Raw genomic sequence first — 72,089 nt, forward strand, 5'->3', positions numbered from 1 at the left:
GGAAAAGATACAATATTACACAATTGATAGAATGCTTTTCTGAGGAACTATTAATAAAAAAAGCTTATTAAGAATCACTAAAGAGCATTATTACTATTTAAAAGATATATTAAAACATCATTTTTTATGTTGAGTTCAAAAGCAAATACAGTCTTTAGTTTCTCTCATTAATACATTAATGGTATGATAAAACATTTGATTTTTTCCTGTAAACTTCTGAATTGTAGCTAATATCTTATATAGAAAATTATAATTATATTATATAATTATATTATATTATTCTAATTATATTTTGGAATACTAACATTTTATTCACAGGGAACATTTTTTTTTAATTGGATTTTCAGCTCAAATTCAATGAAGGGAAACAGAAAACTCACAATATTAATTTCTATAGTTTTCTGTTGTATTATTTAATCTATTTTAGTTCTTTTCTGAGACAGTGTCTTGCAATGCATTTCAAACTTACATAAAATTCATTTGGTAGTCTAGAGTGGCCTCAAACTAATGTCAATCCTCTTTGTAGAGGCTCTGAAAATATTGAACTTACATATATGGGCCACCATTGCTGATTCTTATAGTTTTCTAATTTTTTTGTCTAGAGTCTGTGTGTGTGTATGTATGCATGTGTGTGTGTGTGTGTGTGTGTGTGTGTGTGTGTTGTATTCCTTAGCTGCCTGCAGCTATTACAAACTGGGTTGCTGGAACAGAAGCTGAGGGATGGATAGGGGAGGGGCGAAAAGAAGAAGGGCCAAGACAATATTCACTGATCAAAGCCGGAAACTTTAATGGTGCCAGACCTTTTAACAGTTTGGGCAAACCCTTCCTCCCAGACTCCAGGCTGAGTTCCAGTGGAAGTTGTCTAGCTTTTCTTGGAGGACCTTGTCTTGATTGCTCTGGCAGCTGGGTAGGTCACCTGCTTAATTCAGGAATTCCTAGACCTGGAGGAACAATGAACTTAACCTTCACTGAGTTTCTCCACCCTAGGATAAAAATTCCTGCTTTAACCCACTTCCCTATTATGTCCTAAAAGCAGATTCCTGCCCAAAGCCAGGGATTGTCCTTGACCAATGTCAAACTCAAACCATGTTTATGACTGCCCCAATATGGCTCTTTACGTGTGTGTATGTGTGTGTATGTGTGTGTGTGTGTGTGTGATGCACACACATGAGCCTGCCCAATTCATGTATGTGTGTAGATAATAATGTCAGAACTATCAGGATCAAATTCTTTCTCCCATATAATAGAATTCAGGTGTTCAAGTTAAAAAGCAAATATGTTTTCTGTCTGAACATCTCTTTGTATGCCAGCTTTTGAAGCTTGCTTGCTTCCCTTCTTCCTTCTTCCTTTTCTTTCTTCCTTCCTTCCTTCCTTCCTTCCTTCCTTCCTTCCTTCCTTCCTTCCTTCCTTCCTTCCTTCCTGCCTTCCTTCCTTCTTTCCTTCCTTCCTTCCTCTCTCTCTCTTCTCTTTCTTTCTCTCTTTCTTCTTGTAACTTTTGTCTTTTATTTACACTTTTGATTTTATCCCCCCTCCCATGGTCCACTCCTCAAATGTTCCACATCCCATACCTTCTCCCAACCCCATTTCCATGAGTATATCTCCACCTCCCATGCCCCACCCAACCAGACCTCTAAACTCAAACACTATGGGTCCTCCAGTATCTTGAGGGTTAACTGCATCTTCTCTGACTGAACTCAGACCTAGCAATCCTCTGCTGTATATAATAATGTGCCAAGACAAAGATTTTCTGATCAAGGCCGAAAGTTTACTTTTCAGTTCTGAGTTTATATAGACAAAGGCCCATCCTTTGTTTCAGCCATTTCTGTTGCTTTGTTCCTGCTGTGTGCCCTCCCCACAGCCTTTTTGAGTGGGAGTTTCAAAACTGCTAGCCACTGCTTCCCACCTAGGGTGGTGCATTCAGATCCTATTGCTCTCTAAGGATAGCCACTTCATGAGAGATACTAGGCCACCTGACACCAGCCTCCTGTAGAACAAACACAACCAGTTTCCAGCTTTTGGGAGAGGGGTCTTGCCCTGCCTATATATATTTGAAGAACTTCATTAAACTTTGAGCCTTGATCAGGAAATTTTGTCTTGGTTTCATGTTTATCTTCCTATCACATTCCTCAACCCCAGCTTTCCTTCCAAGGAGCCCAGTAAACCATTTGAATGGAGCCTCTCAGGCTACTACACTGCTGGATTCTTTTGCAAAATAGCCTCAGTAGGCCATCAACTCCTAAAGGCTCTGGCAGGGAAATGCAAATGTGGTGAGGCCCAAACTGGCTCCAACAAGGTGTAAAAACTGCCTGGGTTTTGCTAACTCAAGGTCAGGGGTGGGGTTGGGGGAAGGCACACAAGATCCTGTTCCCAGAGCTCCTCAAACCACCAACCAAACAGTACACATGGAGTGACCCATGGCTCCAGCTGCCTATGTAGCAGAGGATGGCCTTATCAATGGACAGGGAAGCTCTTAGTCCTGTGATGGCTTGATGCCCCAGTGTAGGGGAATGCTAGGGCAGTGAGGTGACAGTGGGTGAGTGGGTGGAAAGCACCCTCATAGAAGCAGAGGGTAGCAGGTATAGCATTGCGGTTTGTGGAGAGGAGACTGAGAAGATGAAAAATAAATCAAGCAATATTTATTTAATTGACTTGGACACTGCATTTGTTATCTACTGCTGCATAACAAATTATACAAAAAATGTACCTTAATAATAAAATTACGGCATTCTGAGGGCTACAAGAATTGGAGGCAGCAGCAGCAGCAGCATGTCCAACAGAGAGGGCTGCCACCCGCTGAACCGAGGCAACAGGGACCTGACAGGTCCTGTGCCTGCTACCACTGGCCACCTATGGCTGCATGCAGAGGAGTTGCAGAGCTTTTTACCGCACTGAAGCACCATTAGACCTCTGCCTCCTGCCTGTCAGTTTCGAAAGGTGCTCTACCATCTTGACTCCTGGACGCCAGAGATAACTGACAGAGCCTGGTGCACAGACATAGTCCAAGGCTAACAATGCTTGGGTCTAAGCCTGGCAAGCTTTTACCAGCACCTAGGCCCTGGGCAGCTTGGTGGTCCTTCTGTGTGCCAACCAGGCCAGGAGGTCATTTGCCCTGCAGTCTGCCAGCACTTGCAGAGACGCATGCCAACATCTTGGCTACCAGATGCCAGAGAGATCTAACAGACAAAGTGAGCTAGCAGACGTAGCCCACAGCTAACATCACTTGGGTCAAAGCCTGGCAGACAGGTCTTGGGCAGCTCGGTGGGCTGTCTCTGTGCCAACCCAATGAGGGGGTCATTTGCCTTGCAGTCTGTCCAGAACTTGGCAGAAGTGTGCCACCATCTTGGCTACTGGACACCAGAGTGATCTAAGGGGCAGTGTCAACTAGGCAGACATAGCCCAAGGCTAACACCGCTTGGGTCTCACCCAGTCAGGCTTTTGCCTGCACACAGGCCCTGGGCAGCTTGGTGGGCCTTCTGTGCTCCAACTTGGTCCGGGGGTCCTTTGCTATGCAGACTGCACAGTACTTGCAGGGACTCCCCTTGCCATCTTGGCTACCTGACAGAGCCAATTAGCAGACATAGCCCTAGGCCTGTCAGGTTTTAACCAGGACTCAGGGCCTAGGCAGCTATTCGGGCTATTTGTGCAGCAACCTGGTTGGGGGATCTTTAGCCCTGCAGAGGGATCAGCACTTGGAAAAGGTCCCACAACATCTGCCATCATCAATCCCTGAAGGAGGAAATGGGCAACACAAGGTTCACAGAGAACTTGGGGCAGGGCACACTAGGGCTCCAAGGGCACCCAAGAGGAGGACAGCACATCAGCAATCTGTGGCAGTGGAAACCCAGTCATCCAGAGGTGCTGAAAGAGCCTTACAGGCTCATAGGAGGATCAAACACCAGCCAGGGACAACAACACTAACTAATGCCAGAGATAATAAGATGGCAAAAGGCAAATGTAGGAATATTACTAAAAGAAACCTAGGCAATATGGCAGTGTCTGAACCCAATTTTCCAACAACAGCAAGCCCTGGATACCCCAACACACCAGAAAAACAAGACGTGGATTTAAAATCACTGGTCATGGTGCTGCTAGAGGAACACAAAAAGGACATAAATAAATCTCTTAAAAAATACAGGGGAACATGAATAAGTTAGAAGCCCTTACAATGAAAACACAAAAATCACTTAAAGTAATGCAGGAGAAACCGAGTCAACAGGCAGAAATCATGAAAGAGGAAGCACAAAAATCTCTTAAAGAATTGAATGAAAACACAAACAAACAAATGAAGGAACTGAACAAAACCATCCTGGATTTAAAATCAGAAGTAGAAACAACTAAGAAATCACAAAGAGAGAAAAATTTGGAGATAGAAAACCTTGGGAAGAAGTCAGGGGCCATAGATGCAAATATCAACTACGGAATACAATAAATGGAAGAAAGAATCTCAGATACCAAAGATACCATAAAAACCATTGACTCAACAGTAAAAAAATGCAAAATGCAAAAATCTTGTAACCCAAAACATTCAGGAAACCCAGGACATAATGAGAAGATCAAACCTAAGAATTATAGGTATAGAGGAGAGTGAAGATCTAAAACTGAAAGGGCCTGCAAATATCTTCAACAAAATTGTAAAAGAATTTCCCTAACCTAAAGAGAGAGATGCCTATGAATATACAAGAAGCCTACAGAACTCCAAACAGACTGGACCAGAACAGAAATACCTCCCATCACATAATAATCAAAACCACAAATGTACTAAACAAAGAAAGAATATTAAAGGCACTAAGAGAAAAAGGCCAAGTAACATATAAAGGAAGACCTATCAGAATTACACCAGACTTCTCACCAGAGACTATGAAGGCTAGAAGATCCTAGGCAGGGCTCATGCAGACTCTAAGAGAACACAAATGTCTGCCAAGACTACTATATCCAGCAAAACTCTCAATCACCATAGATGGAGAAACCAAGATATTCCATGACAAAACCAAATTTACACAATATCTTTCCACAAACCCAGCCCTACAATGGATAATAGGGGGAAAACACCAATACAAGGAGGGAAACAATACCCTGGAAAAAGCAGGATAATAACCTTCTCTCATCAAACCAAAAAGAAGATAACCACTCAAATTTAAAAATAACATCAAAAATGACAGGAAGTAAAAATCACTATTCCTTAATATCTCTTGTCATCAATGGATGGACTCAATTCCCCAATAAAAGACATAGATTAACCAACTGGATGTGTAAACAGGACCCTACATTTTGCTGCATACTGGAAACACACCTCAGTGTCAAAGACAAACACTACCTTAGAATAAAAGGCTGGAAGACAATTGTACAAGTAAATGGTCTCAAGAAACAAGCCAGAGTAGCCATTCTAATATCGGAAAAAACTGACTTTCAACCTAAAGTTATCAAAAGACACAGGGAAGGACACTTCTTGCTGGTCAAAGGAAAAATCCACCAAGAAGAACTGTCAATTCTGAACATCTACCCTCCAAATGGAAGGGCACCCTCATTCATAAACGAAAGTTTACTAAACCTCAAAGCACACATTACACCTAACACAATAATTGTAGGTGACTTCAACGCTCCATTCTCCTCAATGAACTGATCAGGAAAATAGAAACTAAACAGGGACACAGTAAAACTAATTGAAGCTTTGGACCAATTGGATTTAACAGATATTTATAGAACATTTCCTCCTAAAGCAAAAGAATATACCTTTTTCTCAGCACCTCATGGTACCTTCTCCAAAATCCACCATATAATTGGTCACAAAACAGACCTCAAAGAATATAAGAAGTCCCATGCCTCCTATCAGATCACTGTGGAGTAAGAGTGGTCTTCAATAGCAACAAAAACAACAGATAGCCCACATACATATGGAGGCTGAACAATACTCTACTCAATGATACCTTGGGCAAAGAAGAAATAAAGAAAAAAATCAAAGACTATTTAGAATTTAATAAAAATGAAGGCATAACATATACACATCTATGGAACACTATGAAACCATGGCTAAGAGGAAATCTTATAGCCCTGGACTCCTCCAAAAAGAAACACGAGAGAGCATACTAGAGCAGGGTAATGGCACATGTGATAGCACTGGAACAAAAAGAAGCTAACTCACCCAAGAGAAGTAGAACACAGGAAATCATCTAACTCAGGGCTGAAATCAATCAATTGGAAACAAAGAGAACCATACAAAGAATCAACAAAATCAGAATCTGGTTCTTTGAGAAAATCAACAATATAGATAAACCCTTAGCCAGACTAACCAAAGGGCACAGAGACAGTATCCACATTAACAAAATTAGAAATGGAAAGGGAGATATAACAACAGAAACTGAAGAAAATCAAAAAATCATCAGATCCTACTACAAAAGAATATATTCAACACAACTGGAGAATCTGGAGGAAATGGACAATTCCTAGACAGATACCAAATACCAAAATTAAATGAGGATCAAATAGATTGTCTAAACAGTCCCATAACCACAAAAAAATTGAAGGGGTCATAGAAAGTCTACCAACCAAAAAAAAAGCACAGGACCATCTGGTTTCAGTGCAGAATTCTATGAGGCCTTCAAAGAAGACATAACACCAATACTCTTCAAATTATTCCACAAAATAGAAACAGAAGGAACACTACCCAATTCATTCTACAAAGTCGCAATTGCACTGGTAGCAAAACCACACAAAGATCCAACAAAGAAAGAGAACTTCAGACCAATTTCCCTTATGAACATCGATGCAAAAATACTCAATAAAATTCTTGCCAACCGAATCCAAGAACACATCAAACCAATCATTCACCATGAACAAGTAGGCTTTATCCCAGGGATGCAGGGATGATTCAATATAAGGAAATTCATTAATGCAATCCACTTTATAAACAAAATCAAAGGAAAAAAAAACCCACATGATCATTTCATTGGATGCTGAAAAAGCATTTGACAAAATTCAGCATCCTTTCATGCTTAATGTCTTGGAAAGAACAGGAATTCAAGGTCCATACCTAAACATAGTAAAGCAATATGCAGTAAACAGGTAGCCAACATCAAACTAAATGGAGAGAAACTTGAAGCAATCACACTAAAATCAGGGACTAGACAAGGCTGCACCTCTCTTCATATCTTTTAAAAATATAGTACTTGAGGTACTAGCTAGGGCAATTAGCCAACTTAAGGATGTCAAAGGCATACAAATTGAAAAGGAAGAAGTCAAACTATCACTATTTGCAGATGATATGATAGTCTACTTAAGTGACCCAAAAAATCCCAGCAGAGAACTCCTATAGCTGATAAACAACTTCAGCAAAGTGGCAGGTTATAAAATCAACTCAAGCAAATCAGTAGCCTGCCTATAATCAAAGGATAAGCAGGCTGAGAAAGAAATTAGGGAAATGACACCATTCACAATCACCACAAACAATATAAAGTACCTTAGTGTGACTCTGACCAAACAAGTGAAAGATCTGTATGGCAAGAACTTCAAGTATCTGAAGAAGGAAATGGAAGAAGACCTGAGAAAATTGAAAAATCTGCCATGTTCATGGATTGGAAGGATTAATATAGTTGAAATGGCCATCTAGCCTAAAGCAATATACAGATTCAATGCAATACCCATCAAAATCCCAACTCAGTTCTTCATAGAGTTAGAAAGAGCAATTCTCAAATGCATATGGAATAACAAAAAACCCGGGACACCTAAAACTATTCTCAACAACAAAAGAAATTCTGGGGGAATCAGTATGCCTGACCTCAGGCAATACTACCGAGTAATAGTGTTAAAAACTGCATGGTATTGGTCCAGTGACAGGCAGGCGGATCAATGGAATAGGATTGAAGATCCAGAAAAGAACCCACATACCTATGGCCACTTGATCTTTGACAAAGGATCTGAAAATATCCAGTGGAAAAAAGATAGTCTTTTCAACAAATGGTGCTGGTTCAACTGAAGGTCAGCATGCAGAAGAATGTGAATTGATCCATCTCTATCTTCTTATACTAAGCTCAACTCCAAGTGGATCAAAAACCTCCACATAATACCACACACACTGAAAGTAATAGAAAAGAAACTGGGAAAGACCCTGGAGGACATGGGCACCGGGGAAAATTTCCTGAACAGAACACCAATAGCTTATGCTCTAAGATCAAGAATTGACAAATGGGACCTCATAAAGTTACAAAGTTTCTATATGGCAATGGACACCATCAAAAGGACAAATCAGCAACCAAAAAATTGGGAAAAGATCCTCACCAATCCTACATCTGACAGAGGGCTAATATCCAATACATACAAAGAACTCAAGAAGTTAGACCCCAGAAAACCAATTAACCCTATTAAAAAATGGGGTACAGAGCTAAACAAAGAATTTTCACCTGAAGAACTTTGGATGGCTGAGAAGCATCTTAAAAAATGTTCAACAGCATTAGTCATTAGGGAATTGCAAATCAAAACAACCCTGAGATTTCATGTCACACCAGTTAGAATTGCCAACGTCAAAAACCCAGAAGAAAACACGTGCTGGCCGGGATGTGGAGAAAAAGGAACACTCCTCCACTGCTGGGGGTGTTGCAAATTGGTACAACCACTCTGGAAATCAGTCTGGTGGTTCCTCAGAAACCTGGGCTCATCACTTCCAGAGGACCCTGCTATGCCTCTCCTGGCCATATACCCAGAGTATTCTCCAGCATGTAATAAGGATACATGGTCCACTATGTTCATAGCAGCTCTATTTATAATAGCCAGAAGCTGGAAAAAAGCCAGGTGTCCCTCAATGGAGGAATGGATACAAAAAATGTGGTATATATTCACAATGAAGTACTATTTAGCCATTAGAAACAATGAATTCATGAAATTCTCAGACAAATGGATGGAGCTGGAGAACATCATACTAAGTCACATAACCCAGTCTCAAAAGATCAATCATGCTATGCACTCACTGATAAGTGGATATTAGCCTAGTACCTTGAATTACCCATGTCATAATCCACATATGAAAAGATGTCAAGAAGAACAGAGGAGTGGCCCCTGATTCTGGAAAGGCTCAGTGCAGCAGTATAGGGCAATACCAGAACAGGGAAGTGGGAAGGGGTGGATGGGGAAACAGGGGGAGGGAAGAGGTTTTATGGGACTTTCTGGGAGTGGGGAGCCAGGAAAAAGGAAATCATTTGAAATGTAAATTAAAAATATATTGAATAGTTTGCTCCAGCTGGAGCCCTCAGATTTCTGCTTCGGGATCCAGAACAGCCTGGGCTGCAAAGCCACATCTCCAGGTCCTGCAAGATGCAAGAGGGGCATCTGGAGGCTGGCTGGGAGGAGTCAGTGTGCTCTGGTGAGTCCAGCAGGTCCCAGCGGCAGGAGCCTGTCTGCTTTGGGATCTGAACAGCCTGAGCCACAGCACCCTGTCTCCAGGCAATGCAGGAGGTCAGCTGTGCACCAGAGGCCACCTGGGAAGAGGCAGCTTGCACTGGTGAGTCCAGCATTGACAAGACCAACTAACATCACTGAGAACTAGATGGCAAAAGGCAAACGCAGGAACGTCACTAACAGAAATCAAGGCAATATGGCACAATCTGAACCCAACACTCCTTTAACAGCATGTCCAGAATACCCCATCATACCAGGAAAACAAGATTTGGATTTAAAATCACTGGTGATGATGCTGGTACAGGAACACATGAAGGACATACTTAAAGAAATTCAGGAGAAAATGGATCAAAACTTAGAGGCCCTTACAAGGGAAACACAAAAATCATTGAAAGAAATTCAGGAAAATACAAAAGCCAATAAGGAGGAAAAGCAAAAATCACTTAAAGAAATACAGGAGAACTTTGGTCAACAGACTGAGGTAATGAAAGAGAAAACACAAAAAGCTCCTAAAAAACAGGAAAGCAAAAACAAGCAAGTGAAGGAGCTAAGCAAAACCATCCAGAATCTAAAATCAGAAGTAGAAACTACTAAGAAAACTCAAAGGGAGGTAACTTTGGAGATAGAAAACCTTGGGAAGAAATCAGGGGACATAGATGGAAATATCAACAACAGGATACAAGAGATAGAAGAAAGAATCTCAGATGCTGAAGATACCATAGAAACCATGGACTCAACAGTTAAAGAAATGCAAAATGCAAAAAGCTTATAACTCCAAATATCCAGGAAATCCAGGGCACAATGAGAAGACCAAACCTAAGGTTTATAGGCATAGATGAGAGTGAAGATTTACAATTTAAGGAGCCAGCAAATATCTTCAATAAAATTATGGAAGAAAACGTCCCTAACCTAAAGAGAGAGATGCTCATGAATATACAAAAGCCTACAGAACTCCAAACAGACTGGACCAGAACAGAAATACCTCATGTCACATAATAATCAAAACACCAAATGTACTAAACAAAGAAAGAATATTAAAGGCAGTAATAGAAAAAGGCCAAGTAGCATATAAAGGAAGACCTATCAGAATCACAGGAGACTTTTTACCTGAGACTATGAAGGCTAGAAGGTCCTGGGCAGATCTCATGCAGACTCTAAGAGAACACAAATGCCAGCCAAAACTACTATATCCAGCAAAACTCTCAGTCACCATAGATGGAGAAACTAAGATATTCCATGACAAAACCAAGTTTACCCAATATCTATCCACAAACCCAGCCCTACAAAGGATAATAGGAGGAAAACACCAATACAGGGAGGGAAACTTCACCCTGGAAAAAGCAAGATAGTAACCTTCTCTCATCAAACCCAAAAGAACTTAACCAATCAAATTTAAAAAATAACATCAAAAATGACAGGAAGTAACAATCACTATTCCTTAATATCTCTTAACATCAATGGACTCAATGCCCTAATAAAAAGATATAGACTAACTGACAGGATATGTAAACAGGATCCTACATTTTGCTGCATACAGGAAATACACCTCAGGTTCAAAGACAAACACTACCTTAGAGTAAAAGTCTGGAAAACAATTTTACAAGCAAATGGTCTCAGGAAAAAGCTGGAGTAGCCATTCTAATATTAGATAAAATTGACTTTCAACCCAAAGTCATCAAAGAGACTCTGAGGGACACTTGTTGCTGGTCAAAGGAAAAATACAACAAGAAGAACTCTCAATCCTGAACATATATGCTCCAAATGCAAGGGCACCCTCATTCATAAAAGAAACTTTATTAAAGCTCAAAGCACACATTGCACCTAACACAGTAATTGTGGGTGACTTCAACACTGCACTTTCCTCATTGGACCGATCAGGAAAACAGAAACTAAACAGGGACACAATGAAACAAATTGAAGCTTTGGACCAATTAGATTTAGCAGATATTTATAGAACCTTCTATCCTAAAGCAAAAGAATATACTTTTTTTCTCAGCACCTCATGGTACCTTCTCCAAAATTGGCCATATAATTGGGCACAAGACAGACCTCAACAAATATAAGAAGATGGAACTAATCCCATACCTCCTATCAGATCACTATGGAGTAAAAGTGGTCTTCAATAGCAACAAAAAGAACAGAAAACCCACATACACATGGAAACTTAACAATATTCTACTCAATGATACCTTGGTCGAGAGAGAAATAAAGAAAGAAATTAAAGAATTTTTAGAACTTAATGAAAATGAAGACAAAACATACTCAAATCTATGGGACACAATGAAAGCAGTGCTAAGAGGAAAACTCATAGTCCTGAGTGCCTCCAAAAAGAAAATGAAGAGAGCATACACTAACAGCTTAATGACACACCTGAAAGCCCTGGAACCAAAAGAAGCTATTTCACCCAGGAGGAGTAGAAGGCAGGAAATCATCAAACTCAGGGCCCAAATCAATCAAGTAGAAACAAAGAGAACCATACAAAGAATCAACAAAACCAGTAGCTGGTTCTTTGAGAAATCAAAAAGATAGATAAACCCTTAGCCAGACTAATCAACGGGCACAGAGACAGTATCCAGATTAACAAACTTAATGAAAAGGGAGATATAACAACAGAAACTGAGGAAATTCACAAAAAATCATTAATTCCTACTACAAAAGCCTATATTCAATACAATTGGAGAATCTGGAGGATATGGACAGTTTCCTAGACAGATATCCATCACCAAAACTAAATCAGGATCAAATGGATCATCTAAACAGTCCCATAACACCTGAAGAAATAAAAAGGGTCATAGAAAGTCTCCCAACCAAAAAAAGCACGGGACCAGATGGCTTCAGTGCAGAATTCTATCAGACCTTCATAGAAGACCTAGCACCAATACTCTTCAAACTATTCCACAAGATAGAAACAGAAGGAACACTACCCAACTCGTTCGATGAAGCCACAATTACACTGATACCAAAACCACACAAAGATCCAACAAAGAAAGAGAACATCAGGCCACTTCTCTTATGAATACTGATGCAAAAATACTTAGTAAAATTCTTGCCAACTGAATCCAAGAACACATCAAAATGATCATCCGCCATGATCAAGTAGGCTTCATCCCAGGGATGCAGGGATGGTTCAATATAAGAAAATCCGTCAATGCTATCCACTACATAAACAAACTCAAAGAAAAAAGCCATATGATCATCTCATTAGATACAGAAAAACATTTGACAATATTCAGCATCCTTTCCTGCTAAAAGTCTTGGAAAGAACAGGAATTCAAGGCCCATACCTTTGAAGAGTGTTGGCCACTTACCTCATCCCCTAGAGACCAATCAGTTTAGAGGTAACACTGTTCTACCAATCACATTATACCTAGTTGTGTCGACCCTGAGGACTTCATAAAAGGTCTGCTGTACGGACTAGAGGTTACTTGCTCTTTATATGCAGAGTGGCCCTAGCATGCTAGTTTGTCTTTTTTTTTTTTAAATAAAAATTCCTCATGCATTTTGAATCAATTTCCAACACTCTTCCCTTCAGAATGTGTCCCTACCCTTAGGTTAGTCTCTCCCGATCCCCATGTGGTCTGGGGGATGTAATCCAGCCTCTGATCCTTTTAAGGTTCTTGAGTTAACTTTCACTGGCTACAAAGTAAACATCATTTTTCATGATAATAAATGTTAAAGATTTTTTATCATTACACTTCATTTGATTTTCAAAATTCATTTTTATATAAGAAGTGATATTCTTTGTACCTATATTTTTTCCACATTATGGTTAATCCCTTTGTTACTTGATTCCTAATGGATATATCTCTAAAAACCAACCAAACAAACATCTGTTCCTCAGACTCAGGAAACATTGTGGAAGAGGAGGCAGAAAGATTGTAAGAATGATGGGATCAGTTTTAAATGAAATCATATCTCCTAGAAATGTCAGAAGCTATATTCATAAGGCCTTATAACTAAACAAGCTTAACCAGGAGAGAAGCAATAGACATGTTAACATAGGCATCAGAATGCCCAAGAGCCCTCTCACTTACACAAAGAAATACAGGCCTAAAGAATGGTGAGAGCAGAAACATAGTTTACCCCAGGAAGACTTTCCAATTTGTTGTCCAATATCAACATTATAAAAAGGGAGAAAGTTATACATAAATGCACATATTACTTTAATGTGCATGTAACAGCAATCAATAAAAAAGAGGTCATGTACTTTGAAGAGAACAAAGAGAGACATGTGGGAGAGTTTGGAGGGTAGAAAAAGAACAGGGAATAATGTAGTCATATAGTGATCTCAAATTTGTTTTTAACGACTTAAAATCTGCTTTATATTTGGTCCTGATTTAATTTTGGTATTTGGTATCTGTCTAGGAAATTGTCCATTTCCTCCAGATTCTCCAGTTGTGTTGAACATAGGCATTTGTAGTAGGATCTGATGATTCTTTGAATTTCCTCAGTTTCTGTTGTTATATCCCCCTTTTCATTTCTAATTTTGTTAATTTGAATACTTTCTCTGTGTCCTTTGGTCAGTAGTCTGGCTAAGGGTTTATCTATCTTGTTGATTTTCTCAAAGAAAGGGGAAATCATTTGAAATGTAAATAAAAAATATATCGAATAAAAAAAAAGAAAAGAAAAGCTAACAAAGAAATACAAGCTAAAGCATCTTTTACATATGTAATTGCTTCCATCAAAATTCATGAAACATCATAACCTCTTGTCTCAACAACATACGTGGGTCTTATTTAAGTTTTGCTTTTGTTGTCTTAATCTCATGAAAGAACTGATTGATTCTTACGTGAAAATTGTATGTAAGTCATCAGTTTGTATTTTTTGAGAAGGTAAAATTAGGTTTACATGGTTATAGAATTCCATATTTTAGATGTGTTTGGATTCTAGATTATAAATGAGCTCTTTCCTATGCTCAACTCTTCTTGGATCCAGAATTCTCCTAGAAAGACCAGACTGTGACAACTACCTCTCTCAAATGACCTTAAAACTATTTAGTTCTCCACAAAGAGAGAGATGCAATTCGATTTTGCAACTTTTTATTTAAATAACTCCAAAACAAAGCCTCATTATAGACTCATTTCAACCAATCTAAAGAGTGATGGTTCATTTTCAATATATGAATTTGCATTTTACTACTATTAAATACTAGATTTGTTCTCTTTAAATATGTGTAATGATTTGTTTCTTTGTTTGCTTGTTCAAAAAATAAAATCATCTTGACCGATATAATTTAGCCAATTTCTGCTAACATATTGAATGTCACATAAATGTTGTGATAATACCCTTTGTAACTGTTATTAATGTCACTGCTATAATGCTCTTCAGAGAACTTCTTCTGAAGATTTTTAACAGCAAAATAGAGGAAAATATCATTCTTCACATATCTCTAAATGAACATTATTTGAAAATTATATTGCCTCTAATGAATATCTCTTACTTAAACCTTTTTGTTGTATCTATCATATGGTTCGTTGGAAAAAGCAGTGAAGGAGATATTAAAGCAATAAAACAAAAAAACAAAAACAAAAACAAAGAAACCAAAAAAATCTGCTTTATAGTTTTAGCTTTTTATATGGGACTTTAATCCACTTGATTTAACTTTTATATTATGATATCAGGATCCTACCTCAGTATTTTGCATGTGGCTATAGTGTCACTACATCAGGTGTTAAAATCACTATTACCTTCTCATATGGAGATGGCAACATTAGAAAGTATCATTGACTGTGTTCTATGTATATATCCTGAGTTTTGATGATACCATAAGATGATTTTGATTCTTGATTTCCCCCAGCATATGATAAATTTTGTGTATTTTTGAAACAAGTATGTGGTATTAGTACACCAAGTTCACAGTTTGTATCATACTATTCATATATTTGCTTCCTTAATTTCGGATTTGTTGTCATAATATATACATTTTACAGAGAACACACTAAACTGCACTTAAGATTGGTGATGTTCCTTGTTTATACCTTTGGCAGTTAAGGTATAACTGCCAAAAGGTTATACCTTATAACCTTATAACCTGGCAGTCAATGTAGTTAGAGTCATTTACAGTCTTTCTTTCTTTCTCTCTTTCTCTTTTCTTTCTTTTGTTTGCTAATCTGAGTTTCTTGATAAAAAGAAAAAAATATCTGTCACTGCAACATTCAAAATAATAATAATAATAATAATAATAATAATAATAAATTAATAGAATTACAAAGACTGAATCTCAACTTATTGTTGAATTTAAGCAAGTAGATATTAAAGTAAAGTTAATTTTAAAATTTCTGCTGTGAAATTTTTACATGCTCATGTTGCCTGGCATCTCATACTGGTGTAAATATATGACAATTGAGATAATGTGTAAAATGGATAAAAACTAACTGGAGGGTTTAACCTGTAGATAATTTTTATGAACTAATAGAATATAAGTTTGGAGTGAAAGGATGGCTTAGCAGTTAAGAGCACTTGCCGTTTTTCCAGAAAAATAGAGTTTTGCAGTTTACAGCCTTTTGTAACTACTCTCTAAGGAATACAATTCCCTCTTCTGGCTTCTAAAAGCTCTGGCACACATGAGTCATATACTCACACATACACAAATCAAGAAACACATAAATTTAAAAAAAAAGTAAAATAAATCTGCAAAAAATTAAGAATAAATTTTGTTTGTATAAATGTTATTTTTATGTCTAAAGTAAATGATACAAACAATAGAACAGAAATGATCCAGAGTCTGATTTTAGTAATTCCTTTATAAATCAACAATGCTTAGTTTCAAGAATTTAATCACCTGCAATTAGTATATGATTGAGAGATATAACCTATTGTACTACTTTTAAGATTCATTTTGACATATCACATAGTCATGTTGGGCATGTCATACCAACGATATGTGGTGCTTATTTTAGGCATAGCACTCTAGAACCTCCCTAAAAAAATGTTGGTCTTCTGACAGTGTTGAAAAGCTGATGCATCTGGAATCTGAGATCCATGGAAGTCAGCATTTGTAGTAATAAATGTTCTCACTTAGAAAGCAGCAGAAGCATACAAATCCACATTTATTATTATTATTATTATTATTATTATTATTATTATTATTATTGATTCTTTCAGTATCTTGACAGCCTGTTACAAGGTGCCTTCTGTGTTAGTCTTTTTTTTTATTTTTCTTTTTTATTATATATCTTGTTTTATTATATATTTTCTTTATTTACATTTCAAATGTTATCTCCTTTCCCATGTGGTTGGAGCTATTGGTCCATCAATGTGTACCCTTTGGCTGGTGGTTAAGCTCTTGGGAGCTCTGGGGATACTGGTTGGTTCATATTGTTGTTCCTCCTATGGGACTGTACCATGTTAGTCTTTTATCCCCAGATAGTCTTTGTGGGAAACCTACCCCTAGACATGTCCCCTTTTTATGTTTTTACAATAACTGCCTAAGTTTAATTATAGCTAGTCATATGCTCAGGGTTTAAGAAAAACTACCAGTTATAGGTAATCTAACAGTAACTAAAAAGTTCACAGAAGAAATTTTTGAGTACAAACATACATATTTTTCTCAGAGTTATTATATCTCATTTTATTTATACTCTTATTTTAAGCCATTTAAAATATTTTTATTGAATATATTCTTCATTTACATTTTAAATGTTATTCCCTTTCTAAGTTTCCACCCTCCCAGAAAACCCCCAACCCATCTCCTCCCTCTCCCCCCCATCTCCATGAGGATGACCTCCACCCAACCCACTCCCACCTACCCCACCTTGATTTCCCCACACTGGGGCATCCATCCAGCCTTCATAAGACCAAGGATCTCGTCTCCCTCCAATGCCCAACAAGGCCTTCCTCCACCACAAATGCCGGTGAAACCATATATACACCTTGGTTGATGTATTAGTCTCTGGGAGAAATGGGGGACTCCAGTTGGCCAACATCCTCATTCTTCCCATGAGGTAGAAAACCTCTTCAGCTCCTCCAGTCCTTCCTCCATCTCTTCTATTTGGGACCCCAGGCTCAGTCCAATGGTTAACTGTTAGCATCTACCTTTACATCTTTAAGGCTCTGGCAGGTCTCCTCAGGAGACAGCCATATCAGGCTCCTTTGGGCAAGCACTTCTTAGCATCCACAATAGTGCCACGTTTGGTGATTATTTATAGGATGAATTTGCAGGTACGACAGTCTCTAGCGGGCCTTTCCATCAGTCTCTGGCCCACACTTGGTCTCCATAATAGCTCTTGTGAGTATTTCATTCACTTTCTCAGAAAAACTAAAGCATCCAAACTTTGGACTTTCTTTTTCTTGAGCTTCGTGTGGTCTGTGAATTGTATCTTGTTTATTCTGAATTTTTGAGCTAATATCCACTTGTCATTGAGTGCATGTCATGTGCGTTCCCTTGTGATTATGTTACCTCACTCACGATGACTCATTCTAGTTCCATCCATTTGCCTACAAATTTTATGAATTCATTGTTTTTAATAGCTAAAATGTACTCCATTGGGTAAATATAAAAAGAAATATTTCTGTATCCATTCCTCTGTTGAAGGACATTTGGGTTCTTTCCATCTTCTAGCTATTATAAGGCTGCTATGAGCATAGTGGAACATGTGTCCTTATTTCAAGTTGTAGCATCTTCTTACGATATGCCCAAGAGTGGTACAGCTGGGTCCTTAGATAGTACTATGTATAATTTATGGAGGAACAACCAAACTGATTTCCAGAGTGGTTGTACCAGCTTGCAATCCCACCAGCAGTGGAGGGGTGATTTTCTTTCTCCACATCCTTGCCAGCATCTGCTGTCTCCTGAGTTTTCTTCTTAGTCATTCTGAATGGTGTGAGGTGGAATCTTGGGGTTGGTTTGATTTACATTTCCCTGACAGCTAAGACACTTCACAGTCATTTGAGATTCTTAATTTGAGAATTGTCTATCTCTGTACCCCATTTTTAATAGGGTTATTTGACTCTCTGGCATCTAACTTCTTGAGTTCTTTATAGACATTGGATATTAGCCCTCTATCGGGTGTAGGATTGGTAAAGACCTTTTCCCAATCTGTTGGTTGCTGTTTTGTCCTATTCACAGTGTCCTCTGCCTTACAGAAGCTTTGCCATTTTATGAAGTCTCATTTGTCAATTCTTATTTTTAGAGCTTAAGCCATAGGTGTTCTGTTGAGGAAATTTTCCCTTTGCCCATATGTTGAAGACTGTTCCCCCACTTTCTCCTCTATAAGGTTCAGTGTATATGGTTTTATGTGTAGGTCCTTGATCCACTTGGACTTGAGCTTTGTACAGGGAGATAAGAATGGGTGGGTTTGCATTTTTCTAAATGGTGACCTCCAGTTGATCCAGCACCATTTGTTAAAAATGCTGTCTTATTTCCACTAGGTGATTTTAGCTCTTTTATCAAAGATCAAGTGACCATAGCTGTGTGGGTTCATTTCTGGGTCTTCAATTCCATTCTATTGACCTTCTTGCCTATCTCTGTACCAATACCATACAGTTTATCACTATTGCCCTGTAGTAGAGCTTGAAGTCAGGGATGGTGATTCCCCCAGAAGCCCTTTTGCTGTTGAGAAGTTTTCTCTATTCTCATTTTCTTGTTATTCCAAATTAATTTGCAGATTGCTCTTTCTACCTCTATGAAAATTTGATTTAGAATTTTGATGGGGATTGCTTTGAATCTGTAGATTGCTTTCAACAAGATGGTCATTTTCATTATATAAGTTCTGCCATACTATGAGCATGGGAGATTTTCCTAGATTTCTTTCTTCAGAGGCTTGAAGTTCTTCTCATAGAGATCTTTCACTTGCTTAGTTAGAGTAAAACCAAGGTATGTAATATTATTTGTGTGTATTGGGAAGGGAGTCATTTTCCTAATTTCTTTCACAACTTGTTGATCCTTTGAGTAGAGGAAGGCTACTGATTTATTTGAGTTAATTTTATCCAGTCATTTTACGGATTTTTTAAATCAACTTTAGGAGTTCTCTAGTGAAATTTTTGGTGTCACTTAACTAGAAGATCTTATCATCAGCAAAGAGTGTTATTTTATTTCTTCCTTTCCGATTTGTATATCATTGACTTCCTTTTATTGTCTAATTGCTCTAGCTAGAACTTCAAGTACTATATTGAACTGATAATGTGAGAATGGCCACCCTTGTGTTGTCCTGACTTTAGTGGGATTACTTCAGGTTTCTCTCCATTTAGTTTGATGTTGGCTACTGTTTTGCTGCATATTGTTTTTACTATGTTTATGTATGGGCCTTGAATTCCTAATCTTTCAAAGATGTTTAACAGGAAGGAGGCTGAATTTTGTCAAATGCTTTTGCAGCCTCTAATGAAATGACTGTGTGCGGTTTTTTTTTTTTTTGTTGTTGTTGTTTTTGTTTCTTTGAGTTTGCTATGTCATGGGTTACATTGGTGGATGTCCATATATTGAACCATCCCTGCATTCCTGAGATGAAGCCTTCTTGATCATGGTAAGTGATTATTTTCATATATTATTGGATGTAAGTGACAATAATTTTATTGTGGATTTTTTTTGCATCAATGTTCATAAGGGAAATTGGTCTGAAGTTGTCTTTTCTACTTTGATATTTCTTTGGTTTATGTATAAGTTTAACTGTGGCTTCATAGAATGAATTGGGTAGTGCTCCTTGTGTTTTTATTTTTTATTTTGTGGAATAGTTTGAAGAATATTAGTAGTAGGTCTTCTTTGAAGATCTGATAGAATTCTCCACCAAATCCATCTGGTTCTGGGTTTTTTGTTTGTCTGTTTGTTTATTTGTTTGTTTGGGAGATTGTTAATGACTGCTCCTATTAACTCAGGATTTATGAAATTATTTAGATGTTTTATCTGAACCTGTTTCAACTTTGGCACCAGATATGTGTCTAGGAAATTGTCCATTTCATCCAGATTTTCCAATTTTGTTGAATATAAGCTTTTGTAGTAAGATCTGATGATTTCTTTATTTTCCATGATTTATGATATTATGTCTTCCTTTTCATTTCCAATTTTATTTATTTGGGTGCTGACTGTGTCCCCTCTCATTACTCTAGCTAAGGGTTTATCTATCAAGTTGATTTCCTGAAAGAACCAGCTCCTGGTTTTGTTGATTCTTTGTACAGATATTTTTGTTTCAATTTGATTGATTTTGTCCCTGAGATAGATTATGTTCTGCTGTCTACTCCTCTTATGTGTATTTGCTGCTTTTTGTTGTAGAGCTTTCAGGTACACTATCAAGCTGCTAGTATAACCTCTTCATTTTCTATGTGTAGGTACTTAGGGCTATGAGTTTTCTTCTTAGCACTGCTTTTATTGTACCCCATTAGTATGTGTCTTCATTTTCACTAAATTCTAAAAATGTCTTTAATTTCTTTCTTTAATTCTTCCTTGATCAAGTTATCATTGATGTAGAGCATTGTTCAGCTTCCATGTGTATGTGTGTTCTCTGTTGGGACTTAAGACCAGCCTTAAATCGTGGTGATGTGGTAGGGTGCTTGAATTTTTTTTAATATTCCTGTGTCTGTTGAAACCTGTTTTGTGACCAATTATATGGCCAGTTTTGGAGAAGGTACCATGAGGTGCTGGGAAGAAGGTATAATCTTTTGCTTTAAAATGAAATGTTCTATAAATATCTGTTAGATCCATTTGGTTCATAACTTCTGTTAGTTTCACTGTGTCTCTGTTTAGTTTCTGTTTCCATGATTTGTCCATTGTGGGGTGTTGAAGTCACTCACTATTATTTTCTATGGTATAATGTGTGCTTTGAACTTTAGGAATGTTTTTTTAATGAATGTGGGTGCCCTTGCATTTGGAGCATAGATGTTCTCAGAATTGAGAGTTCATCTTGGTAGATTTCTCCTTGGACCATTATGAAGTGTCTTTCCTTATCATTTTTGACAACTTTTTGTTGTAAGTCAATTTTATGTGACATAAGAATGGCCACTCCAGCTTGGAGCATTTGCTTGGAAAATTGTTTTCCAACCTTTGACTCTGAGGTAGTGACTGCCTTTGTCACTGAGGTGGGTTGCTTGTATGCAGGGAAATGTTGGGTCCTATTTACATATCCAGTCTGCTAGTCTATTTTTGTTTTTTACTGGGTAATTGAGTTACCCAGTAACTCATCATTGATGTTAAAAGATATTAAGGTAAAGTGATTGTTAATTCCTATTACTTTTCTTGGTAAAAGTGATCAGTCGAAAAATAATTTTTTATCCAACAAACAAAACCTAAAAGAGAAAATATTAGAGTCTGAACAGAGAAATGAATATAGCCATGAGACAGTGGAAGAAAATGTTAACTCATAAATACTAAAATAAAAATTACTTTCGAGAACACAAACAAGCAACTCAAAAATTGACAACATAAGACCAGTGATTAACATTAGCACATACATTTTGAAAGTAATTTTAAATATTAATGGCCTGTCTCAGTAACACACACAAGTTGGCTGAATGTGTCAAGAAACAAAATCATGCTATCTTTTTCAGAAATCACGTTTAGGCTTAATGGTAGTTGCTATTTTACAATAAAAGGATACAAAATCATACTTTATCAAATGGTACCAGGACTCAGGCAAGTATCATTTTTGGAATATCTAACAAAATAGGTTTGAACTTAAACTAATTGGTAGAGATAAGAGAGATAGCTCATTCTGCTCAAGGAAACAGCTAACCTAAAAGACATTACTATTTTAAACATATATGTACCAAACTCTGATGCACCCAAATGTACTACTGGATTTAAAAGCATAGGTAATTTCAATACCCTACTTATTCCAATAGACATATCAATAGACAAAATACAAATACAAAATACAAATACATCATGATAAAAGTAAAGAAGGAGATACATATCTTTAAAAAAGAGCTATATGTGAGAAATGATAGTTTCCAACTAAAAGAGTCAGCTTCCCAGATTCCCTTGACTATAAAAACCTTTTCTGTCCCTATATGAGGCTGAAGTCCATCTTCCCCTGTTGGCATTTTGGTCATCTGCAGAAGAGTGACAAAGATGCTCATTGTCCTGTCTAAAGTCAAATGAAGCAAGCCTGTTTGTGACATTTGTCTCTCTACAACTGCTTTTTAAATTGAACAAATGTTTTAGAAAGACCTGTGATGTGGTAACCAAGCCAATCCATGGATAGTTTAACCTCCATGGCTCTTTTAAGTGCCCCCACCTGAAGAGCAACTTCTCTCAGGCAAACTTGTCTTTTCACTTTTTTTCCCACCTTACTGCCCTGACACAATCGGACCTTAACAGGAGACCATGTTGCATTTAATCAGAAGATGCATTCAACATTGCAAAAGCCTAGCACAAGGTAATCTGTTAGACCTAACATGGAGGTACCCTATTTTGGTTTCTGGAGTTCACTGGAGCTTTCTTAAAGTCCACTCAGTTGAAAGGATATAGATTTTCCACTGGCTATAAGACCTCACTCCTTCAGCAGAAAACTGTTATAACCTTTTAAAGACATCGTGGCTCCTTATCACTGTGTTCCAGGAGCATTTGGTCATTTCCAGACTTAGGCGATACTCAACACAGCTTGACATTGAACCTTGTCTGTAACTCAGTTTTAGGCCCCACCATGGGTTTTAATAGTTTTGTATGGAAACATACTCCTTCGGCTTGCTTGAGGGATAACATAAAGGAGCTCAAACTTGAAGAACTGAAAAGTGCTACCGTTCTTCCTCTTTCAAGATAGATGTGGCCTCAATATACACTGGACAAACTGCCACCACTGTTCTAAATTCGAAACATTCTATTTCTTATACCTAAAGTTATATAGGTAACTCAATAAAAATGAATGGTAGATTTCTGTCCCCTATAAAATTTCTAGATCACCTACATTTTTCTTAAGGCTCTGACTTAGATCCAGAACTAAAACCAGAATGTCCATTTATTACCTTTTTGTGATAGGCCATTTTGCCTCTCCAAACCAGGGAAATCCTGTTTGTATCTTTAACTGCTAAGAGATAAACACATTACAGGTTGTCTTCTCCCTTCTGCAAACACACACACACACACACACACAGACACACACACAAACTAATTACAGATACTGAGTAGATCACTGATATCAGTCTCACAGGAAATAAAATGTTTTTTGAGTCTGGAAAATCATTACTCACTGTTCTACTCTACTGACAAGACTGGATCTAGAATTAAATTTTGGTCAAATTACCTCAGACCCAAGCATGTTTGTTTCAAATATTCTTCCAAAGTCTCAGTCCTAAGTCAGGCCATCCAACTGCCTCTGTGACAGGGAAAGAGAGAGAAAAGTAGAAAAGTCTAATAAAAGATATCTTACCTGAGATACCTATGATACTTACTTCCCATAGATGATAGAAATGGCAAGGTGTTAAGCTTTCTAAATTAACCCCACAACTCTTTTTTTTTCTTGGTTTTGTTTTCTCTCTGTAAAGCTTTTTTTGAAAACTAACTTTCCGTGGCTTACATTTCTATGTTCATAGAATGTTATTTTTAAAGTTCTTGTCTAGATAATAATCTGGTATACCACACCATGTGTGTAAGTAGTGTTGAAAGACTATTAAGGAAACCAATATGCACCTGATGGCTTGCTGCTATCTTGGCTTATGATGTATGCTCACTTTGAAGTAAATGATCACCAAGTGGCAGCCATCTTGGCAGCCATGTGACTAGTCACCATCTTCACTAAGATTAAAGAAAGATCATGCCATGAGAGTTTACCACCATGTTCTCTAAGAAAATCTAAAAGACAGTATTTGTTAAAGCCTTTTAAAAGTTTGGGTGGTTAAAGGGTTGCTTTAACCTTCTCTGTTATTTCAGTTTCAATGATTTATTACAGATTTGACATGAGTGATTACTTTTCATGTTTCATCTATTTGCTGAGTGTATGGAATGAAACTGTAGACATTTTTAAAAGGTTTTGTTAGTAAGATTAATTAAAAGAACTCTATAAAGTCAATCTTTTTTTTTTTTTACTGAGCAGTAACTGTTTCTGGGAGAATACTTTTAAAATTGAAAATTGAAAATCACTTTCTTTGAGGGAATTCAACTTAGAATTATGTTGCCTTTTTTGGAATATATGTATTACAATTTGATATTAATCAAGGATGTATTAAATCATGCTTTTAAATACTCTATGTGGTCATTTATGTCTTTTTCTTCATGTTTAAAATTATTTTATCAAATAATATCTTACCAAAAGTGTTATGCTGCTTAAGATAATAGTTTTGTTCATTAAATAACAATTGATTTTAAAGCAAATATACAATATCCATTATTCTTGGATGAAATGAATATCATCATTTAGACACTTTTTGTTCAGATTCTTTCCTTGCATAATAACTTCAGCTGACTTTGTTCTTTACAAAGCATCCAGGTGCTTGTTCCCTATGCAAAATGCCATGTAACAAACTGATGATTACAACTTAACTTATCCTTCTACATATCTCTGGTACATGGTTCAATGGTATTATAATTGCATTTACCTCATATTAATCTCGATGTAAACATTTTTCTAATAACTTTTTCTCTTTGTATTCCTCACAGAGATGTACAGAATTTACCCCTGACTTATGTTCTAGGCCATTGCCAAATGTGAGGTTTATCATGGCCTCTTGGGTGAACCCTTTCAGAGGCACTCTAGATGCTGCCCCTTTTGTCATTCTCTGTCAGCCAGAAAGCAGTTACTGAGAGATCAATGATCCCAACTCCATAAAAAGAAGTTTGGGTGGTTCTAAAATAACACTAATGGACCTAGGGCCATTAAATTCATCCCTCATCTTCCCACTCTGGTCATTATTTGGGAACCTGTCCATCTCATCAACTCAGATCAATTTAACATGTGGACTACAACAGTAATCCACAATTCTAAAGGACTCTATCTAATAACCAGTAAGGATGGGGGATATGTTCTTCTTTGTGGCCGCTTCTATGCCACAAATCCTAACAGGCTTGAAATGGAGTCTAAAGACACAGGGACCAGACAAAATTCCTTCTAATTCTCTCATCTCTGGTTCCTCCCCTGGATCATATTTTATCATTATTATCCTTATACCTATGTTTTTAAACTTGTCTTTTAAGTATTTACTTACTGAACCTTATACTATATCCAAATTAAATGTTTTGTGCAAGTTCTCCCAATACCTTACCTCATATCTTCCTGATATATCTGCAAAAAGACTCTTTAGGTGCAGGGGAGAAACTCTGGATAAAAGGTATCTCTCAATTCCTTTTCCACATTCAGATATGATTATTTACATTAGCCATATTTTTTCTTCTGTCACAGATTCTGGCTATTAAAAATAAAGCTGCTATGAACCTGGATGAACTGCCATTTTGGGATAGTGGAGTATCTTTTGGGCATATGCCCAGGAGTCATTTACTTGGATCTTGAGCTATAACTATTCCCAATTTTCTGAGAAACTGCCAAATTGATTTCCAGAGTGGTTGTACATGTTTGCAGTACCGCTAGCAGTAGAGGAATGCTTGCCTTGCTACACCACCTCTCCAGCATGGGTTGTTCTTTGAATTTGTAATTGTTACCATTCTGATGGGTGTAATGTGAAATCTCCGAGTAATTTTGATTTGAATTTCCATGATAACTAAGGATATTGAACATATTTGTAGGTACTTCATGGTCATTTGAGAATCCTCTATTGACATTTTCTGTGGACCTCTAGACCCCAATTTTTAATTGGGTTATTTGGATTGTTGGTGTCTAATGTCTTGAGTTCTTTATATATTTTGGATATTAGGCATCTGTCAGATGTAGGGTTAGTGAAGATCATTTACCAATTGTTTTTTTCTAATGATGGAGTCTTTTGCCCTATAGAAAATTTTCAGTTTCTTGACGTCTCATTTGTTGATTGTTGACATTAGTGCCTAAGCCATTGGTGTTCTTTTCATGAGCTTTATTCCTGAAACGACAAGTTCAAGGCTATTCTCCAATTTCTGTTCTATTAGATTAAGTGTATCTATCTGGCTTTATTTTGAGATATTTGGTCAGTTTGGAATTGAGCTTTGTGCAGAAAGACAAATATGGATATATTTGCATTCTTCTGCAGGGAGAAATCTAGGATACGCCATTGCTACTTGTTGAAGATGCTCCTTTTCCCACTGTAAGGTTTTGGCTTCTTTGTCAAAAATCAAGTGTCCATAGGTTTTCCCTGTATCTCTCTGCTACTGTTATATTTTTAAGGTTTATTTGCTTATTATATGTAAGTACACCATAGCTGTCTTCAGACACCCCAGAAGAGGGCATTGGATCTCATTACAGATGATTGTGAGCCACCATGTTGTTGCTGGTATTTGAACTCATGACCTTTGGAAGAACAGTCAGTGATCTTAAACCCTGAACCTTCTCCCCAGCCCCTCCCTGCTACTTTTATCTTGTTCATCTTGGTGCATCTATCCTGGCAATGGGACAAGTCAATATCATCATGAATCAACTCTATGCCCACTTTTCCTACCTCTTCTCCTCCCCCTGCTCCAACCTTCCTGGAAAATCTCTTTTACTTTATACAAAATTATCTGCTTACAGCCGTCTAATAAATATTTTCCAAGATGCTTCAAGAATACAGCACAACAATCATATGATTCAGTGCAACTTATCAAGTCAATACTCTTCCTGGTACATGACTCATGGACACATCTTCCGTGTGCACAGTACTACCCCTTCTAACAAAAATTCTGATTGCCAGAAAATGCCAAATCCTTTATTTTTTATACATTATCTCAGAGCTAAAATTAGTAATGATTGTTTTCTATTACAACACTACATTTCCCAGCTTTAATTGAGGACTGTATAAGTCATTTCTGCCCAGTTATGAACCTATAATAGGCTGCATTCCATCTTCCCTATGGTCATTTTGATTATCTGCACATGTAAATTCCAAGATGATACCCCCTTGCTCTGAATAAAACATAGTCCTGGTTAATATCAGACTAAGCTTCCCATTCTTTCTGCCTCTTGGCTTTCTATAGCTGTAATTCTTAAAAGCAATCTAACACAAAATTCACAGCCCACAAGAAAATGAAGCAATACCACCAAAATCAGTAATATAAAATATTTGTCTAACATTCTCTCCTTGTCAATGATATGCTCAAAGCACTACCTGGGGCAGTAAGGCAAGAGAAGGAAATTAAAGGTATGCAAATGATAAAGACATCCAACTATCCCTATTTGCAGATAACTTGCATTCTACATCAAAGACCCTAAAACTGCTACTTGAAAACTTCTATAAATGATGTATAAATTCAGTAATATGGCAGGGTACAGAATGGACTGTCTCAAACAAATATGTTTTCTATACATCACCCACAGTTATAAAGAGAGTAAGATCATGAACTAAGTTCCATTCACAATAATGTCAATAAATAAATGGATAGATAAATAAATAAATATCCAGGAATAAACCCAATCAGGAAGGTGATGGACCTTTATAATGAAAACTGCAAACCCCCAAGGAAAGATGTTTAGAAAGACATTTAATTGTGAAACTGAACATGCTGCCAAAACCATTTATAGATTCAAAAATTCTCATTCAAAATCTTAATTTCTTTCTTCATAGAAATAAAAAGCATCTTCCTATCGTTTATGGTTTATGTGAAGTCATAGTCACAAATGTGTGTGTGTGTGTGTGTGTGTGTGTGTGTGTGTCTGTGTGTGTGTGTATGGTGAGTTTTGCTGGTACAAAACAGGGATATATATACTGATAAAGCAAAAATAATGATTAAACATGGGGGATATATACCGATAAAGCAAAAATAATAATAAAAAATGAGTATATATCATTCATTCAAAGCAAAAATAATGACTAAACATGAGTATATAATATTCATTCACAAAGATGCCAAAAAAACCCCACATGCTAGAAAAAGAAAAGGTCTTCCAAAACTGGTCTAAACAAAGAATAATGTAATTACACCTGCATCTATCAACTTGCACAAAAATAACTCTAAATGAATCAAAGACCTAAATTTGTAACCTGAATAACAGAGACTGCTAGAAGAATGCATAAGCATTATGATACGTTATGAAGATGTAGAAAATTTATTCTCTATTGGACACAACTTATCCAAGAACTAAGGCCAACAATAGGCAAGTGGGACTTTATAAAACTAAAAAGCTACTGCACAGGAAAAGACAAAAGCATCCAAATAAACAGGAAGCTCTCAGAATGGGAGTGAATCTTTTTCAGCCATGCATATGTCAGAATATTAACATCAAGGATACATAATAAAACTCAAAATCAAAAACAAATGATCTATTCAAAAAATAAAATAAAATATGGACCTGGAACCTTCACTAGAGTACTCAATAGAAAAAAAAGGGGGGGGGGCATTTGACATCAATTCTATACAAAGAAATAGAAATACCTAAACAATGCTGGTAATGAGAACATTAGTTATTACCAGGAAAAAATGAACAGTTGGATATCTATTACTGAATGTTTAGCCTTGAAAACATGTTATACATATAAGAAACATTATAGAGACTGGGCATGTTATATTTCAGAATATATATTAAGGCCAACCATTGGTAAGTAGCCATAGTTTATCTTCATGCACACATACAAGCACATGTATGTCTGTACACACACACACACACACACATATATATATATATATGTCTGTACACACACACACACACACACATGTATATACATGTGTGTGTGTGTGTGTGTGTGTGTGTGTGTGTGTGTGTGTGAACATGTGTGCCTATAACAACAATTAATGAAAAGAGGCCATGAATTTGAAAAAAAAGAGTATGGATGGCTATATGAAGGGCTTAGAAGAGGGAAAAGTTAGGGATATTTGATGCAATTATGTTGTAATATCAAAGAAAGAAAAGGAAAAAACAAGGAAAAAAGAAAAGAAAATATGCTAAAAATATTCATTATCCCTAGCAATTGCCTTTATCAGATCTCTTCCCTGAAGTTTCAGAGAACTATGCAGAAATGGATCATAAAGATTGTAAAAGCCTGAGTATATGGAAGACACCAAGGAAAAATGACTTTCTAAACAGAAGAACCAATATGAATACACAGAGACTATGGCAGCATTCACAGGGCCTGTACTTGCAAAAGTACAGAATAAAAGCATCTGTTATTCATCTGATATAATTGTCATCTCTGATTCTTACTGTCACAATCTTTTATTGCAGACATAGTCCTGGAAGCTTCTAGCCTCCGTAAAATCTTATCTAGGCCTAGAAAATTTCAGACTCTGAGACTTACTGTGGAATAAGCTCACCCTTTCTAGTTCTTTCTGAACTCTGGCTGGCTGGTTCAACTCAAATATTCTGGCTCAAAACTCCTCTTCAGACTGAATGATTCAATCTAGTTCCTCTCAATGTCTGATGGAATTGCTCTCCTTGGCTTCATACTAACTTTGGCAATATATTCTTATCCTCTGGCTCTTCATTGTCTGGATCATTCTGTTTTCATCTGTGTCTAATTTGTTCTCTCTCTGAAATTTGTCTCTAGACAACTGTCCTAGTAAAACTGCCTTCTCTTCTCTTTTTTCTCTCTCCATGCTCTCTTAAAGAGCTTCTTTTCTCTCTCTAATCACGAGAGTTGAGCATATCCTATTATGTCAAATATTCTCTTATTCATCCCTTTGTCTTCCACTCAATCATGCCTGTTTTCTTTTACAGACTAACCTTATTTTTGTTGTTTGGAATTGAAGGTATACACTAAGGGTGTGCCTGTATTATACCTAGAGGGATTAAAGGTGTTTACCAATGCTGAAGCACACCACAAAAAGAAACAATTATCTTCAGTAAATAACTCAATGTCAGGGTTCACAATGTGATCAAATATCCTACAACATGCACCAGTCTGTCCTTTGAAACTACAGAGAAACTCACCTGCAGGTGGAATCTTCCATTGCAAATGATTTCTCTTCTATAATATCTGAAGTGTACTGTGCCACTTGTATATTGCCTCTACTCAAACAGAGAGACTGAGTCCTGGTTAAAAGATCAAGTTTGCTCCTGGAGATGCTTATCTGATTTCCTTTATTTGCTTGTTGACCTCATTAATACCAGCCTACCAATATCTTTAGTTATTTATACTACACAAATGAAAATCAATGCAATTTTACAATTTTATACATTTGCACTTTAACTTATTTTTGTATTTTAGAATGAATACTGACTTTCTAGTTAATTATTGTTGCTATAATACATATTATTTTGTTATTTTTTGCAAGTAGCTTAGCCGAGTCTTGAAAGCTATCATGACAAAGCAGTTCCATAGAACTCTCAGAAAATTCCTCACAACAGCCTGAGTTATAACATGTAGATCATGAAGAGAGAGTAAATTTGCTTTTCCTTGTATTTGATATCATTTTCTAACTGACAAAAGGTGATAAATAAACTTGATTTGCAGTTTCTGTCCCTAATATATTTGGAAATATAATTCCAAACATAGTAAAATATTATTCTTTAAGAAAGTAGTAGAACACATCTAAAATGAAGGATGAAGGTGAATTGTGAAACTTCAGGATTTCAATGTCTCTTAGATTGATATTAAGAAAAAAGTAAACATCTGCAAAATGTTTTTTACAAATTTCCCAAAGTATGTCAAGCATCATGACAACTTATAGCATAGTCCTTTACTTGAGTACACAGTCATCTCTGTTTTACAATGAGGTAAACAAAAACATAGGTAAGTTGAGTATTTGGTAACTTTCCTAAGAAATCCAGGAGGTTATCACTAATGCATGGAATTATTCAGTTGTATTAAATAATAGTGGGCTATTTATTTCTTTTAAAGTAAAGACTGATATATATATATATATATATATATATATATATAAAAGTTCTAAATTTTAGCTCAACTACTTCATTATATAAAATTTCCTTTTTTTATAATCCTGTTAAAGAACTAAAAAAAACCCCATCTGGTCACAAACATTGTAGTGAACATTTTACAGAGCAGGATTTATTTAAAACCTACAAATTTGTTTTGATGGTGGGAAGTCTCATTGACAAGGGACAGACTTACAGAAGGTCTAAAATTTGAGTATTTGGTATCATTAATTTTTAATTGAATATTTTATTTATTTACATTTTAAATGTTATTCATTTTCCCGGTTTCTTCTCAGGAAATCACCCATCCCATACCTCCTCACCCTGGTTCTCTCAATGCGCTAGCATTTCTCTGTAGTGGAAGACTTCACAGGACCTCCCCTCCGACTGATGGCAGATAAAGCCCCTTCAGCTCCTTTAGTCCTTCCCCTAACTCTTTCATTCAGGTCTCTATGCTCAGTCCTGTAGTTGGCTGTGAGCCTCCACATCTGTATTGGTCAGAATCTGGCAATAACAGGAAAAAAATCACTATTCCTTAATATTTCTAAACATCAATGGACTCAATTCCCAAATAAAGACATAGAGTAACAAACTTGTATATATAAGTAGGATCCAGCTTTTTGCTGCATACAGGAAAAGTGTCTCAATTACAAGACATGCACTACCCTCAGCAGTGGACAGATCAAAGAACCAGAAAATCATCAGAGACACAGTGAAACTAACAGAAGTTATGAATCTAATGGATTTCACAGTTAGCTATTGGACATTTCATACTAAAACAAAGAATATATTTTCTTCTCAGGCCCTCATGGTAATTTCTCCAAAACTGACCATATAATCAATGATAAATTAGGCCTTAAGAGATACCAAATTATTGAAATAATCCCATGCATCCTATCAGATCATAACAAATTAAGGATGGTCTTCCAAAACAACAAAAACACCTGAAAGCTCACATAACCATGGATGCTGAATAAAACTCTACTCAATGATAATTTGATCAAGAAAGATATAAAGAAAGAAATTAAAAACTTTATAGAAATTAATAAAAATGAAGGTACAATATGGTCAAATTTATGGGACACAAGGAAAGCACTGTGTAAAAGAAAAGTCATAGCTGAGTGCCTCCAAGAGGAAACTGGAGAGACCATACACTAGCAGCTTAACAGCACACCTAAAAGCTCTAGAATGAAAAGAAACAAAAAACCCAAGAGGAGTAGATGGCAGTAAATAATCAAATTCAGAGCATAAATTAGCCCAATAGAAGCAAAATGAATTATAGAAAGAATCAACCAAACTAGCAGCTGGTTCTTTGGGAAAATCAACAAAAGATATAAACCCTTAGCCAGATTAAAAAGAGGGCACAGAAACAGTATCCAAATTAATAAAATCAGAAATGGAAAGGGAGATATAAAAAGGAAACTGAGGAAATTCAAAGGTAATCAGATCCATTTTAAGTCTATACTCAAGAAAACTGGAAAATCTGGATTAAATGGACAATTTTCTTGACTAATACCAGATACCAACATTAAATCAGGATTGGATAAACTATTTAAACAGTCCCATAGCTTGCTTCCCTGGCATCTGGGACTTTCTGGTTGCTGCTTGCAGTTCCACAGCCACCATTGCTACACACCTCTAATCTATTTCATCTCTTCCATCTCTTCCAATACTTATTTTCCCCTCTTTCCCCCAAATGTTCTCTTCCTCCCAAGTGCCTCCCACCCTCTACTTCTCTTGATTACCTTGTTCCTCCTTCTAAGTAGGATTGAAGCATCCACTCTTTGGTCTTTTGCTCTTGAGCTCCAAGTGGTCCATGAGTTGTATTGTGGGTATTCCACACTCATGCCTACTACCCATTTATCAGTGAGTACATACCATGTGCAATTTTCTGTGACTGAGTTACCTCACTCAAGATGATATTTTTTAGATCCATCCATTCCCTTAATAGCTGAGTAGTATTCCATTGTGGTCTAGCCAGGTACTCAGGTACTACTATGTCCAATTTTCTGAAGAACCACAAGACTGATTTCCACAATGGTTGTACTAATTTGCAATCCCACCAGCAACAACAGAGTATTCCTCTTTCTCCCTATCCTTACCTACATCTGCTGTCACCTGAGTTTTTGATCTTAGCCATTCTGACTGGTGTGAGGTCAGGGTCTCAGGGTCTTTTAATTTGCAGTTCTATGACTGAGGATATCAAACATTTCTTAGGTGCTTCTCAGCCATTCAGTTTCTTTAGTAGAGATATTTTTTAGCTCTGTTTCCCTTTTTTTGATAGTGTTATTTTGTTCTCTAGAGTCTAACTTCTTGATTTATTTGTATATGTTGGATATTAGCCCTCTATCAGATGTAAAATTGGTAAAGATCTTTTTGCAATCTGTGGGTTGTCATTTTAACCTATTGACAGTGTCCTTTGCCATACAGAAGCTTGACAATTGTGTGAGGTTCTATTTGTCGATTCTTGATCTTAGAGAACAAGCCACTGGTGATATGTTCAACAAATTTTTCCCTGTGCCCATATATTTAAACTCTTCCTCACTTTCTCCTCTCATAGTTTCAATGTATCTGGTTTTATGTGGAGGTCCTTGATACACTTGGATTTAAGTTTTGGCCAAGGATAGAAGAATGGTTCAATTTGCATTTTTCTACATGCTGACTGCCCATTGAACCAGTACTATTTGCTGAAAATGTTGCCTTTTCCCCACTAGATGGTTTTAGCTACTTTGTCAAAGACAAAGCTACTATAGGTATATGGGTTCATGTCTGTGCCTTCAATTCTATTCCATTGATCTATCTGCTTATCATTGTACCAATACCATGAAGTTTTTATCACTGTTTCTCTGTAGTACAGTTTAAGATCATTAATTGTGATTACCTCAGATCTTTCATTGCTTAGATTTTTTTTGATATCCTGTTTTTTTGGTATTCCTAATGAAATTCATAATTGCTATTTCTAACTCTATGAAGAATTGGGTTACAATTTTGATGGGGATTTCATTGAATTTGTAGATTGCTTTAAGCAAGATGGCCATTTTTACTACATTAATCTTGCCAGTCCATGAGCATAGGATATCTTTTAATCTTCTGATGTCTGCTTTGATTTCTTTCTTCAGAGACTTAAAGTTCTTGTTATAAAGAATCTTCACTTATTTGGTTAATAACACCAAGATAGTTTATATTTTTGTGACAATTGTGAAGTGCGTCCTTTCCCTAATCTCTTTCTCAACCTGTTTATCCTTTGAATATAGGAAATTTACTGATTTGTTTGAATAGATTTTACATCCAGTCACTTTGCTGAAGTTGTTTAACATCTGACAGAGTTCTCTGGTAGAACGTTTAGGGTCACTTAAGCATATTGTCACTTCATCAGCAAATTGTGATATTCTGATTTTTTCCTTTCGAATTTGTATTCTTTCTATCTCCTTTTGTTTTTTAATTGCTCTAGTTAGATCTTCAGGTACTATATTGAATAGATAGGAAGAGAGTGGCAGCCTTTTCTAGTCCCTAAATTTAGTGGATTACTTCAAGTTTCTCTCCATTTAATTGGGTGTTGACTACTGGTTTGCTATGTATTGCCTTTACTATGTTCAAGTATGGGCCTTGAATTCCTGATCTTTCCAAGACTTTTAACAAGATGGGCTATTGAATTTTGTCAAAGGCTTTTTCAGCATCTAATGAAATGATCATGTAGTCTTTTTCTTTGAGTTTGTCTATACAGTGGATTATGTTGATGGATCTCCACATATTGACCCATCCCTGCATTCCAGGGATGAAGCCTACTTGATCATGGTGAATGATAGTTTTGAAGTGTTCTTGGATTTGATTTGCAAGAATTTTATTGAGTATTTTTCCATTGATACTCATACATGAAACTGGTCTGAAGCTCTCTTACTTTGTTGGGTCTTTTTGTGGTTCTGTTATCAGTATAAATATAGAACGAGGTGGGTAGAGGGCAGTTTTCCTTCTGTTTCTATTTTGTGGAAAAGATGAAGATTATTGGTATTAGGTCTTCCTTGAAGGTCTGAAAAATGCACTAAACAAATCTGGTCCTAGATTTTTTTTTGTTTGGGAGACGTTAGTGACTGCTTCTACTTCTTTAAGCACTATGGGACCTGTGCAAGAGCAGCCAGTGCTCTTAATTATTGAGCAATTTTCCAGTGCTGACATTTGCTGTAATTAATATACTGAGAATGGAGCTACATAAGAGCAGAGACCAAGGAAACAGTAGTTTACTCTCTTAAGTCTTATTGCATTCTTCCTGCAGAAATCGAGCCTCTGCTGTTCTTCTTGAGGAACAGTTGGTCCTCAGTTCTAAAGCTTGATCATTTACTTTTTGGATCCTAATTTCTTAGGGATGTATCTTACCAGGCTGAGATGTCATTCCCTACTGCACAGAACAAGATGGAAAATGTCATTGTTGTTTAATCTCATTTCCCCATTTCTCCTTTACACTATGAATTCTTTCATGAAAATTAACATGAAAATGAATGTGACTATACATTTACTTAATATATAAATTTGCATATCATCTAGGGTGGAAAAAGATACACAAGTACAAAATACTATCAAAGGAGATAAGTAGGAATATGTTTTTAGGAATGAATGGACCTTGACTTAGTCCCAAATGGTGAAGTTTCTATATTTACCTTCCTTTACATTGACAATCTAAAATCTCACCCAAAGCAAAAATGGAGCATTATGTTGACCCTTCCTTCTGTCTTCTTACTATGTTTACCATAACCTGAGAGAAAGGTAGAAAAAAAGTGAATTGGAGCTAAAAGTATCTCTTTCCATTGCACTGAAATGGGATTATATAGCATGATGGTCTTTGAAATGGCTGGTGTAAATTGTGAATTCAATAAGCACTGTGCAGATTAGTTTTCCTCTAAAAACTTCTCAACCTATTCTCTAGTTTCTCATTTCACAGACAGTTGAAGCCACATGGGTTGACATGGGGTCTTCGAACAGGCTGAGATTTGCTCCTGCTCTTGGTGATTCTCTGGTATTTAGCCTCACAAGATTCTTTCACTCATGGGAAGGGGGAATGTGATCAGGAAACAATCAAGAATTCTCTGCCTACTTATCCATGATAGGCAGCTTTAAAATATAAGTGTTTTAATTTAAAAAAAATCAACATATAAAATGGTATTGTATCAGCCAAAAAAGGAATACTTAGAAGATCAATCAATGTTTTGTTTAGAAATTAAACGATATAAGTAACAGGAACAATATATGGTAGGTTTAACCATACAACACAGTGAATTATTTGCAGAAGGAAAATTAACATAAAATGCTCAAGACCTCCAAAAGAAGATTAATGAAAAATATGTTGATAGAGGAATGATACAATTAATGACTCTCCTCAATGAAGGAAATGGAACAAATGAGGTACAAGAACAAGTCATTGCTAGATTTTAAGTGTGAAGATCATTCGTTCACAAGGTCATTGGAATCTCAGAATAAAAGCAATTTTAAAAAGAATTCATACTTGATTCCAACAAAATGTATGTTTATGAAGAAGACCATTACAAGTATGTAGTCAGAACTATGTGATATAAAAAATACACAACAGAGAGTTAAAGAAATTTAAAATTAAACACATGAAAAATACAGTCTATCTTACCTGGAAAGATAAAAAAAAAACTGACATTGGAATGTATCTTTTAAGAACATGGTTAGACAAATAAACTATCAGATAACAAAATTACAATAGAAAATTTAAATCATAAACAGAATAAACAGGAGTACTCTCACTAAATTTACATGGTAAGAAAATACACATTAGTCATGATATCTCCCTCTACAAAGAACCACTTCAAAGCTTCACACTATAAATCTTTGTGAAGGACCCAATGTAGGTGTGAGTAGTTGTATGCTCCATTGTGAAAGCTAGAGCATGCCACCCACCACAAAAGTTATAGAATAGAGGAGTGAAATATTAAAACCATATAAAGAGAAGTGAAAAGAATTTTAGAGGTCATTGTTTATGGGTGATCTCCCACAATGATTCAAGGGCCAAAGCCTAGTCCTATGTCTTTACCAAAAGGAAGAGAAAATGGGAAATGGTGCTACATTTGCCTTGGAAGCAAAGAAAAAAGTTGCATTAATGAACACTAGCTTTCTTTATTATATTTATCATAACTCTATGTTTTTAACATAGCAAAACACTACTAAATTCAAGAAACACCAGTGCTTATATATGCTTTCAATCTTAACCCTCAGTAGATAGGAGCAGCAAGATTGACTAGAATTTGAGGCCACCTTGGTCTACAAATAAAATTTTTCAATAAAAATTAAATAAATAAATAAATAAATTTATGCAAAACACTTGGAAAATGAAAGTATTTTCGATTTCAATATTTGAAAATGTTAAGGGTTAAAATGATTAATTTAAGCATTAAGTATTGGAGAAATAGACTATATCAGTTTATGAAATGTGCATAGGTTGACTGGAGTTAACATTTTTAGCAACAACATTTAAATGTATGAGTGATTAGTTTGATGCCATATATGTCTATTAGTCCAGAATACAGATATCAGCATCTTGATTTAACTTCTAATTTAAACTGATAAACCTGAGTCTTTTAGTAACATAAAAATCCATTATTTTGCTTTATTCCATACATCATTCAAACTGAACAAATTATTAATAATGACAGAGAAGTTGTCAAAGTATGGTCTCTAAAATAATTATATTCCTTCTTCCTAAAATAATCATCATAAATATATACAATATATAATTATTAATAATAAGCCATGTTTACTTGTACATTTCTATGCAAATTTTGCTGTGACAGGAAAACATAAGCAATTCAAAGTCATCTCATTACATGCAATCTTTTCTCAAATATAAGATTTACCATGTCTATTCAGAAAACTTAGTATTCCTGTCCTGTCTAAGTATTAAATAACAATATCTGATTACCAGAAAACTCATATTCTCATAAAATGTCTTTGAAATGTCTCGTTTCAATGCAGAGTAGATTCTTATTGTGTTTTACTGACAAAATAATGTTTCAAATCCTAACATGGTGGGGGGATAATGAAAGCGCTATTAATAAAACACAGCATCTTTTAGCTGGCAAAGCAGCCTTCTTTCCATCGAACATGTGTCAGGCTTTAATAAAGAAACACAAGAGGTATATGTGAAAAATTACTTTTCTCACCTGGTCATCTGTCTGTCATGTATTATTCAGGTTACCAATGTTTGTCCTGAACTGTATCATTCTGTGGTTGTATCAGGGATGAGATATGTCCCATGTAATTCCATCAGACTTCATGAAGTTGATTAGAACAGATCACCTTTGCCATGGACACACATTATTGCAGCAGATTGAGCAAAAAGGACTGATTTATCTCTGTCTTATAGTAAAGAAAAAGATGAGAAAATTTACCTATTAATGGGAATAGAGTCAGGTACTGGGAGTAAAAAACAAATTATTTCCTGTAGGTCCATTGAAAATATTGAAGAGCATGGATGTGTCCTCAGGGATATAAGTAAATATACTGTAGCCTACACTTAGCACATAAAAGCTTAGAGCATTGAGCACATAAAATTCGTAAATTATTTTATTTAAGGTCTAGTTAAAATAGTCCTTAAAATGATAGCCATCCCACATGAAAATGAAAGCATGTAATCCAGAACAGTTTTGTGATGTTCCCCAAACTCAGTTTTAGCAACAGAATTATTTTAAAAAGAATAATCTTGAAAGACTATCAAATTATTATATTACTAATCTATGTTGTATCTATTAAATCATTTGGAGACTCACAATAATAGCTAAGAGAGCTGGAGAGTAAACAGCCATGAAAGTTAGGTATCAGAAAACCCAGTTCTTCTGGCATGAGGAAGAGTCTTCAGGTTCCTTATATATGAGTAGTAACATTTCCAGGGAAGAGTGAAAGTGCATTCTCATACACTAATCACATAGTAGTAGACCAGCCCTTACATTTGAATGTCTTATTAAATTCATAGCATAGATATTAAATTCATATCAATTCTTTGCTCTGACAACATGAGCAAAGAAAACAGACTGTGTGAATACAGGTAAATTAATATGGAAGCAGGACCATATTTTCTAACAATTTAACAAAAAGCATGGTTGAAATCAATGCATGTGAATTATTCACATCTCTCAATTGTTAAAAGTAGAGTATGTAAAATACATTTTGAAAACCATAAACATTGATACCAATGTATTTGAAAATTTTGTAAATAAGGAATAAAGAATTAAATATAAATATTGTGATGCTTACCAAGAAATACTTTTATTATCCTTTTTCTTATTTTTTCAAATAATAGTAGCCACAGATTGGTGAGAGCAAAGTAAATTACTGCTAAGTTATTTTTTATCTCCTGCAGTCTGGAATGTATTCTGAAATAGAAAGCCTTAGATACTTACTGCTTAACTCTCTTAGGTCACTGATACATTTTGCTGCAACTTGCTTTGAAGCAGTAATATCATCTCTATCTTCCTTCTATCCTGTAAATCTCCATATGTCATCTTTTTGTGTACCACAGCTCAAAGGACCAAGAAAGTATTAAGGCTTTGCTGTGTGGTAAATAATGTGTCAAATTGTGAGGAATATTTGAGGGATAACATTTCTGTTCTCATGGGTTTAAATACGCTCATTTTTAAGTAGAAGACCAGGAAAACTAGCAAATGTGCAAAACTAGTCAAGAAAATCAAAATTAAGTCTCAGTACTTGGAAAAGAAAATTAAATAGAGAAATTCAGAGAGACAGTAATATAAAAGATTAATTTATGTGCTAGGAATATTAGCAATCATAGAACACTTGCATAAAATTTGAGAGACTTTGTCTTCAATATCTAGATTAGAAAAGAAAATAATATCAATGACTGTATTTTATTCATATTAAAATATAAGATAAAAAATTATAGAGCATATTACTTTGCTTTATAACGTCTTTTCTTCTTAAAATTTATTTGTCTGAAGTTCTAAATTTTCTGCATTGTTCTGTAGCATAAGATTTTGTGTTTTTAAAATATATTTGGGATCTAAATAGCTGTTCAAGCCATACATTTCTCATTGTATGAGACTGTCTTTGCTTAGTTGTTGGCACACACTTTGGTGTGCCATTCATAATGAAGCCAAGATAATCTTACTGAAATTGAAGAGCAAATTTTGAAGTCAGAATGAAAACTATGGCTTTTCTTTTTACACCAGATACTAAATAATTTGGTTCCTGATTTTCTTAATGAGACACAGATACATTAATGCTGTTGCCAAGGTCATTCATTTCTCTGAATGTGCATGTAAAAAAGACATGAGGAGGAGGGAGAGCATTTTTGGTAAAAAATATTCCATTCCATTTCATTCTGGACATTTTTCAAGAATAAACTTATTTCTCTAATTTTTTAACATGGCTTAGGCAAGGTATGTTGTTACATACACTTTTAAATATTTCCAAATCAATAAGTAAGCATGTGATGTTTTTAAAGGTGAGATTAATGATGAATTTAGTTTTGTTACACAATATATAAGGTTATTATAATATAAAGTTCTTTTTTTATTTGATACATTTTTATTTACATTTCAAATGATTTCCCCTTTTCTAGACCCTCTACTCCCTGAAAGTCCCATCAGCCCCCTTATGCTCCATTATGTTCATAGCAGCCTTATTTATAATAGCCAGAAGCTGGAAAGAACCCAGATGCCCCTCAAAGGAGGAATGGATACAGAAAATGTGGTATATTTACACAATGGAATACTACTCAGCAATTAGAAACAATGAATTCACAAAATTTTTAGGCAAATGGTTTGATCTGGAAAATATCATCCTAAGTGAGGTAATCCAATCACAAAAGAATACACATGGAATGCAATCTCTGATAAGTGGATATTAATTAGCCCAGAAGCCCTGAATACCCAAGGCACAAATCGCATAACAAATGACTCCCATGAAGAAGTATGGAAAGACTCCTGATCCTGGAAAGGATTGATCTAGCATTGGAAGGGAATATAAGGACAGAGAAAAAGGGAGGAGGTGATCGGAGAATGGATGGAGAGAAGAAGGTTTATGGGACATATGGGGAGGGGGGATCCGGGAAAGGGGAAATCATTTGGAATGTAAACAAAGAATATAGAAAAAAATCAAACTTGGAGAGTAGCTAGGGGATTTTCACGATGAATGAACATTATTGGTTAGTACCAAAGTGCTGGCAATGCTTAATTTGCATGAAGAATTTCGTGTACTTGCTGTGTTAGAGAAAGCTACTATTAAAATCAAACTCCGCCATGATCAGATGCCTTTCTGACCTTGACATGAAATGGAAGACTTCCTTTCCCAGCAGGGCTTTTCTCTCTCTACCTGGATTAGCCTGGAGAGTGCCCCTGAATACAGGTGACTGGCCTTGTCTGAGAAGCGACTTTGTAGAGACACAGACCTCTCTGTAAGGCTCCGTAATTCCCCCACAAATCCAGCTCTAGTTTCCCACCCACAAGTTAATTAAATGCTGTATTGTAACCAAACTGCTCTTTCTGCCACTTGATCCTATGGCCAATTTGCCTTTTCCACCTTCGCTATCCTATCCCTGAAACAATAAAGTAGACTTGACTAGCTACAGATGGCTCCAGAAGTTCTTTCACCACATTCATAGCCATCTAAACCTGATAACAGCTTCTGCTCCAATTGTCTAACAGTCTCTGAGAAGAAGGGGAGGGAGGCACATTGCTGGACATATCCTTATTGGCAGAGAGGAAGTAAAAACTCTAATTTGGCCTTTATGCTATGTGAATACCTCAACAGTGGTGAAGGTCAAAAAGTTACATATTATATGTAGGCTCAGACCAGGGAGGGGGGAATTCTTACCCATGCTGGTATCAAGATGAAATTTTCAGACCTCACTCTTGATTCAGGCCTGTCCATGGAGTCACATGACCCAAATCTCAATACAGGTTTCTCTGTGTCTTTGAACATCACCATTGATGATGATGTTTCTCTCCACCAGTGAAATAAGTCAATTCAAGCCAGATTAGAAGATTAAATGTAGGTTTATCAGGAAGCTGCAATTGGGCATATTCCAAGGAAGGAGACCAGGAATGTCACCATGGAAAGGGAGACGAAAGGGAAGGGGAAGGGAAAGAGAAAGGAAAATAAAGAGAAAGAGAGACAGAGAGAGAAAGAATGAGAAAGAGAGAGAGAGAGAGAGAGAGAGAGAGAGAGAGAGAGAGAGAGAGAGAGAGAGAGAGAGAGAGAGAGAAAGCATATTGCATAGGTGCACACAGGAAGACAGAAAATGTGAAGCAAGGAGAGAGAAGGTTAGGGAGACCAAAATGCTTGGGTTATATAGGGGGAAGCTTCTGGGGGAGTGAAAGAAGTGCAACCCCTTACCTGTAAAATTCAGGGTAGTGGGTGAGGAGGGATGCTGAGAGAGCCTGGAAGCCAGGTCTGCCTAGGTATGTAAAATATGTACCTCAGTCACTAGTTCCTTAGTTCCCAGAGTAGTACTACTATATGTAGAGTAGTAACTGCTATAACGGGATTGTTTTCCTTCATCCTTTCTAAACATTTTCTGAAATAAAATGAATTGACATTTACAAGGAAAATTATTCTGTTGAAAATGTAACTATTCTACATTCTGTGCTTGGTTAAATTTTTTTTTTTAATCAGAACTGTGATCATTCAGTACCACTCCATCCTCAGACAGAACTACATGCTCCTGTCTCAACAGCCTCAATCAAATGTTGAGTCACATTATCCCCTACCTTAAGCATACCTCACCTCTTTTTACATCATATTCTAGCCACTTTTCACCTCTCATGTTAACTGTTGCTTGTAGTACAACTTTATCTGCAACACATCATTCACATAAGATTTTTGAGACAGTATGTTTCAGATAATAGCAGGTAGTACATTTTAATATTATAATATTTCTATAAGAAACACATTCACCCACAGATAGAAGTAAATACAGAAAAAATAAGTATTTAATAAGTAATGAATAAGTAACATCACAAAGTATGAATTAGTATTTCTATTCTGTAATATTATACTGGCAGTCTTTTTAATCCCTCTTGTTATAGTTCATGGAACTCTATGTCCTTATGGTCCCCTGGATGATAAATAAATATCATGAAGCTGGCTTGTACCTTGAATTCACATTTGCATTCAAGGCACAAGTGGGAATGGAAGCTATATGTCAGCAATGTTTGCTTATATCAGGAAAGGAATTATATGGTCAATTTAGGAGAAGGTACCATGAGGTTCTGAGAAGAAGGTACATTATTTTGTTTTATGGTAAAATGTTTCAGAGGAATCTGTTAACTTCATTTGGTTCATAACTTCTTTCCATTTTACTCTGTCTCTGTATAGTTTCGGTTTCCAGGTTCTGTCCATTGTTGAGAGTGAGGTGTTGAAATCTCCTTTCATTATTGTGTGAGGTGCAATGTGTGCTTTGAGCTACAGTAATATTTCTTTTACAAATGTGGTTTACCTTGTATTGGGGGCAAAGAGATTCAGAACTGAACGTTTATACTGGTGGATTTTTCCTTTGATGAGTATGTATTGTCCTTCCTTCCCCATTTTACTTGATAACTTTTTGTTTGAAAGTCTGTTTTATTGCATGTGAGAATTGCTATTCCAGGTGTAATTCTGATAGGTCTGCCATTATAAGTTACTTGCCCTTTTTCCATTACTGCTTTTTAATATTCTTTCTTTGTTAGGCTAGGCTACTATACCCAGCAAAACTCTCAGTAATCATATATGGAGAAACCAAGATATTCCATTGATAAAACTAAATTTACACAATATCTGTCCACAAATCCAGCCCTACAATGGATAATAGATCGAAAATGGCAACACAAGGAGGAAAACTACACCCTAGAAAAAGCAAGAAAGTAATCTTCTTCCAACATACCCAAAAGAAGATATCCACACAAACATAAAAATAACAAAAAACAACATGAAGCAACAATCAGAATACCTTAATATCTCTTAACAACAATGGACTCAACTCCCCAATAAAAAGACATAGACTAACAGAAATATTTCCCATGTAAAGATTCAATTTTATCAGAAAATGTTTCTAATTCCCCTATCAATTAATTTAAAAATGTTTTTTATGTCTACCATTTTATTTGCATTATTTTTCAGGATAATCTTCAATTTTAACATGTCTTTCTAAGTACTTTTCTATTTTATCAGAAATGTTATCAATGTAAATCTTTGATTTTATTACAAATGTTTCTGATTCCACATACAATTAATTTAAAAAGTTTTTATATCTACCATTATATATGTTAAATTTTTCAAGAATTACTCAATTTTAAAGTGTTTGTCTATATATTTCTTGTTTTTTTATTCGATATATTTTTTATTTACCTTTCAAATGATTTCCCCTTTTCTGGCCCTCCACTCCCCGTAAGTCCCATAGGCCCCCTTCCCTCCCCCTGTTTTCTCCCAGAAGTTCCTTTACTGTTGAGAATAGTTTTAGCTATCCTGGGTTTTTTGTTATTCCAGATAAATCTGAGAATTGCTTTTTATAACTCTGTGAAGAACTGAGTTGGAATTTTGATGGGGATTGCATTGAATCTGTATATTGCTTTTAGCAAGATGGCCATTTTAACTATATTAATCCTGCCAATCCATGAGTATGGCAGATTTTTCCATTTTCTGAGGTCTTCTTCGATTTCCTTCTTCAGAGACCTGAAGTTATTGTCATAAAGATCTTTCACTTGTTTGGTTAGAGACACAACTAGATACTTTATACTGTTTGTGGCTATTGTGAAGGGTGTCATTTCCCTAATTTCTTTCTCAGCCTGTTCATCCTTTGAATACAGGAAGGCAACTGATTTGCTTGAGTTGATTTTATAACCTGCCACTTTGCTGAAGTTGTTTATCAGCTGTAGGATTTCTCAAGTGGAGTTTTTGGGACACTTAGGTAGACTATCATATCATCTGCAAATAATGATAGTTTGACTTCTTCCTTTCCAATTTGTATCCGTTTGACCTCCTTATGTTGTCTAATTGCTCTAGGTAGAACTTCAAGTACGGTATTGAAAAGATATGGAGAGAGACGCCAGCCTTGTCTAATCCCTGATTTTAGTGGGACTGCTTAAAGTTTCTCTCATTCAGTTTGATGCTGGCTACCAGTTTGCTGTATATTGCTTTTACTATGTTTAGGTACGGGCCTTGAATTCCTGTTCTTTCCAAGACTTTAAGCATGAAAGGATGCTGAATTTTGTCAATTGCTTTTTCAGCATCTAATGAAATGACCATGTGTTTTTTTTTCTTCTTTCAGTTTGTTTATGTAGTGGGTTGCATTGATGGATTTCCATATATTGAAGCAACCCTGCATTCCTGGGATAAAGCCTACTTGATCATGGTGGATGATCATTTTTATGCGTTCTTGGATACAGTTGGCAAGAATTTTATTGAGTATTTTTGCATCGATGTTCATAAGGGAAATTGGTATGAAGTTCTCTTTTTTTTTTGTTGGATCGTGTGGTTTTGGTATCAGCGTAATTGTGGCTTCGTAGAAGGAATTGCTTAGTGTTCCTTCTGTTTCTATTTTGTGGAATAGTTTGAAGAGTATTGGTAATAGGTCTTCTTTGAAGGTCTAATAGAATTCTGTACTGAAAGCAGCTGGTCCTGTTCTTTTTTTTGGTTGGAAGACTTTCTATGACACCTTCTATTTATTAGGGGTTATGGGACTGTTTAGATGATCTATTTGGTCCTGATTTAATTTTGGTATTTGATTTCTGTCTAGGAAATTGTCCATTTCCTCCAGATACTCCAGTTGTGTTGAGTATAGGCTTTTGTAGTAGGGTTTGATGATTCTTTGGATTTCCTCAGTTTCTGTTGTTATATCCCACTTTTCATTTCTAATTTTGTTAATTTGGATACTTTCTCTGTGCCCTTTGGTCAGTCTCACTAAAGTTTTATCTATCTTGCTGATTATTTTCAAAGAACCAGCTACTGGTTTTGTTGATTCTTTGTATGGTTCTCTTTGTTTCCACTTGATTGATTTCAGCCCCGAGTTTAATGATTTCCTGTCTTCTACTCCTCCTGGGTGAATTGGCTTCTTTTTGTTCCAGGGCTTTCAGGTGTGTCCTTAAGCTGCTAGTGTATGCTCTCTCCATATTCTTTTTGGAGGCACTCAGGGCTATGAGTTTTCCTCTTAGCACTGCTTTCATTGTGTCCCAAAGATTTGGGTATGTTGTGCCTTCATTTTCATTAAATTCTAAAAAGTCTCTGATTTCTTTATTTCTTCTTTGGCCAAGGTGTCATTGAGTAGAGTATTGTTCAGCCTCCATGTGTAGGTGGACTTTCTGTTGTTTTTGTTGCTATTGAAAACCACACTTAACTCCATAGTGATCTGATACGAGGCATGGGATTAGTTTGATCTTCTTATATTTGTTGAGGTCTGTCTTGTGACCGATTATATGGTTGATTTTGGAGAAGGTACTATGAGGTGTTGAGAAAAAGGTATATTCTTTTGCTTTAGGGTGAAATGTTCTATAAATATCAGTCAAATTCAATTGATCCAAAGCTTCAATTAGTTTTAATGTGTCCCTGTTTAGTTTCTGTTTTCCTGATCAGTCCATTGAGGAGAGTATAGTGCTGAAGTCACCCACAATTATTGTGTTAGATGCAATGTGTGTTTTAAGTTTTGATAAAGTTTCGTTTACAAATGAAGGTGCCCTTGCATTTGGCAAATAGATGTTTAGAATTGAAAGTTCTTGGTGGAATTTTCCTTTGACCAGAAAGAAGTGTCCTTCCGTGTCTCTTTTGATGACTTTAGGTTGAAAGTCAATTTTATCTGATATTAGAATGGATACTCCGGCTCGTTTCCCAAGACCACTGGCTTGTAAAATTGTCTTCCAGCATTTTACTCTAAGGTAGTTTTTGTCTTTGACACTGAGGTGTGTCTCCTGTATGCATCAAAATGTAGGGTTCTGTTTTCTTATCCAGTCTGTTAGTCTATGTCTTTTTTATTGGGGAATTGAGTCCATTGATGTTAAGAGATATTAAAGAATAGTGATTATTTCTTCCTGTTATTTTTTTTATGTTATTTTTATATTTGAGTGGTTATCTTCTTTTGTGTTTGATGAAAGAAGGTAACTATCTTGCTTTTTCCAGGGTATAGTTTACCTCCTTGTTCTGGAGTTTTCCTCCTATTATTCTTTGCAGAACTGGGTTTGTGGAAAGATATTGTGTAAATTTGGTTTTGTCATGGAATAGCTTGGTTTCTCCATCTATGGTGATTGAGAGTTTTGCTGGGTAAAGTAGTCTTGGCTGACATCTGTGTTCTCTTAGAGTCTGCATGAGATCTGTCCCGGATCTTCTAGCTTTCATGGTCTCAGGTGTGATTCTGATAGGTCTTCCTATATATGTTTCTTTGTCTTTTTCTCTTACTCCCTTTAACATTCTTTCTTTGTTTAGTGCATTTGGGGTTTTGATTATTATGTGACGGGAGGTTTTTCTGCTCAGGTCCAGTCTGTTTGGAGTTCTGTAGGCTTCTTGTATATTCATGGGCATCTCTCTGGCATTAGTTGGTCTTGTCTCTGGCTGGAGTTTGAGCTCCTGTGATGCTCTAGGGCTGTTTCTGCAACCCTGGATGGCTGAGTTTCCCCTGTTGCAGATTGCTAATGTGCTGTCCTCCTCTTGGGTGCCCTTGCAGCCCTAGTGTGCCTTGCCCCAGATTGTGTCTGTGAACCAGATGGTGCCTGCTTGCTCCTTCAGGGAGTGCTGATGGTGTATGCTGCAGGACCTTTTCTGAGTGATGATCACTCTGCTGGGCAGCTGATCTCCCAGCTGGTTTGGTTCGCACAAGGCTAGCCTAGCTGCTCAGGCCCTGAGTCTAGGCAAAAGCCTGGCAGGCCAAGGTCCAAGGAAAGTTCCCCTCGGGCTATGAGTGTTAACTGGTTCTGTCAGGTGTCCAGGATGGCTGGCATGTGCACGTTCCATGAAAGTGTCAGGAGAGTCTGCTGGGCTACCAACCTCCTGGCCAGGTTGGCACACAGATGGCCCACCGAGCAGCCCAAGTCTTGGGGGCAGTCCAGGGCTTGTTGGGCTTAGACCCCTGCTATGTTAGCCTTGGGCTATAAATGTTAGCTGACTTTGCCTGCTATAACTCTCTGGCTTCCAGTAGCCAGAATGGCAGCCAGGCCGGGCAAACAATCTCCTTGCTGGGTTGGCACACTGATGGCCCCCAAACAGCCCAGGGCCTGGGTGCAGGCCAATGCTTTTCAGGCTTAGACCCCCGTGATGTTGGCCTTGGGTTATGTTTGAGTACCTCAGGCTGTCTGATCTCTCTGGTGTCAGAGAACCAAGATGAAGGTGAGTCTCTCGTAACTGACTGGCGGGAGGCAGACTTCTGATGTGGCGTCTGTACAGTGAAAGGTGCTGTTAATCCGCTGCTTCTTGCAGCTTGGCTGGCCAGTGATGGCCAGTGGTAGTGGGTGCAGGGCCTGACTGGACCCTGTCACCTTGGTTCCACTGCTGATGGCCCTTCCTCTGGAGCAGCTGCTGCTGCTGTTGCCTCTGCAGCTGCTGCTGTCCCCATATTTCTTGTTTTACCAGAAATATTTTCCATGTAAATCTTCAATTTTATCTAAAAATGCTTATAATTCTACCTTCAATCAACTTATAATTATCTTTATTTATATCATTTTCATGATAATCTTTAATTTTAACATGTTTTTCTATATATTTCTTTAATTTTATCAGAAACATTTTCCATATAAATCTTAAAGTTTATTTCAAAATGTTTATAATTCCACTTTCAATCAACTTGTATGCCTACTATTACTATACCATTATTATATCTATATAAAATTTTCCATGATAATCTTCAATTCTAACATGTTTTTCTACATTTTCTACAATTTATCAGAAACATTTGCCATGTAAATCTTCAATTCTATCATAAAATATTTCTATTTCATATTTCTATTAATTTAGCAATGTTTTACATGTCTACCAATTTACTCTTTAATTTTCCATGAAAACTGTCAATTTTAACGTGTTTTTCTATATATCTCTTCTATTTTGTCTGAAATATTTTTCATATAAATCTTTAATTTTATCATAAAGTATTTTTACTTCCTTTTTCAATAACAAAAAGATATAAATAATAAAAAAAGAATTGCTATTCGACCTTGTTTCTTGGGACCATTTACCTGGATTTGTTTCCAGCTTGTTACTTTGAGGTAATGTCTATCATTGTCATTGAGGTGTGTTTCCTGTATGCAGCAAAATGTTGGATCCTGTTTACATATCCAGTCTGTTAGTCTATAACTATTTTATTGGTAATTAAGTCCATTGATGTTGAGTGATATTAAGGACCAATGATTGTTGCTTCCTGTTATTTTTTATTTTAGAGATATATTTATCCTTGTGTGGTTCTTTTCTTTTGTGTTTATTGCGAGAAGATTAATTTCTTGCTTTTCCTTGGGTGTAGTTTTCCTCCTTGTATTGGAATTTTCCTTCTATTTATCTTCTGTAGGTCTGGATTGGTGAAAAGATATTGCTTAGAATTGGTTTTGTCATGGAATATTTTGGATTCTCCATATATGGTATTTGAGAGTTTTGCTGGGTTTAGTAGCCTTGGCTGGCATTTTTATTCTTTTAGGATTTGCATGACTTCTACCCAAGACCTTCTGACTTTTAGAATCTCTGCTGAGAAGTCTGGGGTAATGCCAATGGGTCTCCTTTTATATTTTACTTGATCTTTTTCCCTGACAGCTTTCAATATTCTTTCTTTGTTCTGTTAAATTGGTGTTTTGATTATTGACAGGAGGAATTTCTTTTCTGGTTCCATCTCTTTAGTGCTCTGTAGGATTCTTGTATGTTTATGGGCATCTCTTTCTTTAGGTTAGAGGCGTTTTACTCTATAGTTTTGTTGAAGATGTTTGCTGGCCATTTGAGTTGTGAACCACCATTCTATTCTATACCTATTATTCTTCAGTTCAGCATTTCGTGTCCTGAATTTTTTGAATGTTTTAGGTTAGTATTTTGCTTTTGTATTTTCTTTGACTATTATGTCAATGTCTTCTAGAATATCTTCTATGAGCTTCTCTCTTGTATTTCTTGCATTTTGCTGGTGAGGCTTACATTTGTGTCTTCTGATCTCTTTCCTAGGTTTTCCATCTCCAGAGTTGTCTCCTTTGTGTTTTCCTTAATATTTCTATTTCTGTTTTTAGATCCAGGATTGTTTTTCAATTTCTTCACCTGTTTGTCTTTTCCTGTATTTCTTTAAAAGATTTATGTATTTCCTTTTTAAGGGGCTTCTTATTGGTTACTTGTTTATTGCTTTAAGAGAATTATGTATGTCCTTCTTAAATTCCTCTGTCATATTCATGAGTCTGGATTTTACTTCTGAATCTTACTTACAGATGTGTTGGTGTATCTGAGGCTTAGTGTAGTAGAACAACTGGGCTCTGATATTGACAAATAGTATTGGTTTCTTTTGTTTTTTGTCTTGTGATTGCCTCTTGCCATCTGGTTATCTATATTACTATGTGTCCTTGCTCCTGGCAGAGATCCCGGAAGTAAAATTTTCTCTAGGTATGGGTGTGGATCTAGAGCCCTGGGTCTACTGCAAGCAGAATGCCAGCTGGAAGTAAAGTGTGTCTCTGTCTGGGCTAGGGTTCCTGCTTCTTTGATTCCTGTGGGTGGGTTTTGGGGCCTCACATGTGTCTTTGGTGTTTCAGATCTCCCATCTACCTTAAACATTTAAATGCTGTTTTTTAAAAATATATCATGTCTCTGCCATAAATCTTTATTGTGTTTAGATATCCAACATTTTCTTTTCAGGACAATTTTATTAATGGATTTTCTGTATCTTTAGAATTTATCTTAGCTTCATTTACCCAATGTCTTAAGTTTGGCCTTTTGGTCATATATGAGAATTCTTGGAAATTTGGAAATGCTCTTCAATTTATAATTTTTCTCCTTGTTTCTCCTTATTCTTATTCCACAAACTAATACAGCCTCTTCTAGTGATGCTTCTGTCACTCTCACATTGTGTCATCCAGACGGCCCTAGACATTGTATTAAAATAATCAGCATTTCCATTAATTGCAACATTCCAAATATAAATGGAAGAATATTCAGTTAGCATTGATAATCTAGAATTGCTTGACATAATCCTCTGAAGTTACTGTTTATATTGATGATACTGAGTAAGCAAACTTACTCATAGAGGAACATAGTTTTCAAACTAATATATACTTTATATTTTTTCTAAATTGTATTTTTCTTTTCATTGAGAATTTCATAAGTATATAAAATGTATTTTGTTAAATGCAGCCCCCATCATTACTCTCTTATGATTTCTCCTTTATACCTATCACAACTTTTCCTTCCCAGCTTCATTTGCTCTCTGTCTCTCTGTCTCTGTCTCTCTCTGTCTCTGTCTCTATCTCTGTCTCTCTCTGTCTTTCTGTCTCTGTCTCTCTCTCTCTGTCTCTCTCTCTGTCTCTCTCTCTCTCTGTCTCTGTCTCTCTCTCTCTCTCTCTCTCTCTCTCTCTCTCTCTCTCTCTCTCTCTCTGTCTCTCTCTCTCTCTCTCTTTCTCTGACTGTGAGCACTTAGACCTATCAGTATATGTAGAAGCATCTACTAGATCATAGTTAGCCTTTGAGGAAAGCATCCCTGAATGTTTTCTTTCCTCATATGACAGAGAGGGATGTTGTATACATGAAGTCCAACTGAATATGATGGCTTAAATAAGCTCTGCTTAAATCATGCCAGTGAAATTTGAAATTCCACCCCTCAAATGAGAATATACTAACACTTGTTCTTCTCCTTATGATTCAACTGTTTTTATTTATGTCCCCATGATGATATTTTTAATAGGCTGATTCTTAAATTGTGAGGAGGAAAGTAATACTTCTTTTCAAGTTTTTCTTCTTGGAATGATGAGATTGAACTTACATTGAATCATTGCTTTGTATCATGGAATCTCTATTGTATATAACTTAGCCTTTTAAAGTGATTTTATATGAATAAAATATTAAGACCATCTGAACAAATTAACAACATAGAAAAAAATGTAAGCAGTTCATATTAAGCCATAGTCTATATGCAAAATTTTTAATGAAAGTGGTGTAAGCTTTTAAGAACTGTTTTATTTATAGGTGATCTATGAAGCCATTCATTTTCTTTTTTTATATTAGATATTTGCTTTATTTGCATTCAAATGGTATCCTTTTTCCTCACTAAACCTCCAAAAACCCCCTATCCCATTCCCTTTCCCCCTCACTACAAACCCCTCAAAGATCCTGACCTGGCATTTCCCTACACTGGGGCTTCTAGCCTTCATAGAACCAATGGCCTCTCCTCTCATTGCTGTCTGAAATGGCCATACTCTGCTACATATATAGCTGGAGACATGGGTGCCTCCATGTGTACTCTTTGGTTAGTGGTTTAGTCTCTGAGAGCTTTGGGGTTACTGGTAGCTACATATTATTGTTCCCCTTGTGGGGCTGCAAACCTCTTCAGCTCCTTGGGTTCTTTCTCTAGCTGCTTCATTGGGGGCCCTATGCTCAGTCTACTGGTTAGCAATGGGTCATGGGTATTCTGATGCACCTTCCAAGAGGGATCAAAGTATCCACACTTTAGTCTTCCTACATCTTGAGATTCATGTGATCTGTTAGTTGTATCTTGTGTATCCTGGCCATTGGACTAATATCTACTTATCAATGAGTGCATACTGTGTGTTTTCTTTGGTGATAGGGTTACCTCACTCAGGATGATATTCTCTATATCCATCCATTTGATTAAGAATTTCATGAATCCTTTGTTTTTAATAGCCAAGTAGTACTCCATTGCGTAAATGTACCACATTTTCTGTATCCATTCTTCTGTTGAGGGGCATCTGCGTTCTTTCCAATTTCTGACTATTATAAATAATGCTGCTATGAACAGAATGGAGTATGTGTCTTTATTACATGTTGAAGGGTACTTCTGGGTACATGACCAAGAGTAATATAAGTGGGTCATCAGGTAGTACTATGTCCAAATGGTGAAGGAACTGCTAAACTGATTTCCAGAGTAGTATTCCTAACTTGCAATCCTACCAGCAATGGAGGAGTGTTTCTATTTCTCCACATCCTCCCCAGCATCTGCAGTCCCCTGAGTTTTTATCTTAGCCATTTTGACTAGTGTGAGGTGAAATCTCAGGTTTGTTTTGATTTGCATATCCCTGATGATTATGGATGTTGAACATTTCTTTAGTTGTTTCTCAGCCATCTGGCGTTCCTCAGCTGAGAATTCTTTATTTAGTTCTGTACACCATTTTTAGTAGGGTTATTTGTTTCTCTGGAGTCTCACTTCTGGAATTCTTTGTATATCTTGGATATTATCCCTCTATTGGATGTAGTATTGATAAAGGTCTTTTCCCGATCTGCTGCTTATCATTTTGTTCTATTGTCACTGTCATTTGCCTCACAGGAGCTTTGCAATTTTATGAGGTCCCATTTGTCAATTCTTGATCTTAGAGCATAAGTTATTGGTTTTGTGTTCAGGAAATTTTCTCCTGTGCCCATGTGCTTCAGGTTCTTCCTCACTTTCTCTTCTATTATATTCAGTATATCTTTTTGCTTGTTTGTTTGTTTATTCTATATATTCTTTATTTATATTTCAAATGATTTCCCCTTTTCTGGCTCCCCACTCCTGGAAAGTCCCATAAGCCCTCTTCCCTCCCCGTTTCCCCATCTACCCCTTCCCATTTCCCTGTTCTGGTATTCCCCTATACTACTGCACTGAATATTTCCAGAACTAGGGTCAGTATATCTGGTTTTATTTTGAGGTCCTTGGTCCACTTGTATTGGGCTTTGTACAGGAAGATAAGGATAGATCTACTAGCATCCTTCTACATATTGACTGAGAGTTGAGCCAGCATCATTTGTTAAAAATGCTGTATTTTTTTCCACTGGATGGTTTTAGCTCCTTTGTCAAAGATCAATTGAGCAGAGGTGTGTGGGTTCATTTCTTGGTCTTCAGTTCCATTCCATTGATTTACCTGCCTGTCACTGTACCAATGCCATGCAGTTTTATCACTGTTGCTCTGTAGCATAGCTTGAGTTCAGGGATGGTGATTTTTTTAATTTATTTATTTATTTTTTATTGTTGAGAATAGTTTCATCTGCCCTGTTTTTTTCCTTCTTATTCCAGATAAATTTGGAAGTTGCTCCTTTTAACTCTATGAAGAATTGATTTGAAATTTTGATGGGGATTGCATTGAATCTGTAGATTGCTTTAGGCAAGGTACTCATTTTTACTACATTAACCCTGCCAATCCATGAGCAAGGGAGATCTTTCCATCTTCTGAGATCTTCTTCAATTTCTATCTTCACAGACTTGAAGTTCTCATGATATAGGTCATTCACTTGCTTGGTTATGGGCACACCAAGGTATGTAATATTATTTAGGGCTATTGTGAAGGGTGTCATTTCCCTAATTTCTTTCTCAGCCTCTTTATCCTTTGAGTATAGAATAGCTAGTGATTTGTTTGAGTTAATTTTATATCCATCCACTTTGCTGAAGTTGTTTATCAGCTTTAGGAGTTCTTCAGTGGAATTTTAAGGGGTCACTTAAGTATACTATCATAATATCTGCAAATAGTGATACTTTGACTTCATCCTTTCCAATTTTTATCCATTTTACCTCCTTTTGTTGTCCAATTGCTCTGGCTAGGACTTCAAGTACTATATTGAATAAGTCGGAAGAGAGTGGACAACCTTGTCTTGTCCCTGATTTCAGTGGGATTGCTTTAAGTTTTTCTACATTTATTTTGATGTTGACTACTGGTTTGCTGTATATTGCTTTTACTATGATTTGGTGTGGGCCTTGAATTCCTGATCTTTCCAAGATTTTAATCATAAAGTCATTTTATCATTACACCCATCTGGTCCTGGACTTTTTTTTTTTTTTTTTTTTTTTTTTTTTTTTTTGGTTGGGAGACTATTAACGACTGCTTCTATTTGTTTAGGGATTATGGGATTGTTTAGATCATTTATCTGACCCTCATTTAACTTTGGTCTAGAAAATTGTCCATTTCATCTAGATTTTCTAGTTGGAGTCCTTTGAATTAGGCTCTGATGATTGTTTTGGGTTTCTTCAGTATTTGTTGTTATGTCTCTTTTTCACTTCTGATTTTGCTAATTTGGATACTGTCTTTGTGCCCTCTGGTAGTTTTTCTAAGGCTTTATCTTTTTTGTTTGTTTGTTTTAAGAACCAGTTCCTGGTTTGGTTGATTCTTTTTATAGTTCTTTTTCTTTCTATTTGGTTGATTTCGGCACTGAGTTTGATTATTTCCTGCAGTCTACTCCTCTTGGGTGTATTTGCTTCTTTTTCTTCAAGAGCTTTCAGATGTGCTCTCAAGCTGCTAGTGTATGCTCTTTCAACTTTCTTTTTGGAGGCACTCAGAGCTATGATTTTTCTTCTTAGCACTGCTTTTGTTGTGTCCTATAAGTTTGGTTATGATTTTTGTTCATTTTTATTAAATTATAAAAAGTCTTTAATTTCTTTCTTTATTTCTTCCTTGACAAAATTATTGTTGAGTAGAATGTTATTCAGTTTCCATGTGCATGTGGGATTCTGTTGTTTTGTTCTTGTTGAAAACTAGCCTTTGTCAGTCGTGATCTGATAGGGTGCATGGGATTATTTCAATCTTCTTATATCTGCTGAGGTCTGCTTTGTTACCAAGTATATGGTCAGTTTTGGAGAGAGTAACTTGCTGAGAAAAATATATATCCTTTTGTTTTAGGTGAAAATGTTCTATAGTTATCTGTTAAATCCATTTGGCACATAACTTCTATTAGTTTCACTGTGTCTTTGTTTAGTTTGTGTTTCCCTGATCTGTCCATTGATGAGAGTGTGGTATTGAAGCCTCCCACTAACCATTTCTTTTCTTAGTGTAATATACAATTTCCTTTGTGCTAAGGTCTAGCAATAGCAAACAATAGCAAACATAATAGCTTAAAAGATAATGGGCTGCTTGGTGGTGGTGGCATCACCTTTAATTCTAATATTATGGAGGCAAAGACAGGTGGATCATTGAGTTCAATGTCAGCCTGGTCTACAGAGAAAGTTGCAGAACAACCTACACAGAAAAACTGTCTCTCAATAAACAAAACAAAACAAAACAAAAAGCCTAAAAAAAAATACAAAAAAAAAAGAAAAGGGGGAAAGAAAATAAAAGAGTATAAAGAAATTTAGCTCGTATTGGGGTGTTGAGATGTGCTCTAGAATGCACACATATTTTTTATTAAAAAGAGGATGGACAGAAAGCCACTATAAGTTAAATGTGTTGTGATGTGAAAAACATCTATATTTTCCAGAATTATTTGCCCAGCTAATGGCAAATTAATTCTCATATAGGGAACAAAGGAAAAGTGTTGTATTCTGTCTGCAGCTGCCTGCAGCTACTATGAACTAGGTTGCTGGAAGTGAAGCTGAGGGATAGATGGGGAAGGGGCGAAAAGAATGAGGCCAGGATGATAGTGTACCAATCAAGGTCCCAACTTTAATCAAGGTCAGACCCTTTAACAGTTTGGGCAAGCCCCTATACCCAGACTCCGGGCTGAGTTCCAAGGAAGTCTTCTGGAGGTCCTTTGCTCTACTGCTCAGGCAGCTAGGTGGGTCACCAGCTTAATTCAGGAATTCGTAGACCTGGAGGAACAATGAACTTAACCTTCACTCTGAGCTTCACCACCCTAAGTGGAGCAGGATCCTGACTAGCATGGAAATCCATGCTCACGGAAGGCTGTGAGAAGTTCACCTTGAACAATGTCAAGTACACTCTTAGTACTCCACCCTAGGATAAAAATTCCTGTTGTAACCTGCTTCCCTATTTTGCCTTAACTTAAGATTCCTTCCTGAAGCCAGGAATTGTCCTTGGCCAATGTCAAGTTCCTACCATATGGAATGACACCCCAACATGGCTCTGAATAGAAGAGGTTTTTGTTTTCTTTTTTAATGTAGCCTCTAACTCAATCACATAAAATGTGGTAAGCCCATGTAATTAGTAGTTCTCAGTAGAACTTCATTTTCTAAGTTCTTTGTAAGAAATACATAGAGTAAGGAGGCATAGTTATGTCATCTTTAAGGAGAATCATCAAAATAAATTTTAAAACACATGGACATTGAAGAGACCCTTCTTTATCAGTCAAGATCCAAAATAAGATAGAAATTTAAAAATAGGTATTGAAATGAAAAACTGCATTATTTTAATTTTCATGAAGATATTTGAATTTGTCACATGTTTTCATATTTATAATTGCTCCTGTGTCACTATTTTTTCTTATTTCAAAACTATGTGATAAAAGAGATTGTGATAATATTTAAGTTCAGTAATTACATCCAAAATTGTCACAATAAGATAGATTTTAGACTCTTCTTTTATGTATAATGTATTGAAAGTACCAATAAGTATTTTCTATAAAATGAATCTTACATTTTCCTTAATTTTTCCAGTACATATTCTATAAACGATCACAAATTATTGTATAGAAATTTATTTTCAACAAAAAATCATATTTTGCAAGAACCTAAACATGCTTTAAGTTATTTCTGACAGGATTACAAGTCATTTCTTTTAGAAACTCTTCCCAAATGAAAACATATGTTTATCAATTGAACTTACATCTCACTAAAAATAACACATCAATTGTACAAGTATATGCCAACATTTCTTTAAAAAGATAGGTGCGTACTTACAAATTCATATTTACTCACTTAATTCCTGTGTGCCTCTTTAGGTTTTCCTCACACAGGGTATATTTTACACATTTATCATACTATTTTAAGTAATATAAAAATTAACTTTCAATACTTTATAAATAGGATCTATAGATTCTATATATTAATACTTTTTAAAAGAAATTTGAAAATAAACATTCTTTTGAAGTAACTTCAGTATGAAAGTGATTTATATAGCAATCATAGACATTTTAATTTTAGGATAAATTTTCAACTACTAGAATAATCATTTGATGTATTTTAGCTGACACTTTAACCTTCTGCTAATAAAACAAAGCAAAAATATTAAAGTGGTAATACCCCAAATTTTCAATGGAATAACATAAAACTTGTTTTAAATACAGAAACTGTATTTGAAAAGCACATGAGAAATTGCATTGAAGCCAAGGAACAAAATCACTACATTTATTTTGTAACTTACAACTCAAATAAATTATATAATGCTTTTGAAAATATTTTGTATTTAATTATTTAACCTTCATATTTTAAAAATAAATGCAAACATTTTACCTTTTTTGAGGAAATGATTGTATGGACAAATGGAAACATCACTTTAATTAGCGTTTAAAGCCATACATCACAGTTTCTGATTGTTCTGTAGCCTACAAGTTGTCATCTCTTGCTTCATGTGCTATTCAAAGTTTAATATTCATTTTTAAGGTGAAAATATTATCAGTTTGAAGACTGAACATGTCAGCAGGCTTAGTGACCATTTATATGTTTTCTGCAATACAGGAATTTTGGAAGGTATTCTAAAATTTCCAGTCTTGATTTCTTAATCTGGTATTTTCTTGCAACTTACAATTTTGGTTCTAAATTATATGAATATAGATTTTGGATATGCATAGTTGTTTAATATGAAACTGATGACATAGAGTAGTATAGCCCATTAGAAAGAAAAATGTGTATTGGTGCCAGAGGCAGATTAACTGATATTGTAAATTATTACAATTTTCAGCAAAGTTGTATATTTTTATTTTATCTATGTCATTTAGTTTCACCCAAAATAAACAAAAGTGATACATAAAAGTAAATAATTGATAATAACCACTTAATCTACAAGCCTTAAAATTGTTGAAGGCAAAATAGCTCAAATGAATCTCAATGTTTTTCAGGGCACATCTGAATCAAATAAAGTAATTATTCTTTAAAATGCTTATACAAGTCTGATTTGCATGCTAGTTATTTGAATGCCTTGTGGCATTCAGAAATTGACACAGCAATGATTTTAATTATTGTAATTTAATCAGTATAAATATTTCAAAGTTATGCAAATAGTATCTCATAATCCACATAGACAGCTTGGAGTATTTGATTTACTTTACTTGTAGACCTTTTGGTCGAGGCAGTTTACTCTCAGATGTCACTGGGCATTGCAATTGAAGCCTTTCACTCACATCAAAACTGTAAATCATAACAAGATGAGCTAATTGTACAAAGACAGACACTTCTAACAAGAAGTTGCAAATGCAATTATGAGATGAAATACAGCAAGGACTTTGCTAAGATATCACTAGGCATGGATACTTAAAGCTAACTAATCACTTCTAATGCTTTCTCTGATGTGAAAAAGTAGATACAACTCAAACAAAATCCCTTGAATAAATAAGAACAGAAAAGACCCTCCCATTTACAAGATGCCTTTAAATACTACAATAGTAAAATGTTGTTGTGCAATAAATTGTCATTAGTATTAATGACAGCTAATACTTCCTAAGTTTCAAACATTTTCATGCTGAAAGGTCCAATGTGCTTAGATGCATAGAGTGGCTCTTCTGTGACTTTTGAATTGTCAGAAATGAAAATGAAATTTAATATAATCAGGTTTTGGAAAACAGTTTTCTCAGAGAAATTGTAGTGTGATAAGTTATCCTACCATAAGTTAGCCAATACTAGAAACAATTTATAGAAAAGGAAACACATATTTTGCATATATATAAAAATAGACCTTACTCTCAGTTGATGTGTTTAAAATAAAAAAAAAAAAATGGCTGATAGATTTATTTTTTTTACTGTGAAGAAAATTTTTGGTTATTTTGAAATATTTAACTAAAATCGTAATATCATTTTTCTTTCATAGCCATATTATATATCTATAAGGAAAATATAGTCAAGAGATAATGTCCAATAGAGTAAAGGGAAGGGAGCCTGTTGCTTACAACTGTAAGCATTTCCACAGGCCATTCATTAGAAATTTGTCTCCAAATATGCTCAAATACTAGGAGGTAGAAAGGATGTGGAAACATTTTTTTTAATGTTATGTTTAATACCATGTACATGGTATCAGATTGATAACAATCAGTAACTCATTTTTTTCTGTCTATTTACATGGAAATCACAAAGGACTTTTTTTTTCTTTTAAAAAATACTGCCTCGTCATTTGTTGTCAATTTGTACTAAAGTTTAACACAAGTCAAACAAGTTGAAAATGTCAACTTATACTAAAGTTTAAAATGTTGCTCACTGAATCAGCTTCTCCTTTCCTTGAATGGAGCTTAAATCAGGTTTATGAAATATATGTGATAAACTTTGCCCAGCACGAATAATAGTCTACAGCCAAAGTGAAAGTATAGTCACTCCATTATGTGTACTTGTTTTATTTCATGAGAATGTATTTCATCAGGGCATATATCTAATTCTCTTCAGTCGGAAATCACAGTATATCATGTTGTCAAACCTGTGAGAATATACATGGTGAAAGAATGTGAATGACCTATGGGAACTCAGAATAACCTTTTGTAGGAAGTAAAGAGAGTATAATATAAGAACCTTATTGGTACAATTGAACGAACAGAATATCTATGAGAACCATGAGCAAGAAAACATAAGGCATCAGAGAGAAAACAAGTGTAGAAACATTGAATTCATCTATGGAAAGCCCAAGCAGATGAGGGAGTTTATTCTTATTCAAAAGTCTGGTCTATGGAAACGAAGATCACAAAGTTGTATTGTTTTTGTGAACAAATGTTTTTTTTTTTCTTTTTTTTTTATTCGATATATTCTTTATTTACATTTCAAATGATTTCCCTCTTTCGGGCTCACCACTCCCAGAAAGTCCCATAAGCCCACTTCCCTTCCCCTGTTCCCCCATCTACTCCTTCCCACTTCCCTGTTCTGGTGTTTCCCCTATACTGCTGCACTGAATCTTTCCAGAGCCAGGGTCACTCATCCATTCTTCTTGGACATCATTTAATATGTGGACTATGTCTTGGGTATTCAAAGTTTCTAGGCAAATATCCACTTATTAGTGAGTACATACCATGATTAATCTTTTGAGACTTGGTTACCTCACTTAGTATGATGTTCTCCAGCTCCATCCATTTGTCTAAGAATTTCATAAATTCACTGTTTCTAACAGTTGAATAGTACTCCATTGTGTAAATATACCCCATTTTTTGTATCCATTCCTCCGTTGAGGGACACCTGGGTTCTTTCCAACTTCTTGCTACTACAAATAGGGCTGCTATGAACATAGTGGAGCATGTGTCCTTATTGCATGCCACGGAATCCTTTGGGTATATGCCCAGGAGTAGTATAGCAGGGTCCTCCAGAAGTTTCATGCCCAGATTTCTGAGTAAATGCCAGACTGATTTCCAAAATGGTTACACCATCTTGCAATCGCACCAGCAGTGGAAGAGTGTTCCTCTTTCTCCACATCCTCACCAACACCTGCTGTCTCCTGATTTTTTGTCCTTAGCCAGTCTGACTGGTATGAGGTGAAATCTCAGGGTTGTTTTGATTAGCATTTCAATAATTATTAATGATGTTGAACATTTTTTTAAGGTGCTTCTCAGCCCTCCGAACTTCTTCATGTGAAAATTCTTTGTTTAGCTCTCTTCCCCAATTTTTAATAGGGTTATTTGGTTCTCTGGTGTTTACCTTCTTGAGTTCTTTGTATATATTTTATATTAGCCCTCTGTCAGATTTAAGGTTGGTGAAGATCCTTTCTCAATCTGTTGGTTCACGTTTTGTCCTTTTGACAGTGTCCTTTGCCTTACAGAAACTTTGTAGTTTTATGAGGTCCCATTTGTCAATTCTTGATATTAAAGCATAAGCTATTGTTGTTCTATTCAGGAACTTTTCCCCTGTGCCCATGTCCTCAAGGGTCTTCCCCAGTTTCTTTTCTATTACTTTCAGTGTGTCAGGTTTTATGTTCCTTGATCCATTTGGAGTTGAGCTTAGCACAAGGAAATAAGAATGGATAGATCCACATTCTTCTGCATGCTGACCTCCAGTTGAACCAGCACCGTTTGTTAAAAAGGCTATCTTTTTTCAACTAGATGCTTTCAGCCCCTTTGTAAAAGATCAAGTGACCATAGGTGCGTGGGTTCATTTCTGGGTCTTCAATCCTATTCCATTGATCTGCTTGCCTGACATTGTACCAATATCATGCAGTTTTTATCAGTATTGCTCTGTAGTAAAGTTTGAAGTCTGGGATACTGAATCTCCTAGAAATTCTTTTACTGTTGAGAATAGTTTTAGCTATCCAGGGTTTTTTGTTATTCCAGATGAATTTGAGAATTGCTCTTTCTAGCTCTATGAAGAACTGAGTTGGGATTTTGATAGAGATTACATTGGATCTGTAGATTGCCTTTGGCAAGATGGCCATTTTAACTATATTAATCCTGCCAATCCATGAGCATGGAAGATTTTTCCATTTCTGAGATCTTCTTCAATTTCCTTCTTCAGAGATCTGAAGTTCTTGTCATATAGGTCTTTCACTTGTTTGGTTAGAGTCACACCCAAGATACTTTATGCTGTTTGTGGCTATTGTGAAGGGTGTCATTTCCCTAATTTCTTTCTCAGTCTGCTTATCCTTTGAGTATATAAAGGCTACTGATTTTCTTGACTTGATTTTGTAGCCAGTCACTTTGCTGACGTTGTTTTTCAGCTGTAGGAGTTCTCTAGTAGAATTTTTTGGGTCACTTAAGTATACTATCATATCATCTGCAAATAGTGATAGTTGGATTTCTTTCTTTCCAATTTGTATCACTTTGACCTCCTATGTTGTCTAATAGCTCTAGCCAGGACTTCAAGGACTATATTGAAAAGATATGGAGAGAGAGGGCAGCCTTGTCTAGTCCTTGATTTTAGTGGGGTTACTTCAAGTTTCTCTCCATTTGGCGTGATGTTAGCTACCGGTTGCTGTATATTACTTTTTTTTTTGTCTTTTTTTTATTCGATATATTTTTTATTTACATTTCAAATGATTTCCCCCTTTCTAGACCCCCCACTCCCCGAAAGTCCCATCAGCCCCCTTCCCTCCCCCTGTTTTCCCACCCAACCCTTCCCACTTCCTTGTTCTGGTTTTGCTCTATACTACTTCAGTGAGTCTTTCCAGAACAAGGGGCCACTCCTCCGTTCTTCTTGTACTTCATTTGATGTGTAGATTATGTTTTGGGTATTCCAGTTTTCTAGGTTAACACTTATTAGTGAGTGCATACCATGATTCATCTTGTATATTGATTTTACTATGTTTAGATATGGGCCTTGAATTCCTGTCCTTTCCAAGACTTTTGGCATGAAAGGATGCTGAATTTTGTCAAATGCTTTTTCAGCATTTAATGAAATGATCATCTGTTTATTTTTTCTTTGAGTTTGTTTATGTAGTGGATAGCATTGATGTATTTCCATATATTGAACCATCCCTGCATCCCTGGGATGATGTCTACTTGATCATGGTGGATGGTCGTTTTGATGTGTTCTTGGATTTGGTGGGCAAGAATTTTATTGAATATTTTTGCATTGATATTCAAAAGGGAAATTGGCCTGAAATTCTCTTTCTTAGTTGGATCTTTGTGTGGTTTTGGTGTCTGGGTAATTGTAGCTTCGTAGAAGGAGTTGGGTAGTGTTCCTTCTGTTTCTATTTGGTAAAATAGTTTGAAGAGAATTGGTCTTAAGTTTTCTTTGAAGGTCTGATAGAATTCTGCACTGAAACCACCTGGTCCTGTACTTTTTTTGGACAGAAGGCTATCTATGAACCCTTTCTATTTCTTTAGGGATTATGGGTCTGATTAGAAGATCTATTTGATCCTGATTTAATTTTGGTATTTAGTATCTGTCTAAAAAAATTGTCCATTTCCTCCAGATTCTCCAGTTGTGTTGAGTACAGGCTTTTGTAGTAGGATCTGATGATTTTTTGAATTTTCTCAGTTTCTGTTGTAATATTTCCCTTTCCATTTCTAGTTTTGTTAATTTGGATACTGTCTCTGTGCCCTTTGGTTTCTCTAGCTAAGGGTTTATCTATCTTGTTGATTTTTTCAAAGAACCAGCTCCTGGTTTTTTTTGATTCTTTGTATGGTTCTCTTAGTTTCAGCTTGATTGATTTTAGCCCCGAGTTTGATGATTTCCTGTCTTCTCCTCCTCCTGGGAGAATTAGCTTCTTTTTGTTCCAGTGCTTTCAGTTGTTCCGCTAATCTTCTAGTGTATGCTCTCTCCAATTTCTTTTTGGAGGCACTCAAAGCTATGAGTTTTCATCTTAACACTACTTTCTCTTTGTCCCATAGATTTGGGTATTTTGTGGCTTCATTTTCATTAAATTCTAAAAAAAAAAAATCTTTGATTTCTTTCTTCATTTCCTTCTGTTTTGGGTTTGATGAATGAAATTTAATATCCTGATTTTTCTAGGGTATAGTAATTGTGTCCTGCATGAAAGATATGTTAGGGCAAAGGTAACCCAAGAATAACCTACTGATTTGACCTAAGAACCCATTTCAGGAGCTAGAAATTTTATCCAACACTTGCGTGACAAGAATTAGAAACTAGATAATCCATTGACCTAGAGTAAAACTAAATATTATTGCTTGGAAGAAAGAAGAGAAAAAAGAAAGGAAGGAAGGAAGGAAGGAAAAGGAAGGAAGGAAGGAAAGAAGGAAAGAAGGAAGGAAGGAAGGAAGGAAGGAAGGAAGGAAGGAAGGAAGGAAGGAAGGAAGGAAGGAAGGAAGGAAAAGGAAGGAAGATGTGAATGAAGGAAGGGAGGGAGAGGAGAAAAGGGAGAGAGAAGAAAGGAGGAAGGGAGGAAGGAAGGGAGGGAGAAAGGGAGGGAGTAGAGAAAGAAAGGAAGAAGAACTATAGCAATAAAATTACTCCTAATGACATTCTGTTATATGTATAGATCAGCACCCTGCTCAGCAATCTTCAGAGATGCTTCCTCCAACAACAGCTGGGAACAAATACAGAGACCCACAGCCAGACAGTATGCACAGAATGAGAGACTTTGGAATACTCAGCCATATCACTATCAAATCCTCTTCTAGTCTCAGGGATGCCTGCAGAAGAGGTGACAGAGTGAAAGAGACAGAGGAATTGGAGGACCAGGTATATATATATATATATATATATATATATATATATATATATATATATATATATATATATGCATGTGTGTGCATGTACATGTATATATACATAATCATGGCTACCAGTTTAGTGTTTTTATGGAAATTTATGAGTGTAAATGAGTAGGTCTCTGATATTTTTTGTATTTTTAATTAGATATATTCCTTATTTACATTTCAAATGATTTCCCCTTTCCTGAATTCCCACCTCCCCAAAAGTCCCATAAGCCCTCTTCCCTCCCCCCAGTTCCCCAATCAGTCCCTTCCTGCTTCCCTGTCCTAGTATTCCCCTACACTGCTGCATTGAGCCTTTCTAGGACCAGGAGCCTCTCCTTCCTTCTTATTGGCATCATTTGATACATGAATTGTTTCTTGGGTATTCCAAGCTTCTGGGCTAATATCTGCTTATCAGTGAGTACATACCATGTATGTTCTTTTGTGATTGGGTCTGTGATTCTTGTGCCTTCTTTTGGGATTTTTTTCTTTAGGTTGGTTTGTCTCCTCCAAGTATGAAGGCTTAGTGTTTGTTTTATCTTTTGTATTATTATTATTATTATTATTATTATTATGCCTTAGAAGCTTCTTTATTTTCTAGTGAAAGCAAGAAAGGGAATGGACCCAGTTGGCATGGAAAATAGGAGAATGGAGGAGGAGCCGGAGGAGAGACCTCCATGATAAAACAGGATTTTTCATGTTGAAAAAATCTTTTTAAAAATTGTTTTTTCATACAATCCATCCCCATAAGTTTTCTTTCCATTCATCTTTAGACCCCCCACATCCCTGTTGTTCCTGAGCCACTCCTCCCTTGTTTCTCTGCAAAAAAGAGCAGGTCTCCCAGGGGCATTACTCTAATAAGACATAACAAGATACAATAAGACAAGGCATAGACCCTCTTAACAGGGCTTGTTCAGGCAACCCAGTAGGAGGGAAGGATCCCAAGAGGAAGCAGAAGAGTCAGAAACACACCCACTCCCACTCTATCTATTCAAGTCTCATAAAAACACATAGCTTACAAACCTAACATATACACATAGGACCTATCATGGACCTATGCAGGCTCCTTGGTTGCTAATTCAGTCTCTCAGAACCCCTGAGAGCACTGCTTAGTTGATTTCCTGTGTTTTATTCTCCTGGTATCCTTTAGCCCTCTAGCACCTACATTTCCTCATATCCCCTCATCTGTTACAGGGTAATAAGATGGAGATTTCTAATTTAGAGTCTCTTTCTGTTTAATGTTTGGTAAAAAAAAAAATCGATTTTTAATGAAGGGCAAAAACCAAACAAATAATAACCCCAAATACAATGTAGGAAGCACATTTAAATTCATTATCAAAATCAATTGCAAACAGCTACTAATGCCTATGCAAACTTCCAAGAGCCATTCTTGGCACAGCAGGGGAGTTGTTACAGGCATGTCCTTTGTAGTCAAAGCAGAGTAACAGTTACTCTCATTTTTAAATTTTATGGGTTTATAATTACTGTGGAAATGGGTTTAGCTTTCAATTGTGGCAAAAATTTAATCATCTGAATCATAAACTATTTACCACCTTTCAACACTTTTAAAGTTTTTAATAGATTTGAAAGTTTATAATTAATCTGTAGTATATTTTTACATTTTATAATTAAGCATTTAGCATTATGATAGTTGATTAATGTTTGAAACCTTGTTTACCTATCTGATTTTTTGTCATAATTCATTGCATTGTGGATACAGAAATAATCTTCAGTCAAGAGAGCTATTGCTTAGCCAGAGCAGTCATATATGGTTCAGCTTTGAATCTCAAACCCATTCAGTTTCTCTGTTGGACATTTGGGGGGCCATGATTGCTAGGAATTATCCCTCACTTCTGCAAGAGGGAGAAACATTCAATTAGAAAGGCATGTCACAGACACTGAGAGGATCAGGTGTCAGCTTCAGTTCACAATATTCACAATGTTCATAATGTTAATAAGGGTCCATGTTAAAAAAAAAAAAAAACATCAAGTGTACTTGAAGTTTGTGATAAGATGTGGAAAAAAAAAAAAAAACAAATAAAGACCCAACAAAGAAAGATAATTCCAGACCATTTCTCCATATGAATCTGATTCGAAAATACTCAAAAAACCCACAAATTGGATCCAAATCATACTCTAACATGATTAAGTCAGCCTCATCCCAAGTATTTAATGATGATTAAATGTAACCTACCATATAAATAAACTGAAAGAAAAAATGCATATAATCACTCAGTAGGTCCTGACAAAATTCTTTGACAATATCAAATACCACTTCATGATAAAGACTTTAAGATATCAGGAAAAGATGGTATATAAGTACACATCTAAACACAATAAAGGTAATATACACTAAGGCAATGGCCAACATTAAACTAAGTAGAAAGAAACTTAAGCAATTCCATTAAAATCATAGAAAATACAAGACTGCCCACTCTCTCCCCATCTATTCAACATAGTACTTGAAGTTCTAGGTAGAACAATAATAAAATGAAAGGAGATCAGGGAGATACAAATTGGAAAGGGAGAAGTCAAAATATAGGTATGCACATATGATATGATATGATATGATATGATATGATATGATAGATATGATAGTTTACATAAGTGATGCCAAAAATTCTTCCAAAGAATTGCTAAAGCTAATAACCACCTTCACCAAACTGGGTGGACACAAAAAGAATTTAAAAAGAAAAACAAAAAAGTATAGCCCTCCTTTACATGAAATTATGTATGGGCTAAAAAAGAAATTACTGAGGCAACAATCCTTACACTAGCAACAAATAATATGATATAGCATCATAAAACTCTAAAAAACTGAAAGACCTGTATGACAAGAATTTCAATTCTCTGAAGAAATAATTTGAGGAAGAATTCAGATCATTGAAAGATCTCCCCTATTCATGGATCAGTAGGATTAACATAGTAAAAATGGACATTTCACCAAATGCAAACCATAGAATCAATCAAATTTCCATCAAAATTTCAATGTAGTTATTTACAGACCTTAAAAGAGCAATTCGAAAGTTCATATGAACAAACAAAATATCCAGGATAGCTAAAACAATCCTTTACAATAATAGAATTTCTGGAGTTATCAACACCACTGATTTAAAGTTGTAGTAAAGAATAATGGTAAAACAAACTGCAAACAGTAAGGATAAACAATAGAATACAATCAAAGACCCAGAAACAAACCTACACATCTCTGGATATTTGATTTTTGATAAAGCAAAAAGCATAAAATGGAAAAAAGAAAGCGTCTTCAACATAGAGTGCTGGTCTAACTGGATGTCTGCCTGTAGAAGAATGCAAGTTGACCCATATATATTACCCTATACAAAACTTAAGTCCATATTGATCACAGATATCAACATAAAACAAACACAGCAAATCTACTATCAGAGAGTGGAGAACTGACTTGAACTCATTGGACAAGGAGACAAATTCTAATGGCTCAAGTACTAAGATCAATAAGTAGATCACAAAATGTTCTGTAAGACAAGGTACAGCATCAATATGACAAAACAGTAGCCAATAGAATGGAAAATAAACTTTACCAAACCTACATTTGATGAAGGACTAATAGTGAAAATATATAAAGAACTCAAGTAATTAGACATCAACATCCAAATAACCCAATTAAAACATGAGGCTCACAGAGGACTGGATACAGACAATGTGGTACATTTACACATTGGAGTACTACTCAGCTGTTGAAAACAATGACTTCATGAAAGTCTTAAGCAAATAATATAACTAGAAAGTATCATCCTGAGTGAGGTAATCCAGTCAAAAGAGAAAGCACATAGTATACACTCACTGATGAGTGAATATTAGGTCCTAAGCTCAGAAATACCCAAGTTACAATTTACAGATCAAATGAAGCTCAAGGAGAAAGATCAAAGTGTGGATGCTTCAGTGCTTCTTAGAAGGGGGAACACACTACTCACATGAGGAAATACGGAGAAAAAGTGTGGAGTAGAGACTGAAAGAAAGGCCATCCTGAGGCTGTCCCACTTGTGCTTTCATCCCATATACAGACACCAAACCCAGACACTATTGTGGATGCCAAGACGTGCTTGCCGAGAGGAGTCTGATATTGCTATTGAGTCTTTGCCAGTACCTGACAAATACAGAGTTAGATGCTTTTTGCCAACCATGGGACTGAGCACAGAATCCCCAATGCAGAAATTATGGAAAGGACTGAAGGAGTTGAAGGGGCTTGCAAATCCATAGGATGAACAACAATAGCAACCAACCAGACGCCCCCCCACCCCCCGCCAAAGAGCTCCTTGGGACTCAACCACCAACCAAAGGGTACACATGGAGCAACTGATGAGGAGCAACCAACCTCAAATGTGACAGAGTATGGCTTTGTTGGACATTAATGGAAGAAGAGTCTCTTGGTTCAGTGAAGGCTCAATTCCCCAGTATAGGGGAATGCCAGGGAATGGAGGCAGGAGTGGGTAGGTGAGTGGATAAGGACCTTCATAGAAGCAGGGGGGAAGCGGGATAGGATAGGGGATTTCTGGATGGGAAACTGGGAACGGGCATAAAATGTAAATAAATAAAATATCAATAAAAAATGTAACAGAACTAAGTAGATAATTCTCAACAGAGGACCTCAGATGGTCAAGAAGCACTTAATAAATGTTCAACATCCTTATTCATCTAAAAAGTTCAAATTGAACTGATTCTGAGATTCTGTCTTAGACTCATCCAAAGAACTAGATCAAAAGTAACAGCAAATGATGACAAAGGGAACATTTCTCCATTGCTGGTGGGAGTGCAAACTTCACAACCCCTTTGGAAAACAATTTGGCAGTTTCTCAAAAAATTTGGGATAGTTTTACCTCAAGACCCAGCAATGCCACTCGTGGGAATGTCCGCAAAAGACTCCCCACTATAGAATAGGGGCAATTGTCCAGCTATGTTCACAGAAACTTTATTCATAATATCCAGAAACTGGAAAAAACCTAGATGTTCCTCAAATGAAGAATGGATTAAAAAAAAAAAGCCAATGAAATTTGCATGCAAAAGGATGGAACTTGAGAATAATATTCTGAGTGAGGTAACCCAGACCCAAAAATGACACACATGGTATGTACTCATAATATGCTTATTAGCCATAAAACACAGGATACCCTGGCTATCATTCACATCCCTTCAGTAAATAAAATAAAATAAATCACAAAATAATAATAATTCTTTGTGGGATTACTATTTTTTTTCTTCCTACATGGGAATATATGTCCCATTTGTGTTTTATGATAGCTGGGTTTTCAACATAGTAGGCGTCAAATAAGCATGTGTCTACAAACACTTATTATATTATGTATATTTAAAGCATGAGACTGATGACATTACATTACATATATTCATGTTAAGTAATCCATACAATTAATACCAAAATAACTTCATGAATTTAATCTATGATTCTGCATTAACAATATTAATGTTATATTGTCATTGTTCATTTTAAAAGTGAGACATGTATCATATTGATTTTAGGATATGTAATTATGTTAGCAGATACATGCATGTTCATAATCATTTATAAAAAATATTCAAGTTTGCCTAGTGTTTCAAATGAAAACTTATATCCAATTTAAGCTGGGTCAAAACAAAAGTATTTCCCATCCTGTGCCTTGTCCCTTCTACATGTCCCTACACAAAATCCATAGCTACTGAATATTACGCAGAATTTGGTGCCTTTGTTTCCAATAGAAGCTTGTTTTGATTGTCTGAATCAAAGATCTCCAAACATTACATATCTTTCAAAACTGCTTTTTGAAGTTCAATATTTTCACAGGCTCTTAAAATGATCATCATGGCAAGAAGCATGCATACAGTATTGTGAAATTATTCCAATATTTGAGTCACTCTGAGGAGGAATCACTAAAATCTCTTTTGGAAACACAACACACTTGAAACACTTCAGTAATTTGCAGTTGCTTTATGCTGTGGAAGCATAGGCCCTCCATCACTCACTCACAGAGCACTTGAGCTTTCTAATTTTATATACTTACTGCTATTTTCAGAGCAGAGTCATTTCTCCCACTGAAGTATGCTTAAAATATGTAAAGTGTTTCAATAATTTTAAATTATCTTCCACAGTACAAAATCAAACTGATCACTTCAACCCTTAAGAGCCAATAAAGTCTGAAGTGTCTCAATATTTTCTTTAAAAATGTGTGTGTGATTTCAATTGTTTTATAAATAATTTCAACTTGAACAGGTAGAATACAAAGTAGTATAACTATATAACAATTCATGATGTATCAGATAAAACCTAACAGAATCAAAAGTCAATTAAAAATCAAGTGTCAGGAAATGAGCCTCAATTTATACTCTACTACTCGCATGCAATATGAAGACAAAACATATTTTGATGCCTTAAATTCTAAAATTTCAGATACCCAAATTTAAAAAAAAATAATGCCCAAATTAGAATACTTACATAGATAAAACAGTTTAAATAACATTCACTAGGAAAAGAATGACAGTATTCTACAAACCTGAGCAGGAATAATGTGCCTTTGGTGGATATGGTAAAAGAGTATCATGCCTGTTGTTTTAAAACTGACCATAGTTAATATCATTTAAAGAATACCCAAGGCATTACTGCATGAGTTGAAACATTCATAGCAAGTAATCAGGAATTGATCTCATGAATCCCAAAATGGCCAAACACCCTCTCCATGATTTGGGGCTGCTGGAGTTGCACCATGACCTGAACTGAAGCCCATGTAAAGAGGTGGTTTTATAAGGTCAAAAGAAAAATTACCTTGGAAAAATAAAATGGTATTTAAATTTTTAAAAAATACAGTTCCAGGACATTCAGGG

Source organism: Apodemus sylvaticus, chromosome 4 (assembly GCF_947179515.1).
Source record: "Apodemus sylvaticus chromosome 4, mApoSyl1.1, whole genome shotgun sequence".
NCBI lineage: Eukaryota > Metazoa > Chordata > Mammalia > Rodentia > Muridae > Apodemus > Apodemus sylvaticus.